This window comes from Hippocampus comes, unplaced genomic scaffold (genome assembly GCF_001891065.2).
Source record: "Hippocampus comes isolate QL1 unplaced genomic scaffold, H_comes_QL1_v1.1 scaffold107, whole genome shotgun sequence".
Classification (NCBI taxonomy): domain Eukaryota; kingdom Metazoa; phylum Chordata; class Actinopteri; order Syngnathiformes; family Syngnathidae; genus Hippocampus; species Hippocampus comes.
This window is the reverse complement of record NW_017804846.1, coordinates 1,224,664-1,287,493: the sequence shown is the minus strand read 5'-3', so window position 1 is coordinate 1,287,493 and position 62,830 is coordinate 1,224,664. Positions and strand designations below refer to the sequence as shown.

The 62,830-nt window shown below is 40.1% G+C and overlaps 4 protein-coding genes and 1 long non-coding RNA gene across 7 annotated transcripts in view; 1 reads left to right on the top strand and 4 right to left on the bottom strand.

Annotated features, from left to right (window-relative positions):
* Positions 1 to 3,988: 3,988 nt before the first annotated feature.
* wdr43 (WD repeat domain 43) lies at positions 3,989 to 19,720 on the bottom strand. The gene is made up of 18 exons (XM_019876403.1): positions 19,467 to 19,720; positions 18,303 to 18,437; positions 17,965 to 18,086; positions 16,504 to 16,624; positions 15,679 to 15,797; positions 15,474 to 15,576; positions 15,273 to 15,337; positions 14,273 to 14,432; positions 13,218 to 13,304; positions 12,239 to 12,352; positions 11,910 to 12,062; positions 10,924 to 11,010; positions 10,815 to 10,846; positions 10,326 to 10,389; positions 8,919 to 9,032; positions 7,261 to 7,330; positions 6,401 to 6,459; positions 3,989 to 4,928 (listed from the first exon to the last, which is right to left on the bottom strand). Exons 1-18 carry the CDS (start codon positions 19,671 to 19,673, stop codon positions 4,788 to 4,790), a joined length of 1,953 nt encoding a protein of 650 aa, XP_019731962.1. The 5' UTR covers positions 19,674 to 19,720; the 3' UTR covers positions 3,989 to 4,787.
* Positions 19,721 to 23,120: 3,400 nt separating this feature from the next.
* LOC109519729 (protein tyrosine phosphatase type IVA 2-like) lies at positions 23,121 to 30,616 on the bottom strand. Of its 2 annotated transcripts, none has more exons than XM_019876443.1 (8): positions 30,561 to 30,616; positions 29,779 to 29,916; positions 29,168 to 29,301; positions 28,744 to 29,097; positions 28,560 to 28,652; positions 25,548 to 25,678; positions 24,341 to 24,415; positions 23,121 to 24,171 (listed from the first exon to the last, which is right to left on the bottom strand). In XM_019876443.1, the coding sequence occupies exons 4-8, from the start codon at positions 28,837 to 28,839 to the stop codon at positions 24,060 to 24,062; spliced, it is 507 nt and encodes a 168-aa protein (XP_019732002.1). In that variant the 5' UTR covers positions 28,840 to 29,097; positions 29,168 to 29,301; positions 29,779 to 29,916; positions 30,561 to 30,616; the 3' UTR covers positions 23,121 to 24,059. The 2 variants fall into 2 exon arrangements, with proteins under 2 accessions (XP_019732002.1, XP_019731993.1); XM_019876434.1 differs by lacking the exon at positions 30,561 to 30,616 and adding an exon at positions 30,433 to 30,554.
* LOC109519741 (uncharacterized) lies at positions 25,746 to 28,437 on the bottom strand. The gene is made up of 2 exons (XR_002169017.1): positions 28,232 to 28,437; positions 25,746 to 25,867 (listed from the first exon to the last, which is right to left on the bottom strand). It is a non-coding gene; the product is annotated as an uncharacterized LOC109519741 (long non-coding RNA).
* Positions 30,617 to 32,080: 1,464 nt separating the features above from the next.
* Positions 32,081 to 40,898, top strand: gjb9a (gap junction protein beta 9a). 2 transcript variants are annotated; one of them, XM_019876422.1, is made up of 6 exons: positions 32,081 to 32,410; positions 32,476 to 32,477; positions 38,353 to 38,517; positions 38,603 to 38,854; positions 40,095 to 40,396; positions 40,481 to 40,898. In XM_019876422.1, exons 4-6 carry the CDS (start codon positions 38,684 to 38,686, stop codon positions 40,821 to 40,823), a joined length of 816 nt encoding a protein of 271 aa, XP_019731981.1. In that variant the 5' UTR covers positions 32,081 to 32,410; positions 32,476 to 32,477; positions 38,353 to 38,517; positions 38,603 to 38,683; the 3' UTR covers positions 40,824 to 40,898. The 2 variants fall into 2 exon arrangements, with proteins under 2 accessions (XP_019731981.1, XP_019731972.1); XM_019876413.1 differs by lacking the exons at positions 32,476 to 32,477; positions 38,353 to 38,517.
* A 9,914-nt stretch (positions 40,899 to 50,812) lies between these two features.
* LOC109519998 (uncharacterized) overlaps positions 50,813 to 62,830 on the bottom strand; it is a 22,357-nt gene continuing 10,339 nt past the window's right edge. The window contains exons 3-5 of the mRNA XM_019876923.1: positions 58,163 to 58,289; positions 54,215 to 55,072; positions 50,813 to 52,470 (exon numbers count right to left, since the gene is read on the bottom strand). Of these exons, the coding sequence (XP_019732482.1) occupies positions 51,912 to 52,470; positions 54,215 to 55,072; positions 58,163 to 58,289 (1,544 nt within the window). The 3' untranslated portion in view covers positions 50,813 to 51,911. The remainder of the gene's footprint in view (positions 52,471 to 54,214; positions 55,073 to 58,162; positions 58,290 to 62,830) is intronic.

Here is a 62,830-nt window from a genome sequence, read left to right as displayed (position 1 = left end):
CTATCAAATAAATAAATTTATTTATTTTATATTTATTTATTTATTTTATATAGGCCAAAATCTCAATAGGTGTTGCCTCAAAGAGTTGGTGTCATGATTATTTTTGTATTTAACAATAAAATGTTGCTTAATTTTTATTAAGCACCACCTTAATTTATCCAAAAGTGAACACTTGTTACAGTGCAGTTTCTGCTGTTACTGGAGATATTTTAGCGGACCATAGTCACTAGTTTTACCAGCATGGATGCATTGAATACTTAATTTACCTTTCTAAAAAACTGTCGAATATCCATGCTGTCGACTCAACCTGACTTTCGGCAATTAACTGTCAGTTGTTGCGTTAGCATTTGATGTGGCGATGGTGACAGACACGTCAAATGCTAACGCAACACCTGTTGCGTTCAGGAAACCTGGGAGATTTAACATTACAATAATGGCAGGTTATCGAAACATAATTTAAAATGGCCACATTACATTGAATTTGATGCAATATATTAGCAAAAGTACAGGAAAAATAAATACTTTTTTTTAAATAATGCAATGAAATTATTTAGGGGGGCAAAAGGCATTTTTAGGGAGGCTGAAGCCTCCCTAAAATAGGCCTAATGACGCCCATGCGTATGTCCATTTTTAAAAAAAAAAAATTACGTGAATGGGATGTCCAAAACATGGACACTCCATTCTCATGAACTTTCTTTAAAAAATGACAAAAATGGACATGCATGTTTTTCACGTGGCAGCAACGATATGTGACATCCATCCATTTTCAACACCACTTATCCTGTACAGCAGGGGGTGCCTATTACGTCGATAGTGATCGACCGGTAGCTCGTGAACTGGTCCCAAGTTGATCGCGAGGGGTGTAGAAGAAAAATAACAAAGATTTGTTTGTTTCTGTACATGTTGTGAATATATTTTTGTTTTAGTGCACATTGCACCCTAATCATCCTATCAGTCTCACTTTCACAAAAAGTATTGAAAAAATTAAATAAAATAAAGTACAAACTGGAAGGAATTATTTTCGCGGCTAAAATTTAATTATCTTTATTCACTGCAGTGTTTTGAAAATATATTGTGTTATTCTTTCAATTATAAATGGTTCATTTGTATCTTCAAATACAGAAAAAAGTTTGACTGTACACCCTCCATTCTCACTCTGCCCACCTTCACCTTTTTAGCTAACCTTGCGGCTCAGATCAAATGTCATTTTTTGTGTTTTTTGGAGGTTGGAATGATGTTGCGGTACTGCTGAAAAATGGATGGCGGGCTACAAATGGCCCTCTGGCCGTACTTTGGACACCCATGCTCTACATCATTATTCATCATCATCATCTGTTACATTTACAATCAATTTATTGTACAATGTTTTCTACATGAATCATTCCAAAAAAAAAAAATTAATATAACAATAAGCATTAAATATGAGTCAAACTAGCTGGAATGAATAGAGAATAAAACATTTTATGCTAAGGAAATGGAAAGACCGGCAAAGACAGACACACTGGAAAAAAAAAATGGCAATACGATTTCCGTTCATCTTTTGACTCATTTTCCCATAGCCGACATGTAATTTCAACCAGTTCCTCACATTTGCAAAATGAGAAGACGTGTCGGCATCCTGCAAATCAGCATGTACAGGTTGAACTGACCACACAGCTGCATCCCGACAGAGATGCTGTATTTGTTGCTGGGCACAGAGATCAATAATACATGCTGAGATTAACGACGATGCACTCCACCTCTGTGTGTGACAATTCTCAACACACAGACTCTTAGGGATCCTAAAATTGCACCGTGTTGTTGCATCATAAAAAGCTGCTTTATTGGAAAAAAAATATTACATACACGGTGATTTAGTGTGTTGATAATGATTCAATTATGTGACTAACTAATAAAAAAAAAGAACTGTACATACAGTGAATGATAGTTTGGAATAAACCGTATGGGTTGGCAATATAACGGCCGCATCTCATTGTGGGTAAACTGATATTGCCTAAAATATTAGGATCTTATTTTGAAAGAGTTTCTGAGTCAGCCCGGTAATGAGAGTTTGATCTTGAAAGAAGAGCCACAATCTGGAATGCTAAAAGTTTTTTTTCTTTTTATCATTCAGACATGATACATATGAAGAAAGTGGTGTTTTGGTTGAAGGAAATCTAATGGGCAACAGCCTGTCATGCCACGATGTAGGTTCGAAGGCCGTATGAGTGGTTTGCACTGTTGGATTTGAGCCACACATTCACGCACAAGGAGTTGTTTATAGCAGGGGTCCCCAACCACCGGTACCGGGCCTTGGCCCAAATAGACCTGCGAGCTACGCTGTGAGCATATTTACTGCATAAGTCATGGCAGAAATGGGCGCTACTCTAGACAAATTTAATATTGTTTTTCTAATATTGGTTTTCAAGTTAACAAGCCGCACCCAAATGTGGAAAGTATGAAAAAGCGAGCAGTTTGCACAACCTGCCCAGGTAAACATTCGCAATTTAGTCGCTAATAACTAGCCGGCAGCCACCGGATGAAAAGAACAAGCGATTGTGTCATTTTTCATCCATCACATTTGCAAGTAGTAGCAAGGGTGCTAAAGCTGCATGAAGGATAATCACTTGAAAAATATTGATTATTATTCCTGATTGGTCCATTTTTAGTAGTTCTCGTTTATTTTATTTTATTCTACATTTGTTGTTCAGTAGAATAACACTGTTTTAAATGAATGGGGGGGGAGATATTAATAAAATCATTTTATTAATATCTTTTCCCCATTTTATTAAAGTGTTTAATTCCTCTATGATAATCTTTGTTGCTACAGTAGTACCAATGCTCTAAAGTGGCAATATAAAAGCAATGAAAAATGGTTGGCGGTTCGGGAACATGTACTTGTCTGAACTGGTCCGTGACACAAAAAAGGTCGGGGACCACTTGTTTATAGGGTAAAAATCATAATGCCCCCACCCCCAATGCATTTCATGTGCCCCCCCCAAAGACTGAGGTCTGGTGACTGCTAAATTTATTCTTTTCAGCTCGTTGGCGAGCTGTGGAAGTAATCTCCTGCAAATTGTTATATCAACTTTTTACCAGTAGAGGGTGCTAAAACACATTTATAAGTCCAAAAGGTCCAAACAGGCTTCGTCTAAAAGTTTGTAAAACTGGTTCAAAGCAGATTCCAGGGGTGGCCCCCCTCCAAGGACTCCAAAAAAGGGGTCGTCTATTTTGTGTGGTGTACAGTATAAGCACATGAAACAGTCAGGATCTGTCTCCCGAAGAGAAGAGCGATTATATCAGATTTTAAAGTGGAATAACATTGAAGTCTTTTCTAATCAACGCTGTACTCTTGAGAACTGCAAATGCAAAGACTTTAATGGTATCTGTTCAAACACTCTTAGACCTTCAACATGGCCGCCGTGAGCAGAGGTGCGTGATGTAAAAAGAATAAAAACCACTAACGGGAGAAAGGGGTGTCACTTTAAGAACATAAACGTACCAGAAACTGTGTAGAACGCTCATGTACAAATTAATCAAATGAACATGGTCATGTTTCTTCAAGTGGAAGTACTGTAAATACGTGCATGATGGCTCCAATGTTCTATTCATTTACGCAGAGCGGTTGAAGGGCCCCCAAGTCTTGCGCTTTACAGCCTATGCAGTTCGGTACACTAGGGGGCGTCAGTGAGCATAGGTCTGAAATGGGTGTTTATGGTTGGAAGAAATCATTATGCAAAACACAAATAAAAGCCAGATACAAGTCTGACCTAATCTAAGATTTTAATACGAATTTACACAATTCAAAGACCACTCGTAGGCTTCAATGGAGCATTGTGAAACATTTGTCACATAGCAATTTAACACGTAAACAGCACACCCTTTGATTAAGGCATCAGGTTTTCAAACAATTGCATCATTTTTTTTTTTTCAAATCTCATTTTGAATCTTGTATTTTAATGGTACAAACCAGGTATTTAATTTACACATAACACCCGATCAGCACTAATTCATGTTAAAAAGCCATTTATTCAGTCTGTTGATCTTTATTTCTTTTGTTTACCGCAAGGTTTGGTTTTAAGCCGGTGGACATCAGACCATGTCCAGACCGAACTCACATGTAAAAACGAAGAGGATCACGACACGCACGGAAATAAAGAAAAACCTTCAGGAGACTTGTTTTATCGGAGTTCCTTTAATCTCAAGGACCTCTGCGGGATAGTTCGAGGGAAGAGCTCATACAAACACTTCACTGTACAATAGAGATTTACATTGTTACGCGGGGACATAATGTATGGTTTTACTGAGTCCACCTCCGGATCCAAGAGTGTTCTGTACATAAAAAGCCTGCATCCCAGCTCTAAGAACCAGGCACAAAATGGCAAGTGTGGTTATAGTCAACCAATAAGGAGGTGCCAACTTTTCTACTGCACAGCACAACAATATGCTGTAGTATTGATTGCAAGATGACAGCATGAACCCTGAAATGCTGACTAACCTGGAAACATCTCCAGATTGATTTACAATATCATCTGGTCACAACGAACTGGGATTCATAATAAAATTGACCAAGTTGGAAAGCATTCATGTTCATGTTGCGTCATGCGTTGCCCTCCTCCTCCTCAAGTTGGCAGTCTTCACAGAGTGTAAAAGATAGAGAAGGTTGAACATAAAATGGAGGACAACTGAATTCCATCACTTCCCTCAATTTTGTAAAACAATACTTGGGTGTCATAATAAAATCAAAATGATGAAACTAAAATGAAAGTACATATAACTCTCTCGAGTCCATTTTTGTGTTTGACATGTCATTCTTCTTCACTCTCATTATCATGCTCCATGTTTTCCTCGCCGTTGGCTTTGGAATCTGTCCTGCTGTCAGGATCCTCTTCATCCTGGTCAGTTTGATCCTTCTTGTCCTCCTCCATCAGCTCATCCTCCTCCCAATTCTAATAAACAGTATGTAAGCGTGACATCTTGAAGCAAGAAAAATGCGCTATGACATGGGGCTAGCAACTTTTGCACTGGTAGCACTGGTGCAACCAACTTTTTCCGTGGGTCGCACCACACAAGATTTGGTCGCACCCTTTGTTGGGGCGATACAAGCGTAAGCAGATTGGCTGATGTAGTCGTCTCATTTGGCATACCGCAGTTTCGTAGGATGTCAAGATTGACAGTGACTGAAGATATACAGGTATATGCTGAATATTATGCTGTGAAAAGAACTTTGTTTTCAACAAGCAGCAGCGGTCAAAACAGGTCCATTATTTTATATAACTTCAAAAGACAGCGGTCAAAGACTCCAGTCGTCAACGCCCGCCGTCCTGCAAGTTGTAGATGTTTCCCTCCTCCAACACAGTTGATTCAAATAATCAGTTCATCAGCAAGCTCTGCAGGACGCTGAAAACAATACTGATTGTGATTTGTGTGTGTGTGTGTGTGTGTGTGTGTGTGTATACACCAACTGTATGGATATCGCCTCGAGTATTGAGATGAGTGTTATGTTCCCGTTATGACCCTATCCCATTTGGGAAGCCGGCTTAAAACGCTCTTTATAAAGCAAATAGATCTATGGAGCACAGTAGCTGTGACTGTTATAACGCGTATTGAAGCAGCAGCTGGATAAAAACAAGATACATGTATAGTTTAAAGCAAGTTCTCTCGTCGCAGCCAAGACGCCATTTTCAAGTGAGTAACCGACAACTAGATCAGGGGTGTCCAAAGTCAGCCCTCAAGGGCCCCGCGGTCCTTGCTGCAACCCGACTCACATAATGAGGATCGTTCTTCTGCTTCTTCAGAGCTTGCAGATGAACTGATTATTTGAATCAGGTGTGTTTCAGCAGGGCGCGATGGATAACGGGTAGCACTGCGGCCTGCGAGGACCGGAGTTGGACATTCCTGGTCTGGACAGAGCATGTGCAGCCTGACTATTCAGATGTGGCGTTTGTTCAGATTGGCAAAAAGGAACACAGTGAATCCAAAAGAAAAGCCATTCACATTCATCGAGGTGTTTATATGGAGCATTTTCATTCCGGGTAGTCATTCAGTTTCATTCTAATTGCAATGCAAGACCCCATGCATATTGACGGATCATTTTATATCGCGCTACTACTGAATTAATTTCTCCGATGAAACCTGTCTGTCTAATGCCACTTGGAAATAAAGTGAGAAAAGATAAGTAGTGATTGTACGTTCTATTTTTTTTTTAACATATAGAATAACAGTAAATATCTACATTGTGGTATATCATTATCGTGCCATAAAATGACCTCTATTGTGACAGGGTTTTTTTTTCTCCATATTGCCCAGCACTAGTTTGTAGTCATGAATAAAACTAGAGTGTAGATGTCGTGATTGAAACAATTACTCAAACCGCTTTGCTAATTTTCAAACAGGACTTGCCGGTCTTATCAAAACTTACATCTGAGTCTTCATCCACAAGGTCTTCGGGCCCGGAGGCCTCATCTTCATCTGAAGATTCTATTAAAAAGGCAAAAGGAGCGAGGAAAACATTTGAAGAATGTGCATGAGTATCAAGAATGGATCATCAAGGAGCATCCCAGAAAGGTGAAGCTGATCACAAGCAAGGATGGGATGAGAGCAATTAGTCAAAACTAAGGACGTGCCGACCCAATTTCTGGGCATCTGATTCATTTGTTTTTGAGGCTCAGCCAATACCGAGTCCCAATCTGATACCTCAGCAATTCATCAAGAAAGGGGTGCCCTAATATATATTTTTTTAACAAAAATGTAGCAACATCATCACGTATTTACAGGCCCAGTGCAACAGTGCTTCAAACCAAGTCAACACATTCTTTTAACTCATCGGATTTGCAAATGATTGGATTCGGGGTTTCATTGACATTTCACACAACAGTCTTCTCCATTTGTAATTCTGACAGAAAGGAAGCTTCAAGACTTTTGCGTTACGGCATACCTCGGAGGGCCGATGCAAAATCTCAACGTTATTTATCACAATTTGACATTTCGGTACAGATTTCAGCAAGGATCACGAAAGTTGACACACATGATTTGCTCCCGCGGGCCACATAAAATGATGTGGCGGGCCGGATCCGGCCCCTGGGCCTTGACTTTGACACCTGTGTTCAAGAGGGTTGTGATGCAAGTACCCATGAAGACAGCAGGAGGTACATCTATTCGAAGCAACGAGCAAAATATGACTGTACCACACAGATTAGTACCGAAAACATATTGAACATCAGAAAAGAAGTCGGGGCAAAAAATAAATAAATAAACAAACAAACAAACACAAATCCTTACCCTCTTCATAAACCAGCTTGGCTGTGTGGTCAACATCAGATACCTTGTTGCTGCTCGTGCTTGTTGCCACCTAGTGGGGAAAAAAAATAATAGTGTCAGGATTTGTGGATGATTCATCAGTCACAATATTGAAAACGCTAATTTGGTTTTAGGGGAACGCAACTTTCACATGGGAAAGTTGCACAGAGGCTCAAACTCAAACTGTTACTTAGGACGTGTTTTGACTGTTATCCTGGACAAACTATATTAACTAGATATAACTTTATAACATTGTTGCAGTCGGGCGGAAACCGGGCGAAATAAAGTAAAGTTCATCATTTTTCACAAATCGATACAAATGCTCTTCTCCCATATTATCTGTTATCTTGACACATTATTAACCATTTCAAAGTGTTGGAAATAGCTTGAGAACAAATATCTCGAAGGCTTGAAAACTCCAACTCTTCCAGAGCCATGCAGCGTAATGTCGCCTCAGGATGGAGAGTCGATTAAGACCATAACGACTGAAAAGGGTCAAGTTAGATACATTTGAGTATTTTTTTTTTTTGTATATGGTTCTCTGTAATGCTTCAGAACAGAAGTAAGCTGACATAACCACAGCTGTCTGCTTTTGAGAAATATCAAAGGTTTTTGATCTTGGCCAGCGTCTGTGGACCACTGGTGCCATATGACATCTTTTTAATCAATGATAGCGTAATAAATGTATGATTTTCTAGCTTATAAAATTTTGGGTTTTGGGGTGGTGTTGCCTTGATGCACAAAATGGTCTACGATAGCAATATAAGGTCTAATTTGAACAAAGCAGTGGTTGGTATCTAATGAGAGATGTTTTTCCCCCCTGAAAAACAATGCTTTTGGAAATGCAAAGACTCCGCCTGACAGTGACAGCATGCAGAGTTTTGGTAGACCATGCACCAATACCATTGGTAGAAAATACAAATGAATCAAATACTCGCAATCACGACTGCAAAATATCGGGAAAAACATCAATCTCAATATGTAATGTGTGATCGATATCAATAGAAAATGATAAAGAATAATAAAATATTGGATAGAAGAAAAAAAAATCCGAAAGCAACCCGACGGCGGCACTGTGCATGTTGTAGGCAGCGCGTAGCCTCCTCCAAACACAAAGAACAAGCGCTAAACCAAGAAAACATACAAACCGATGAAGAAGCAGAAGCTAATCCAACGAAGAAGACACACTCGCACATGTAGCATACTCATACGGAAGGAGTGAGTGGCGGAACTTCATTCAAATAAATGATCAGCTGCCTGAGCACAGCTCTAACAATAAGATTATATTGCACAACCCTGGCGAAAAAGTCCTCCGGATGTGATGTACACGGATTGGAATTCGCTGTCTTTGATAAGCTAATGCAAGTGTTAACCATGTCAGACCCTCAGCATGGCACGCAAGTCAAAATCAGGCAATAATGACGAGAGTGTTAGTTCACTAGACTTACATTGTACGTAAAATGAATGAAGATGGTTCATGTAACTATCAACGATACTGCTTTGAGGTGCACCGAACGCAAATAAGCATTTACAGCGCCTTGTCGGAGGAGCAACTGCAATGTACACAGGTAGCAAGACCGAACACGTGAAGTGGCGAGGATACCATGATGTGCTTTGTCATAAAATGTGCTCAAGCTGACCTGTGTAAGGAGGAGGTACAGCTTCCCATGCAGCTTGGTCAGTTTGTGGAACGTCTTCACTCTGCTCTCAATCATGTGATAGAGCACTCCCAGCTTGGAAACCAGGTCAGGCAGCTTTTGGGATATAGCGCAGAATCACTTAGGTTGGCAATAGAAACAGAAAACATGACAAAACTGTCCAAACACTACACAAGGGTCATCATTAAACACAAAAAAAATGCCGTTTTCAAAATATGCCTTTTAGAAAAACATAGACAATGGTAACATTTCCTACTGGCAACACCACTAAAGTGTCTCATTTAGGATTACAGTAATCCTTCGTTTATCGCGGGGGTTACGTTCCAAAAAGAACCAGTGATAAGTGAAATCCGTGAAGTAGGATTTATGAAAAAAAAGCAAAAAAATGCGAGGGACGAAATTTCAATTCACATACAGCACTTTTGACAATAAAGTTGTACTTGGTACTAGATAGTCAGCTTTATTTTTTTACAGTTATTATACAATACTGAACTATGTATACAATGCAGAGGCGATTACTCTAAGACTGCAAGGGAAGCTCAGCTTCCCCTAAAATGTCAAAAAGTAAATGATCAAATATATGTGTGTACATGTCATTGACTAAATATGCGCTACAACGCGCTCAACTTTTGTTCCAAATCAGCTTCTTATTACTGGTTATGACGCGACTTTCTTCTCATTTATTCCCGCAGCTTCACTGTGCTTTAAACTGTGTGGACGCTGAGCGTCGACCGCGTGGACGCTGGGCGTCTAGAGTTCAGTGTCGGTTGTCCCAATGCTTTGAAGCGAGACGAGTTATTGGGTAAATCAAGTATCAAGTACAACTTTATTGTCAAATTGTCACGCCCATCAGACGCTCAGCGTCTCTGGGAGTCTATGGACAGTGGGCGTTTATCGGCTGGCCTGGACGCTCAGCTTTTCTGCATGATGATTGGATGATCTGTCTGAGGCTGAATCTCTTTTTGATTGACAGCGAAATGAGCCAATCACCGAACTTATGGTGAAGCCAACCTTCTAATTTTTTTGAAAAGGAACGGAGAGTAGAATTCACGTATAAATATACGGAGACATTTTATGATGTAGGCCGAAATTGAGCTTCCCCTTCCTTGACAGACCAGCATCCGCCACTGATACAATGAAACCAAAGACCAAAACTTTGCAAAGGTAAATTTGGCTAGCTGGACAGAGACGAGGTGCGGAGACTGTTCGCGTTGGTCAGTCCCTTAGCCAATCAGGATGCAGAACACAATTCACTGTTTAAAAAAAAAAAGCATTAAAAAAACTACACTAAAGAAATCTGTGAAAAAGCGAAGCCGCGGAAAGTGAACCGCGTTAGAGCGAGGGATTACTGTACTGCAATAGCTCCAAATGAGCAAACAGCAGACTCACCGAAGACAGGTATGACGTGTGGTGCGTGAGCACGGCTTTGAGCCACCGGACCATCAAAACTGCCCTGATAGAAGAAAGGGAAAAATGGTTCAAATGGATTCCGCCATTCAATATCTCTCATGCTTCCTTTGCAAGCAATAGTTTTGTCAACCATTTTGTCTACAATTAGTGCTAAATTGTCGAAGAGGAAAATATATTTGATTTATCAACACGAGCCTTCATTAAGGACGTGATCATAAAAAAAAAAAAAAAAAAATCATGGTTTTGTTTTTTAAAGAAGATTGTGATGCAAAATTTCCAAAGTGCCAAAATGTAAAGTACATGCAAAACCATTTAAAATGTTTTACTCAAGCAACAATAAAATTGCAATTATCCCTTGGGTCAGATTGACCCCCATGGGTAAAATGGGGGCATTGTATTCTGAGGGCAAAAAAAGTCCCTCAGAATACAATGCATCTAATATAAGTGACTGCCAATTCTTGTACTTACGTGAAAGGGTGTCCTTGGAGCCTCCTGGTAATCTAGAAGAAAATGCTGGCGTAAATGAATTGTGACAAAAGCTCAAGACAAAAGCTGCAGAAAATGAACTGACACCAACCTCTTCCACCAGTGGTAAAACAGCAGGGAGGGGTAGCCGAGCCACCGTTTTCTTGATTACTAGATCTTTACGAGTTTGAAAAACTTTCTGTGAAAGGAAAGGGAAAAATGCTGATGAAGGAGTCGGGGCAATTATTGAGTCTTTGATGCAATGTGATGGAGATGGAAACGATTCTCAACCCACGATGTCGATAAGTGATTAATCAAAAATGCCAATGAATAAGTGGAACTTCGAAAGATTAAATTGTCCAAACTAACAGGCTAGTTCTGGTGTTAGCCACCTCAGACAATTAGCATGACAGTCAAGCCGCAATCAGGTACTGTAAGTAAAAAGTGTTCTCTGTCAATGATGACCCCACTGAGATGCATGCAATCCATGAGAGTATTCATTTGCAACACTTACATCGGATAAACAATAAATCAAGATGAATGGAAATCTATCACCCTTGCCGCTTTACATTATCCACAAATATGGGTTCATGACACAGCTCGGTGAGCATGGACGTAAACAACGTTGCACAATACACCACATTACCATGTGGCACAACAACAATCACATGATTTGAAAATTATTCTTACAACTATTTTTTATAAATATTTAGAATGGTACTAATTTTCCTAATTGTCTGTGTTCTATTGTATTTTATCTTGAATCCATTTAATAGTTTTCCTCATTTTGGTTAGGTTAAAAAAAAAAGATTATGGGTAGACTTATATGAAATACTTATGATATATTTCTCAGCCATATTGCCCAGATGTCCATCAAATGTAATAAAGGCCGGTTTGGTAGGGGATCTTTAGACCTTAACATGGCATTTAATTGTATCACTACTATGTTTTGATAAAGTACAATGTTACAGAGTGCTATTTTCTTTAAATTGAAAAACACTTTAAAAATGTTTTGGAAAAGACACGACAACAGATTCATGGAATTAAGGGAATTAAAAATTCACTGAAGCGTATAGAGACCCCAAGAGGAATACTTACATTTAGGATGTCGTGGTCACCACTCTCAAGGCCCTGCACCAGCAACACTGCAAAATTGTCTGTCTGTAAAGAGGGTGTCCCTTGAGACGCTCCCTTTTCGGTGAGAGCTGTAGACTGCAGATCAATTTCGCCAATACGCTCTGCTATTGACATCTGAAGAGGGAAGAGAAACTTCTGCTAAATGAGGACGAGTGGATATACATTTAATGAGGCTGTCTCAATGCAATCACGAGAGTGTTTAGGGCAGGCGGTTCTTTCTCCGGAGGCAAAGATAAATAGAATGTGACATTTTGGCATTTGTTAGTCAAGATCAGGTGCAATCAACAAACCTCTTTGGAGTCTGAGCCTTTCTTCCTTTTCTCTGTTGCTTTCACAGGGGCTTGATGTCCAGGAAGGCCAGGAACCAGCACTTTGCTCTTGGCATTGACAATTGGGGTTTTCACCTGTAGGTGATACAAGTGAAGCATTTTTTTTCTTCCTTCATCCTACAAATACAGATTGTGAATATTTCAAGCACTTTACTGTACCGTGAAAAAGTATTTGTACCCCTTGCATTTTTTTTTACATTTTCCCACCTTACAAAATGTACAATGTAAAAAAAAAAAAGTTAAAAAAAAAAGTACAACCACAAACTTATTTTTTCATTGATGTTTTATATGATCCACAAACTGGCAAATAATTGTCAAAATTTTAAGAAAAAAAAAAACATCTGAAAATGTGGTGTGCGTTTGCATTCAGCCCCCTGCATTAATACTTCACATCAATTACGGCTATTAGTCTTTTGGGGTCGGTCTCTACCAGCGTTACACTGAATTTATGGCACATTCTTCTTGGCAAAAGACCTCAAGCTCAGCCAGACTGGATGGACAACATCTGTGAGCAGCTTTTTTTTTTCCGAAGCCTTGCCACACACACTGAAAAGCATTTACGTCTATACTTTGATTGGCCCATTCAACCTTGAATATTCTTAAATCTAAGCAACTACTTTGTGGCTCTGAATTCATGTTTAGGACCAGTGACTTGTGTTGTAACTGCTTTCTATATATTATATTTATATAATGTATAATATAATATATGTATGTACTTTTTGTTTTCTATTTCTCCCTTTCAAAATTTTGCTGCTGTAAATTGGGAATTTCTCCATTGTGAGAGAAATAAAGGTTTTCTTATCTGATAATACCAGAGATGCAAACAAGGTCAGCAGGGGGAAGTTGTCTGGACAATGATCAAAGAGCATAAATATGTAGCCCTACATCTGACAGCACATAGAAACGTAGACTATCGGGACATGAAAACCATGCTGGTTACCTTGGAAACGGTAGATGCAATGGAAAGGGACAATGTGGTCTGAACATTCCGCGTCAAACAAACATGCCTGTCAGCTGTGTTGATGTCCTGCAAATGAAGAGGTTGTGATAAACAGAGATGAAAGTGGACTTTTCTGAAAATTCCGGAAAAAATAAATAAATAAATGTGTGTGTGTGTGTGTGTGTGCGCGCGCGCGCGCACGCACGCACTTGGCCGATCAAGCATGAAGCGAACATGTACGCCAGCGCGTCTTTTGATTTCAACCAATCAGCGCTGACGCAACCGACGTCACACACGACAACAGTTAAGCTAAGTTAGCCGAGACGACACTATGTCGGACGGACCCGATTTTCTGCCAATCTGTGTTTTTCCCTTTTTGGCCAAATCTATATTTTACGACAACTGTCTTGTTGACGGCGTCTTTTATTCGTTCCACTGGGGTTTAGCGGGTGTGTTTATAAAGAGACGAAAATTGTTTGGGGACTATCCCCCACGTTCTAGTTGAGATGGTATAACCCAAGAGGCAAAATGACGCTTGCTACTGTTGTTGCGAGTTGCCATTCGTTCTACTAAACCATTAGTCAAACGCCATCATGTCTTCTGTCGTTATTACACAAACAAAAATCTCTTTACTGTTACTAGTGTTAGTGCCTCAATATGGCTACGCTCGTGAAAGCAATACAACGAACTCAAACGCGTCTTCGTTCAATGTTGTCAACAAATATCCGGATTATGCAAATTTTCCTCAATTCTCCGGAGAAATGTTCATAAAAATTTGAAAAACCCGGAATTCCGGGAAAACCCGGAGGACTTTCATCTCTGGATAAAGTTAGATCAACAAATTTGACACTACCTCTGGAAAGTTTCCAAAGGAACTCATTCATCAAAAATCAAAAGAGACATTCATTGCCGAATGAAGGGCCAAATGAATTACCAACGGCATAATCAGTCGACTAAGACTAGACAGTGAAGCCAAAAATTATTACTCCAGTCATCTTATGAGCTATTAAGCGATTGGCTCGGCTATGCAGTGAAGGAACCACCTGCGCACTCACCACTCTCTCCATTACAGGTTGTAGATAGTTGCCATAAGCCAGCATCACACTCCGTGACTCATCACACAGAGCAGCTGCAAGAAGGGGGATCGGCATTGGGGAATCCTTTGTGTCCGACATCTGCACTGTGCATGAAGGTGACAAGGGCTTCTTGCAGGGCCTGCAATGACAACCGTTCGACTGATCTAATTCACCAGCTAAAATGCTCTACAAATCTATTATTTTCAAATTAAGGAGTATATTGTATATGTGGAAAATTCTAACCGACATAACAGGCTACATTAAATGTCATTTCTCAGGAGAGTGCGGAACCCCCCCCCCTTTTTTTTTACATACCTGCTGACTCGAACAATTACCATCAAAAATACAACAGTCCAGTTACACCCTGTACCATACTAACCGTTAGACGCAAATAGGGGACCTCTGCCAAGTCTCAAGACAATTTCCTCCCCCAGCTCAAACCATAATGAATATTTCGATTAAACATAATTCACTCATAAGTGGACATAGTCAGCCAATATGAGCCCCAAAGGTTAATAGGGTTGCTATAGCTTTAGGGAAGTGAAATTAAAAATGCTTTAAGAATGTTAAATTCAATTACAAATTTGATTTTAGACTTGCTTCAAAATGTCCCATGTTGTCCCAAGATGCTAAAGGACATACTATACATGTACATGACGCCAATCTAGTCTTTTTAAGAGTCCTTACTAAAACCACATAACTGTTTTGTCGGTTGCACTATTGTGATTGTTTGACCTCCCCGCAAGAGTCATTCGGAAAATTATTTAATAAATCCCTAGTTTTCAGCTGTTAACATTTTAAAGATATTCTAATGCCAATTAGGGCCTTGCTTTTAGATTGATGGATTCAATAGATTTTAAGACTTAAGCATCTACATAAACCCTGGTTGCTGCCAAGCAGTGAACCATGGATGAACACATCTTAATATTGCATTACAAAGGTTAATACAGGAGATAAGTTGAATGCGCTCAGGGCTTACCCATTTAGAAAGTGCTCAAAGAGATGCAACTGTCCATCTTTACACACCACTGCTAGCCTCACTGCCTGTAAAGGGGAGAGAACCAAGAATTCAGCATTGCGTTTATCAACAAATATTTCCATCCCAATAGCTTACTGCGCATTACAACGTCTCAATGCATTTTATAAGGCTCAATCATATAGATGCAGTAGCTTCTCTGACCTGCTCCTTGCTCTTGGATGTGACAAGGTCAATATGTTGAGGCTCATCTGTCAGTACGAATGACACCACAGAGTTCTTGTCCCTTCCATCTTCTCGTACTTGCCTGCAGTGAAACAATCTTTAAGTCAGTACCGCAGCACATTGACAGTGTGACGTAGTGTGATGTACAGTTCACAATCTGAAATGACACCGAGTGTATACGCACCATACGCTAAGCAGTCGATTGTGAGCAGCACCGGACAGAAAATAGAGACTGCTGCTGTCAGGGGGTCGTGTGGTGGCAAAGTGGAGGGTCGTCACGGCTGTAGAATGGCCGGTGAATTTCTGTAACGGGAAAGAAGCGGACAAGTTGCCAGTGCTGCTCCGTGACAGCTATGTTTAACTGGTATAGGAAAACATTCTTTCATTGCTAGGAATGTCCCATATTTTCCTGTCACATCTGACCAATGAAATTAACGAAAAGGTCATAGTGGCCCTCATATGGAATATTCATCAGCCATTTGCGGCTGGAGTGCGCAGACAGGCTGCCATAGAAATGCAAACGTCGGTGTGCGTTGCAGTATGTAGCGTATAGCAAAGTGAAAATAAAAAAGCATTTTGAATGGGGTTCAATTAGCATTGGGATCATGTGCCATAGATACAGCCATCTCTAAAGCGCGACTCCTGTCTCAACCTACTTCCACCATTGTTTGTGACGGACAGCTGGCGCCAACGGCTCGCCAAGGAGGACAGCATTTCTGACTATGGAGCAAAATCGGGTAAATCTCCCAAACACATAAACAACTTTCCAAAGGCTGCACTGCTCCAAACTAATGTGCACTACTGCCTGAAGAAGCTCGTTGGCGAAATGGCCTCACATAACAACAACAGTGACTGAGAAAGGTTCTGGGCTTTAATCAGGTGTTTTGTAGTCTGGAAATTACAGTAATTGTTGGAAATACGAGTGCTTATTGCAAATGAGGCTTCTTTGATGTTCTCAGTTAACTGCTCTCATATCTACACATCTGAATGCAAAGTTTGTGACACTCACCCTATAAACCTCCTTGGTGTCCAGGTCCCACATTTTGATGGTCTGTCCAGCTGAAAGCAACAGTTTACCATCTGGGCTCACACACAAACTGGTCACTGCAGCACGGTCTGCCTTCCACTTACTGTAAACAACAATCGGGCTTGGATTTATTATGACACAATCATTTGCTCGACGACTAGCCTTTCAGACCAACATGCGAGTGAGACTGCCTTTTCTCAGTTTTATATCAGAGATTGTTGCTGTTTTACAGAAAGGACTTCAGCACCCATTTTCCAAATCACCAAAGGCTTTTGTCAGTTGAAAGACAAAAAGCCCAAAGAAAGGGGCCTTGTCAAGGAGTATATAAAAAGATATGATTTTATTAAATATCAGAATTGGGCATTATGCCCTTCAAAACTGGTTTTGCTTTTTGTTTTTTTTCCCCCCGTTTAAGATATGCTTTATTCCTCCCCATAAACAAGATTTGAAACACCCCCCCCTAGAAAGTAACGAGCATCGACTGCCACAGAAGTACAATTTTCTCCCCCTTTACAGATAATTTAAAAACAAGTGCTTCCACTTGGAATCACCCCCTTTTTGACAAGTTACAAACTCAACAATTTAACAAAGTATTGTCATTCATGTAGTTTGTAAAAGAGTAAGTAAATAAGTACCCAAAATGTTAGGACTTTGCATCTGCATTTAAGAATTAGCTGGGTATTACTGCCAGGGCAGCACAATATATCGCAAAAGTATCGTCATTGCGTCACGGCAAGATGTGCAATAAATCAGTCCTTTTTTTGTGGAGTTGTGTACTTTTTGTCTGACTTTGACGAATCAGATGCAAGCTTAAATATACATCACCTTCAAATAGAACACTAGGAGCATTAATAAAAAAAATAAAAAATAAAAAATATATATTTAAACAGACAATACATTGAGCCTTGTTATTTTGACACATAAAGTACTTCATAATTAAAATGTCATTTCTACATGTTAAATATATAAGTTGGGCGGTCCGGCAGTCGACTGGTTAGCACGTCAGCCTCACAGTACAGAGGTGTGGGGTTCAATTCCGGCTCCGGCCTTTTTGTGAGGAGTTTGCATGTTCTGCCCGTGGCTGCGTGGGTTTTCTCCGGGTACTCCGGTTTCCTCCCACATTCCAAAAACATGCATGGCAGGTTAACGGAACACTGTAAATCGTCCCTAGGATTGGGTGTCGGCACAAATGGTTGTTCGTCTATGTGTGCCCCGCGATTGGCTCACGACCAGTTCAGGTTGTACCCCGTCTACTGCCCGAAGACAGCTGGGATAGGCTCCAGCATGGCCCGCGACCCTTGTGAGGATAAGCGGATCAAGAAATGGATGAGAATGTTGCAATATTCTCCATCCAGATCACAGGGTTTTCCGATACCGTGCAGCCCTAATAACTGCTGGTTTTAAATTATATCCCATCAAGTTTCAGATATTTCATATACTGACCTCCGCGTCTTGCCTGTCTGCAGGTCCCACTCTACAATGTTTGTATCATCTGAGCCACTATATAATAAACTGTCTTCAGGGTGCCAGTGAACGCAATTCACTCCTCCACTATGGCCTCCATCCTGAAAGGAGCAAAGGATAATCAATTTAACAACAACTGAATTGGACACAAACAGCGTGCCAATATATGGCAGCATTTTGAAAACACATGATTAATAAATTCAGTGCTACAATTTCTCCAAAAGGTGAAATCATGATGACAACCTGTTCACTAAATATAACCACAACAAATTACAACAAGAATTTCATATTGATGTTATTTTTTGGTTGAAACTCACCAGGGTGCAGTGCAAAGCTCCCTTAGCTGCACTGTAAATGAGCACAGTGCCTGCCACCGTGCCCATTGCCAGCAGGTCTGCCTTTTCCTCCAGCTGCCCTGCCTCTGATTTCCTCTTCTTCCTCTGAGGACCTTCCTGAAAAACGTGCCTCATGAAGTTCCATTGATCAAGTCAAGTACAACTTTATTGTCAAATGCGCTGTATGTGCAACATAATACAATACAATACAGCACAGATGAAACGTGAATGAAACGGTTGCATTGTACACATTAGTAAATATGGAAGTTTGCAAAAATCCTGTTGTTCTTGAGATGCCTGATCAGCAAGGAAATAGTATCAATAACTGACCACGGGCAGAGTTCCATCCCTCCAACTCTTCTTTTATCCACGTCATATATTGGATTGCTAGGCAGGGTTTATGTCAACTACTGGATACCATTTTTCAGCATTTACAGAGAGCACGCGAGAGCATTCAAATTTCAATATTGAGCGCATAACACCGACGTAATAGGTAAATATCACAATCACACATCCAACACACCCGAGATTGTCCTGACGAAACATGGTAAGAACTCGCGCAAAGCAATTCGACGACATATGACGTTATGGATACAAATATTCATGCCGATAACCATAGACCGTTAAATTTGTAACGATTCATTTAAATCCGTGAATTTTCACTGTGATGCAAGAGTTTCTGAACCCTACTGTCACTAACGACATGTAGCTAACATTCCTGAAGTGTTACTGGGTGAACTTAAAAAATGTTTCTTCGAAACGACCGTATTCGGAAACTTTGGAAAATATTTAGCATTGGTAGTTAAATTGTCGAGGTAATCTAATAATTGCATGACGCTTAAGGGTTAGGCTCAGTTCACTTTCTTCGCACAAGTCCATGTGGGACCAACATGTGCGTTTCGAGAAGCGTTGACGGCTAGCGCTTAGCTAAGGTGATTATACGGCAGAGTCTCGGGCAGAAACAAGAGAAAACGTCTATATGTGTTAACATTGGGGATTGTTGCAAGGTATTCGCGCGCAATTTTTTGCAAACAGCGACAGTGATTGTGTATCGCTGTGATTCTCTGACAACGTCCTAGCCCCTCTAGTTTAGGCCGCGCTAGGCTACTTAGCAACTGCAGGCAACACCATAGCAGCCTTACGTACCTTGACTGTCCGGCATGGTCCCCAATGTATGCATGTACAAGTGGCACTCAAATGAGCTGAAGGCACATATTCCTGGTGAAGTGTTTTACTGTCTGTGTTCCAAATTCGAAGCCTTCCATCTTGGGCACACACTGCCAGGTACTGGCGTGATTTTGGTGAAAAAACGCAAGGTAGAGGCAGCAAAGAGCTGCCTTTGCCGTCCGCCATTTCTGAAATCGCTCGAGTCTGCGTGCGTGGTTTCCACGAACCACGTGTGGGTGCTTTTGCACATGCGCAGTGACGCTTTCAGGAGCACCCGCTGCTGATTGGCTGTCACCAGACAACAGTGGTGCGGAAGACCACTCATCCATAATTCGAGCCGCTTATCCTCAAGTGGGTCCCGGATGTGTCGGTTCTTCCAGCCATTTTCCGGCTGTCGGTGGGGTACTACACTGTGAATCGAGTGCCAGCCAATTGCAGGGCACACAGAGACAAACTAACATATACACCCAGTCACACCTCGGGACAATTTCCTGTTCAATTAACCTGACATACATTTTTGGGAACGTTGGAGGAAACTGGACTCGCAGAAAACACGCAGCCACGGGTTCGAAACCGCAACCTCCGCACTGTGAGCCGAACGTGCTAACCAGTCGGCTGCCGTGCTTACGAAGTACCAACACGTCTTTTTAAGCCTCTAACGGAGAAGTATTCAATACAGCTGATTCAATTGCTCATGATCGTTTTAGGGTTCGAAAGAGCTTGCTGATGAGCTGATCGTACAGACAGGATATGGCTCTCGAGGAACCGGAGTACCCTTCCCCTGCCGTGACGTATTGCGACAGACTTCACATGAGCCCACAGTGCCCTCTGTTGGATTTTGGATTGGATTGGATACAACTTTGTTGTCAAAGGTGCTGTATGTGTGTAACATACAGCACAGAAGAAATTTCTTCCCTCTCAACATAAAACAAGAGGAGCCGCTGCGGGTGTCCGCGCTGCCATCAAAAGAAAAGTTAACAAAAAAATGACAAAAATAATACAATTGTTCTATTTATCACTTGTAATTTGTGATAGTCATACGACTCCTACAGTATACTATTCGGGTAACTCTTTTTTTTTAATGAGATTATTTATTTACTGTTGATTGGCGTGTGCACCATCACTTAGACATGTCACGGAAGCGGCAAACATATTAAGACGCTGTCAATGCAAGTGCTGACTTCAAAATAAAAGCTTATAAAGGTGCAGGAGGTCAAAGTCAAGGCCCGGGGACCAGATCTGGCCCGCCATATCATTTTATGTGGGTCACGAAAGCAAATCAAGCATGTCAAGTTCCATGATGCTTGCTAAAGTCTGAACCAAAATTTCAAATTGTCATGTGTAATCCACAATAACGGTCATTATTCTTGACTTCTGATTTTAAAACTAGTTACCCATCAATTTGTTGTGCACTGTGTATGTAATATGTAGAGGTGATTAAACATTTATATGGTTTTCCAAAATTCATAATGGCCCTCCAAGGGAAACCATAACTACAATGTGGCGACAAAAGTGAGTTTGACACCCCTGCTCTAGTTTTTCATGATTTGGACAAAAAATACACAAACACACAAGGCTACTGAACACATTTACTGTGAGTAGGCATTTCACAAAGAAACAGTGAAATGAGTCAATAGCGGGGAAAAGGATCAGCAGAAACATTAATGATCAGACCAAATACAAACTACAGAAGAGTGCCAGAGAAGAAGGAATTCTGGCATTTTTGGCAAAAGTTGTGCTCTATGGTTGGAACAATGTTTGCATACTGTTGCGATCTTTGATACGTGTGCTCATGTGGTTGCACGTAGCCCAGCAAACATATCACAGTGCATCCAGGATCATTATGCACATTACGGACCATGAACGTTTAGCATGGATAATAGTGACCCAATACCATACACCGTGTTACCAGAACACAGTATCATAAAGAGCAGACATAGAGCAAAACGGGCAGGAAACAAGAAAGATGATGCTGTTATGATTTCTTGTCATAGCTACGAGAATCTACTAAATACTGTGCCATGTCAAAAGTATTTCCCCATTTCCTGATTTCTTAGTTTTTTTGCATTTGTATTTTACAGGACTCATGTTTCAGGATCAACTAACCAATTATAATATCTGACAAAGGCAATCACTGAAAACACAAAATGCCGTTTTTAAATTATCAGTATGATTTTATTTCTTCAGGGGGAAAATCCCAAACTTGTCTGGCCTTCTGTGTCTTGGTTTAATTATTTTCAACACTTGTGATAAACATGAACAAAAAATAGATAAAACTAAACAAATTAGGACACTGGCAAATACTTTTTGATGGCACTTTAGATGAAACAAATTTGAATGAATTGTCACATAAAACTTTGCTACCACTGGCAAAACATTGCAATACAAGGTTCTTCTACAAAGAAACACTAGCATTGGGACAAACAGTCGGTACATTTGAATTGTACAATACAGCAACGTTTGCCTAAAACGGACATACATTTGGAAATTGAACATCTTTTAAAAGCGTCATCAGTGCTACATCCTGGACAGTCAGAGTTGAGATTGGAATGACTGTACCTATTAAACAACAAAATAATAATTAAAAAAAAGATTAATCTGAATGTTGAGCGAGAAGTGGCATTACAAACTTTGGAGAAAAAATAAACTTCACTTCATCGTGCCACATGTAATTTTTTTGTTGCACGCTAACCAAAGACAGATGTCGGATGAAGAGTACCGTATTGGCCCGAATATAAGACAGTGTTTTTTGCACTGAAATAAGACTGAAAAAGTGGGGATCATCTTATATTCGGGGTCTCGACATTATACCCCATCACGACGCTAGATGGCGCCAGATATAATTGAAGCGAATGCTGAACTTGACTTCCCTGGCCAAAGTGAACCCCTGTCACGAAGCATAAACATAAAAATAGCGGTAGCACGAAGAAGAAAAATAAAAAATAGCGGTAAGAAAGAAAAAAGAAAATAATAGAAGAGATAACAGAAAATGGAGAAACGTAGCGACAATCTGGAGAAAAGTGGGTCGAAGATTGGCCAGGTTAACCGGCAGCTGAGGAGAAGTTATGATGTAATTTACATTTCAAAAACCAGAAGCCATTCATTTACGAATGTGATTGCACTTTAGTTTACATATTTAATGGGTTCAGATATTAAGATTTGAATGAGGCAAAATTACATGCTTTTTCTCTCAAATAATGTTGTAATCATTTGTTTCAGATGTACTGTCATTATTTTCTGTATAAAAAATAATTTGGTGTTCAAAAAGTCTTTTTTCAAACTTAAGTCTTGAAAATGAGGGGGTCGTCTTATAATCACGGCCGTCTTATATTCGGGCCAATACGGTATTTTTAATTCGATGCAAAACCCATCAAAGTTATCAACGATATCAGAACCACAACCATTTGCAAGCTTGTCATTCACTGAGGGTCTTCTTAACTTCTAATTTCTTACCTTAAAATCAATGCTATTTCAAATATTTGTCTCGCTTTAAAATGAAGAGAGAGAAAACAAAATACCAAAACAAGCCTCTAAACTTGGTCTTAACTAAAAGTTTGGTCTCTCTTAAAAAACTGAAAAATAAAATAGGAGCCAATTTTAAAGCCTGGTGCACAAGGTTATTTGGGCTATTTTTCTCCACTTTTTGTCCCAACCTCAGACCACAAACACCAGATTATTATGTCAAGTGTATATCGACTTTTGGCTCAGCCTGTTTACCTCGGCTCTCTGAAACCATTGATTTTTTTCTCCCCAAGTGCATTTAAATACATCCCCTCTGTGGCACGTCATCAAGCAAATAGCAGAGTGAGTGACAAGACCAAAGAGACGAGATGAGACTCGGGAGGGAGATCTTTGAGTATAACTCTGAGGCCAAAGGCCACCAGAGCCTTCAGTGGAAGAGTCCAACATCGGCATGGCCTAAGAAAGTAAGACAGTCGGATTCCAAAGTCATGTTGATTGAATTCTTCAATTTGATAGCCGTCCATCATATTCTGCCTTTTCATGCCACAGGGCGTTTGCTTCATTCCATGCGCAAGAACTTGTTGCTGCTTCACCCTGACAACGCAGCCGCTCAAAATGCCCTCATCTTCCGACAGTTCCAGGCTGAGAATAACATTGCCGTGCCGCTCCCTATTGAACTGACTCTGCTCTGTGTGATTTTTTTTCTCTTTCCCAAGCCAAGGGAGTCATCAAGGAGACTTCTTTTGAAGATGTGGCCGACATCAAAATGACTCCGAGTGCAGCCCTGTAGAGGATCCCAGAAGAATCCTTTCAGAAGTGCATGACGGTGTCGCAGAGAAGGCTGGAAAAGTGCCCGTTAGAGTCCAGAGGGATAACTTCAAAGGGGAGAATGTGCGGTTTGGATTTGAAATAGTCAACAGAACGCCAAGTCCCATAGGTGAGAGGCGAGAAGTCTTCTAGCGCCTACAAAGTGGAATTGCCGCTTGGATAATCTTAAATGGATGAAACATTTTGAACTAATTTAAGAATAAAGAAATAACATCAAAATATGCTAGAACCATTGATGAAACTACAGCGAAGATTTAGAGGTTAAGCTGTGCTTGCTGATTCCTATTGTATTGCGCAACTCTGTCTGTTCGCATCTTTGGAGCGCAAGCACAGTTTTGGTTTGTAGTTTTCCAAGAAAAGCAGCTGCTTTGAGTTGAATGCTCCACGACGCTTCCTGAAAAACAAGATTTAAAAAAAAAAAAAAAAAAAAAAAACATCATGAAGCTTGAAACCCGTGTTCACAAAGAGCATGGCTGTGTGAGTAAGGTACCTGTGCCCATTGGACAGTGTAATGGCGGCCTCCCTTGTACATGCTATCAAAACATTAGGTATGAGGTACTCACAGTCTTATGAAGTGAACAGCATCTTCATACGTCATCCCACACTCGATCAAAGCAAGGGCTACCAGCACTGGAGCTCTAGAGACAAAAAGGCAATTCCAACAATAAGATAAGATATCCTTTATTTGTCCCACACTGGGGAAATTTACCGTCTACAGCAGCAAAATTGGGGGATAGAAAGAAGAAAACAAACAAAGTGTTTGCATGCACAAAAATAAATGTTTCAGAACAGAGCTGTACACAGTTCAATAAAGAATGCGCTAGATCTTTTATTGTTATTATTATTCTCATTCATAGTTTGTTTCATGTACAATTCACCGAGGGCACTGGCAAAGAATGGGAATCTGGAGAGCCGAGAGAAGCATTTGAAAACAGCACACGTGAGGTACGATAGTTAACACGCTGCACAAATGCGTCCCATAACGGCACGTCAGGTCTCGGCGAAAGGAGGTGGTGATTTTCTTTTCACAAACCCACAAACTCTTGTGTCGACTTTATTTTTCTGTTTCGTTCATCTTTGGCCGTTTACCACAGTTTAAGATCATTTTAAATTGTTTAAAAAAAAAATCCATCTGTGTGACCGCTTTCTTTGCAAATATGCCATATTAGAATGTGAAGACTCACGGCTAACAAAGAAAATCAGCCAAAATATGTCATGTCATTTCTGTCATTATGGCGAAATTGAGCTGTTATAGCTTTTAATCAGGTGCACTACTTTGCAGTCTGGACATCACGGTAGTGATTTGTTGATTGAACAGGTCTAGAGGTAATTACACCTGGGTGAGTTCAGTGACAAATGAATTCAGCTTTCTAAAAAAATATGATTGGCCACAGTCGTAATTTAAAAAGGGGGGGGCAGGTATCTTTGAATGGATTTTTTTTCCCTTAATCAATAAAGTCTCCACTTAAATACTGCATTTCATCTTTACTTCGATTATCTTTGTCTGATATTGCCATTTTTTGATGTTCTTAAACATTAAAAGAGGAAAAAATCTGCAATAAAATATGAATTTGTCAAGGAGCCAAGTACTTTTTTCATCGCAATGTTTGTAAATCATATTGAGAGCACAAGTGTCAAACTTGAGTCCTGCACGCTTTAGATGTTTCCCTCCTCCCACACACCTGATTCAAATGATCTGAAAACAATCCTGATCATTTGAATCAGGATCGAGGACCGCAATTTGACACCTGCGATCTTGGGCAATCATACCTTCCCAATCCAGCAACGCAATGCACAGCCACACAGCTGCCAGGCTCGTCTCGGAACTTTGTCTCCAAAAGACTCAGCCAACTTTCAACCACTTGATCGGGAGGGGCAGAGCCATCTTCAAATGGCATGTCCTAGAAAAAAGATAATGTGGATTCAGGGAAACATCCATATCTGCAGTTTTATGTTCTGTACTTTCTGTATCTTATCCTGGACGCCTCCCTGGCAAGGCGTTCCAGGCATGTCCCGCTGGGACGGGGCCCTGTGAATGACCTCAAAAATGCTGGAGGGATTTACACCGACTGTTGGCTGGCCCGGGAACACTTCAGCATCCCCGGGAAGAGCTGGACAAAGTGGCTGGAGAGAGGGAAGTGTGGGCTTCCCTGCTTAACCTGCTGCCCCGGTGAACCAACCTCGGACAAGCATAAGAAAATGGACGGATGCAGGCACATGCACAGATTTGTGGGAAGGTGGGGGTGGGGGGGGGGGTTAAACAGAAATACAGGCCACCCCTCCGTTGTCAATAATTTAGATCATTGTTGGCGCCACAGCACAACATGTGACAGGGATTTCGGTTGGCATTGGAGATACATACCGCTTCAAAAATGTGCATTGCGCATGCAGGACCTAACTGTATGCATACACATAGGGCTGTGCATAATTCCATAGAAATATATATCGCGATAGATATGCGATTAGAAAATGTGTTTGATAATTTTTTGGAAAAAAAAAGAAATCAAAAAGCAAACCCTGATATATTTTCATTCATATATACAAAAGCATTACGCCTTTTATAAAAGAGCCATCTGCGAAAGCGGCACGAGTACACAGCACTAGAAAGTCTTGCGGTTTTCTTGTCCTTATCCAATTAAATCCAGAGGACAGCCAGATGACTGTGCGGTTTAAAATGAACAACTCAATAGCCTACAATTAACCACATTTTGTTAATGCAGCCATTACCTGCCAGTTTAGCGGTTCTCAGACACACAATCTCCCGCTAGCTTCCTACCGCTTTACCCCTGACTGCAATATTTATCCACGAAAATGTGAAGGGATACCCACATAATTTTGTAACAACACAAACTGCCTATTACAATGTACTGTTGGGCAATTATGTTCAGACAACTTCCAAGGTTCTTGCTAAAATCTGGAGTACATTTTCAAATCGTGGTAAATAAAAACATCGCAATTTTCTTCTTTCCAAACCTATTTTTACAATAACTTCAACAATAGTTGAACAAATTACTGTCTTTGACTTCAGATTTCAAAATGACGTAGTCATAAACATGTCCTGGGAACGCAGTGTCTTTTGTCTAAACTCCCCTCAGTCCCTGTCCCTGTCCTGACCCAGAAGGAGAAGAAAAAGTGAATTGGAGGCAAGTAACTTACAAGAGGCTGCATGTTTACTCAACTCTCCAAGCAGCCCATCATATTGTGTGCACTGCTTAGACGTACCCTCCAAAAAACCCGAAAAGATATGCTGATAACCAGTGACAGTCAGTTTTGGCAGGTATTGAAAGCTTGACTTTTTAAAACCACCGTCAATCGTCAAACCAGTGACCGGTTCATGCCTACTTGCAGCTGAATTATGAATAACCTATAACTGACAAGTACGGAAGCTGAACCTGAAGTAGCCTCAGAATTGGATGTGAAACTCGGAGCTCTTCACATTAATGAGAACCCAAGAAGGAATTCACAATTTCAAAAAAGCGCACATCATCCCCTCTCGTGTGACACTAATTCATCGTTGTTTAAATATTAAACAACATCAAATAAACAACAGTAATCAGTTTATCCATAGGAATGGTTTACGAAAAAAAGATTCTGCTGCAAACTTTAATGCAAAATAAATGTAGACGGGATTATTTGATGGAATGGTCGATCGATGGTCTGTACTTGAGCTGAAATAAATAAATACATACATAACATATACAGCGAACCCTCGTTTATCGCGGGGGTTATCAAGTATCAAGTACAACTTTATTATCAAATGTGCTGTATGTGGAACATGTTCCAAAAAGAACCCGTGATAGGTGAAATCCGTGAAGTAGTCAGCTTTATATTTTTTATACTTAGGATACAAGACAATGTTGTACTATGGAATGATAAATATAACAAAAATAAAAATATAAACGTTTTCCTACAAATAACTATGATCGTTTACAGAAACAATGTAAAATAAGAATTTAAATAGTCAATACGGCGTTGGACACATTGTGACTCATGCGTATTTCACAGTTCCTTTGCCTTTGCCTCTTTGTTCAGATTCCGCGCCGCTTTAGCGTTTTTTTTTTCTCCTGAAGGCTGTGGTGCGGGGGTCTTTTTCCGAAAGAACATAGCTATTGTTGGGACATATCTTTTAAACTATTCTCATTCAAAGTTTGTTTCATCTGTAATTCACCGATGGCACTGGCAAAGAATGGGAAACTGGAACGCCAGGAGAAGCATTTTAAAACGGTACACGTACGTATGATAGTTTCTGCACTTAACATGCTGCAAAAGCGGGTCCCATGTCTCCGCGTCAGGTCTCGACGAAGCTAGGCAGTGATTTCCTTTTCACAAACTCTTATCTACTTTCTTTTTCTGTTTGGTTAATGTTTGGGGCCGTTACGGCCACCACGATTCATGTGTGCGTGCGCACGCGTGTGCATGGGTGGGCACGCACGTGCGTGTGTGCATGCGTGCACGTGCGCTAACAGGTTGATCACGGGAGGTTTGCTGCTTGTTAAGCAGATCTTTAGTCAAAAAAGGTTGACATTGGTCTACATCTCTTAGCCAATCAGGTTGCAAAACACAATGCACGGTTTAAAAAAAAAAAAGCCTAAAAAAAAAATCTGCATACATTTTTATTTTTTTGTGAAACAGCGAACCCGTGAAAGGTGAACCGCGTTGTAACGAGGGTTCACTGTATACGTTATATACACATTATTATTATAATGTGTATATAATATATTATATTATATACACATTATAATATTATACACATTACATAAATCAATACATTTGGTCACTCACCATGACACGAATGCCTTCTTGTTCCACTGGTGCCTTGTCATAAGTGGCAGCACACACTCTTACCAGGGTGTTAGCTCTATATGCTTTTAGATCCTTTGAATCGACACAGATTTCAACGTCACAACAAACTCTCCAAACAAGTAATATGACAGTTGTTATTGAAAGTTAAAAAAATGTGTCCTACCTCTATAAACCTTCCAAGTTGTGCATTAGTGGGGTTGTGTGTGATGAGGAACCTTAGAGAGTCATAAGAGATTTCCACTGGTGCAAGTCGGTTCATTTTCACACCCACGGAAGTTTGCTACTTAATGGAAAAGTTTTGTGAATGGGAGAGAAAATCTTTGGAGTGAAATGGGAAAACAAGAGCAAATGAAATCAGATCAATCCAGGCTTCCTTTGGAAAATGTTAACCCATCCAGAGAAGTAAATGAAATCAAGCGATGAGAGGAAAAGTGGAGATGTTGAGACCACAAATAATCAAAGCCTGTGCTGTTCACCAAGATTTCTTCACGTGGTTAAACAGGATGGCAGGGAAGACCTGCCAAGATAACAACACTGTATTACATTGATATCTTGTTTTACTACTATTATTTAGCACCCAGACTTACTTGTGGGTATGTGTGTGTGAATGGCAGTGCTTTTGTCTTTCTAGTGTCTGTGGTTCACTTGTCCACAATGAGCAGTAGGTGCTGGGCTTGGCAGAACTCCCTTTCACGCCTTGCAACTGCCATACATGAGCAGCCTGAGTTAAGAGAAAGACAACAAAATATGGGAGGGTTAATTAATTTACTAACTCAATGACTGAGGATGTCTCTGTAACAGAACTCCAGACTAACTTTTGTTTTTACGAGGAGCACAGACATCTCTAGCCAGGAATTTTAGGGGCACAAGTAGAAAATTCAAAGTCGACTTGCAAAGTAATCATTGACTCCACTCATTTTCATTGACCTCTTTATAATTGGGCTGAAGTGTGGAGCATGGGTTTGTCAGCAACCAATAAAAAGTATTCAACAAAAATAAATGAACAAATAATAAACATTACTGGTTGCACTGGTGTAAGTAAATGAAACTGTTACTTGATGGGACACGCATTCCCGAAATATAATTCTTGTGCCAACAAGCTCTTAGTGTGGGGGTGAGGGATGGGTCAAATTAGTGAGGTTTGGCAACTGACAATTACATTTTTGGGAATAAAAATGTTAACTCAATAATTACTCACTGTGATGTGAGCTGAGGAGACAGTTCATTGAGCACGCACAGGACAATGTGACGGCTGCTGTATGTAGACACACCATTGATGAAGATGCTGGTTTGCTTCTGCTCACGGCTGACAACGGCCTGCTAGCTTGATGCTAAACTGTTGTGCAATAGAAAACACGGGCTTGAGGGTGTCTTGCAGCGGGGAAACGATAAATTGAAGTGACCGCAATAGAAAACACGGGCTTGAGGGTGTCTTGCAGCGTGTTCGGGGAAACGATAAATTGAAGTGACCACACATTGAACAGAATTGTCAACGAAATCATCTTAAGTAACAGTCACATATTGCGTCGCAGTGCTAAGTACTGGACCGTTAACTATTCGGAAGGTCTTTCGAACAGATTTAGATTACGTTGAACAATAATCGACGGATCAGTTGCTGTCGAGTGACATTGATAAAGTCGACGGTTCAAATAGGTTTAGATGATAACTAGAGTCGATAAACTAAATAAGACGTCGAATAAAACTTCCCAATAAATGTCTTATACTCCACTCGAATTAAATGATGTGCAATGTAACGTTAATTAAGCGTGTGACGTGACATTACACTATGACAACCCGTGCAAAAACATCGTATGCAACACAAAACGAGAAATCTTAATTAAACTGTATTTACAGCGAATTCGTCCCAAAGAGGATCTAAGAAGGTCGGTTAGAAAAGGACAAAACAACCAGGTTCCAAAAGGAAGGCACAACGCAACCAAGTACGCGATTACTGCACTGTATGGCGAAAACATCACGTACCGCCTCCTCTGTCTTCTTCGCCTTCTTTTGTCATGTATCCGGATGATGGCAAACCAGTGCAGTAGCGCTGCCTAACGGACTGGAGTGTAAACAATAGAAAGGCAGGAAATAAGAGACGCACGTAAAGGTTGCATCCATAACAGCAGAGAGAGCAAAAGTCCTCACACGCTATGCTTAAATAATAGTTAAGGTCACGGTTAGGCAAATTAAGGATTGAATGGTCATCAGCGCCACTGGGGATGGGAAGGCAGTGGGCACATTGAACCACACATTGCCTAACCAGATATATGTCAAAAGCGCCATTTTAAGTACTACAGTATACAATAAATCTTTTTCATTAAACCAATGTTCAGCAGAGTATCTAAAAGTTGATGCTCAAAGAATGTTTGGAAGATCGAGTGTTCAAGTGTTTGAAAAATCATAACATAACCACACACTGTGATTTTATTTATTTTAATTTAATATTTAATTTTTCTTCCAGTGCAACGAGCATTAAAATGATTATTTAAGGATTATTAGAAATACAGTACAGATAGATAGATAGATAGATAGATAGATAGATAGATAGATAGATAGATAGATAGATAATGGAAATGCCTGCTCTACGGCAATACAAATACCGACACTCAGTTCAATGGATTTCTATGGGCCATTCCAGAAATCGAACTTTAAACAATCCACATTCAAAATATTAAAACACGCAGTTTCTCAGTATATTTACTTGTCCTGAGAACAAGTCTAAAAGAACAAGGAGAAAAGGATGCCTGAAAATAGTCTTAAAAATACCAAATAAGTCTGGAGTACGCCGTAAAATGCAATTTTTATTCTTGCTCTCCCAATGATCAAATCGAATCTTTAATGTCATTTTTAAGTGATCTGTTTCATTGCTGACTCGTATAATTGTCGGAACATTTGTTTTAATAAACATCATATTTTAACTAATAAGTATTATTCATGGAACGTGTGTCCCACAACATGCACGCAACCCCATAACATTTTTAGCATGGTAGAAAGAAGAGGAAAGAAGTGAATCACATGATGCGCTGCACTTGACAGCACAAAAAAAAAATTCCAAAAGAATGGTACTGACGCTTCTATTTTTCATACTTTTAAAACAAAGTTAGCCTTGATTGTGCAACCCTGTTATGAATATGATCATATATCCATCCATCCGTTTTCTGATCCGCTTATCCTCACAAGGGTCGCGGGGCGCGCTGGAGCCCAGCCCAGCTATCTTCCTGGGTAATAACATTTAGAGATACTGAAAGTAGGCATGAAGAAATAAGTAAAAGGACATTAGATATAGAACACTTGTGACACCAGAATAGGATGGTAACTACTGTATTATTGTAACAATGTTCGTATATCGACGGGATTTATAGGATCGATCCCCTGAAACATTTCATTCCAATGCTTTTAACTGTGCGGGACAAAAGGGGCGTGGCTCTCTCTAAAGCGCACTACTTTTTCTCTAAAAGCACACGCGCAGTCTCACACACACAAATTCATTCGTGGATAAGAAAAGGGTTGATATTTGATCCCATTTTCTTTCAGAGTCCGACAGTTTCTTTCCCGTTCCTTCAGATGTTTATCACATAGCTTAGTGTCTCTCTAACATGACAGGGCGTGTGTGTTCGTGCGCGTGTGCGTGCGTGTGTGTGATGACGTAGAAGCTGCTGAATCTGGTTTGGCAAGATTTCTGGAAAAGGGCGAGCAAGAACAGACAATCCCTGAAAGACGGAAAAGAGCGAAATAGTTTCGCATCCTAACTTGAGCTGTTGTAAATTGACACTTTCTCCTTTGTTTTAGGGAATTACGTATCAGATTTTAAGGAAGGTTTTCAGCACCAGGTAAGTTTAAATCTGGTTTAATAGTCATATTTTTTCCCTGTGTCAAAAGCAAGTATCAATGTTAGTCGTGTTGCTTGTTTTACATCGAAAACAATTTGCTTTACAGGGGGAAACCTACGTTACTATTGGTGCTGGGTTTAATTTTTCCTCCGACTGAGACCTATGAACGTTTTATGAGTTATAAAGTGAAAAAAAGATTATTATTCATGATGATATTGCAATCAATATCCACAACCAACGTAGACAGGGATGATGACATGTTTTGTTGGTTGTTTCAGGTCTGGCAATGGGGACATATTGTAGGTTAATGTTCATGGCGTTTGATGACACCTTGTTGATCAAGCATCACTGACGATCAAAAAGTAGCAGTGGAAATGGCACAGAGAGCCCAAGTTGTTTGGTCAAAATAGAACAGTCCTCAATGCTGAGGCTCGACTCGTTTCAGTCATTGAAAAACACACATCTAAAACCAAACGTCTTTCAAATCTCAGGTTTTTTTTTTGGTTTGTTTTGTTTTTTTAACTCATGATTCAGTGGGTGAGCCTTGACTAATACGGAAAGAATGCAAGGCGAAAAGACGGCTATTGTACTGTATATTCAATATGGATTTCCCTTTTTGTATAGCTTGTGATATACTGTATACTAGAACGGAACCTGGATTTACTGATGCCTCACTATAAGGAGTCAAATACATGTTTTCCCAGAATTCTCTGCTACATCTCAGGGTTCGAAATTAACAGTGGCCCGTTAGCACTACGTGACGGTGTCGTGCAACCTCGAAGTTCGCTGGGCCAAGCTGCCCAGTGCAAATTTAATTAATAAATACGATGAAATCAACAACGTTCTTGCTTTTTAAATATTAAATATTAAATATCTTGAGTTTTATTCACTTAAATCGACCAATCATCATCGCAATTTTTACGGCACTGCTAAAAGGTATGACTTGTACAAGATATAAAGCCAAGAAAATGTCAAAGGTTAAATATTCAGTTCGATCTTATGCTGAGCCCCCTGCCCCTTTACATCAAAGAAGTAAATACACAGAGGTAATATTTTCTGAAAGGCTTGAATAATACAGTATAAAGACGCTAAACATGACATTAACATATTATTTTGTTGCTGTCCTGTGAAAAACACGTATGTCCATTTTTTGGTCTTTTTTTTTTTCATTTTTACATTTATGGGTTGCCCGAAATTCGAACACCCTGACGAACATAGAAACATTATGTCCAAAAGTATCAAACAAAACACATGACTGAAGATAAAACATAACAATGACCAAAACCTGACTGAAACAAACATGACAGCAGCCAACAAACAGCAACAAACAATGACCCGACCATGAGTGCTCGGGCTGGGAGTCCTTTTAAAGCCACTAATTACCTAACAACCAACAGGTGTGCAGCTGCAGGGAAAAGCCCCACAGTGCCACCTGTTGGTCACAAACCGAAACATGACAGAACTAAGCAAACACGACATAATCTCTTTATTGACTTGCTGGTTGATCGTTTGGCCTGCGTTGAAGTTCGAAAACCCGTAGTTTGGGTTTGACATGTTTCTTAAACATGGCTATGTTGACATAATTAACAAAACAAGAATGAACTCTGCTCCCCAAAGTTAGCTGTGGCAGGGTTATAACCAGATTTTTTTTGGTGCGTTGGCCAGAGTGACAAAACACCTCACTGAGGGTGGGCCATATCGATGGCCAAAATGAAAATCCTCCTGTCTGACAAAGCTGTCAAATTTAGGCCCAGAAAGTGTCAAGCCTGCCAGAGTTTGTCTTTGTCTACCAGTTGAATCCCTTCTTCATTTCTTGTAACCTTTTCTGTCACCGAGAAGGCATTGTTTATCAAATAGTGTGTAGAACATTGCGCAAAAAAACTCAAAGACCAACCAGGACCAAGTCTAAGGAAAAAAAGCAATGTTATGCTGAGCTTAATAGGCTGATGCCATTCAACATAATGTGAATGACTTATTGATTCAAATCATCAGCACAATGACGCAAAAATCCCAAAGTTTCACATTTGTAATCGACCTTTTGCAGGGCTATGTTTCTGCTTGTTTTATGACTGTGTTGCGCAAGATTGGTATTTGTGTACATTCTATTTCATGAAACTGTGACTTTGGATGGTATGATAAACAATGACTTCTGCCATGTTGTTTGCTGGTTACGGTGTAAAAATATTTGAATAGACATTGAGGATAACAATGACATGTTCTTTACTGAAAATAGATTCTATATTTTCTATTCAGATAAAATATGTTTATGTATGTAGTTACAAAGTCATAGAAATGATTAGTGACATAGAACTAAGGGACATAAGAACACTGCATTCATGTGAAAATGGGTAGAAAAGTCAAAATCTTCTCCTTCATGAAAGGGTGGCCAGAGAGTGTCAAGGGATGGCCATGACTACGCCTGGCTCCATTTAGGGCTGTCATGACAAAAGACTCATCTTCTTGGCACATGCAGTAAGGCAGTGTTTTTCAAGCTTTTTTGAGCTAAGGCACACTTCATTCATTGAAAAAAATTTCGCGGCACACCACTAGCTGAAAATGTGAACCCCCCCCCCCCGCTTATTTTAACAATTAACGTGTTATATTGTTACTATAACCGTTTTTAACATTGAAGAATGACGTTATAACAGCTTGAATTGGAATCAAATGAACACAAAGAAAACAGTATTTTATCATCTTTCATATTTATTGTTTTACAATTAAAAATGTTCAAAACACAACTGCATCTCTTCAGGAAGTCCCAGGCAACTTCTGTGATCACCAAGGGGCAACCAATTGTACGCCTATTCATTTTTTTAATTTAGTCAGGATTTGTTAACTTACTTTTTAGATTTATATAAGAGGCAAAAGTTAGAATCGGTTTGATCTCCACTAGAATCGATTCTAGAGGAATCGTTGCTTTGAAACGAAAAGAAATTAGAAGCTCAGCTGAGTCACGGTAAGGAACAGGGACCACTATTGACATTCCATTGAATTTCTTGTTTTCAAATGAGATATAAACAAGTGTGTAAAATTGCCTCAGTGTTTGCCAGAGCCTATATGACATGTGAGACTCAAAAGCACACACAGGTCTGCAATTAGGTAACATGTACAAGTGAGGTTTAGCTCAATGTTTGATTGGTTATTTGTTGCTGGAACCACTTTCAGCTCAATCAAATCACTGTTTCCACTGTGTTCACTCGTCAGCTCCAATCAACGAAAGCCATATGCGCGCGTGCGCACACACGCACACACACACACACACACACACGCACACACACACACACACACACACACACACACACACACACACACACACACACACTCAAATAACGTTGCATGCAACAGACAACTATATTAAGTACAACACAGTTGAAGCAACAAAATCAACCACAAAATGTTTTGTGATGTAGGGCGATTTCCAATTTTTTTTTTCTTAATCGATAAAAAAATGAAAAAGCAAGACACATCTACTCACATACACGCACACACACACACACAAACAAAAAAATTCAAATCTTGAGCTCTTCACTTGATTCTAAAGTCTCGCTTAGTGTCAAGGCCATTCAATGACTTGAAGCATATTTTTTTTTCTAGAAAATTACTTTCAACTCAGAATTGGATGACTTTAGAAGATTCGACTTCCACTATTTTCGTGACCAGTGAAAATCCAGCACAGAGGTGTGTTAGACCAGGTGTTGGTAATGAAGCAGACTTGCGCAAACCAGCATTTAAAAAAGGACGGTTTGCACAGTTGTGGGCATGAACACAGCATTCGTCGGCCATCAAAGGGGCTTGTCTCTTTCCCTTTAAATGTGGTGCACTCACACCTCACATGGAAACTATCTGGAAAATGATGCATCAATCCATGTGCGATTAGAGCATTTTCACTCCTCTGAGACTATGTGACAACAGGCAACCAAAGCAGTTACCCTTAATAAATAAGCTCATGTTAACCACTGTCGACATAAATATGTCGGCGTACGGCATGTAACTATTTATCCACACTCCCGCTCCACAACTCCAGTTGCATGCAGGCCAGGTGTATGATTTAATAATTATAATTATAATAACAACAATAATAATAGTAATAATAATAATACTGTATTATTAATAATGATAATAATAATAATAACACATTCATTTAATTGATTTCTACCATGATTCAGGGCCTTGCACCCGCACGAAAACCAAGATATACCAGCATTTCCGCATGCGCCAGCTATAAAAATAGAGCCTTCTTGTGTCAACAAGATATGAAAATAATCAATGCTGTTTTTTTTTTGTTTTGTTTTTAATGGAAAAAAATATGGGAGGCACAAAGGTCCTTTCGAAACTTCAAAAAAACAAACTCACTTTAATCGAATAATCAAATTAGACCAACTGAATTGCTGTACGGTGCAGTACTTTAATTTGTTTGGAGTGTATTACAGTGAATGCAAAAAGTCAACACACCCCAGTTAAAATGCCAGATTTTGTTTGTGATGTATCGTATACAAAAGGAAGTGACCAAGAGAAATCATTTCAGACCTTTTCTCATCCCTTTTCACGACCTGTAGCTGGTGAAACTATATGGTTAATTTTTTTTTTTTTTTTCGTGAGATGAAGCAAAAAATAAACAGAGATAATGTAGCTACCCAAGTGTGCACACCCTCTTAAGTGGGGATGTAGCTGAGCTCAGTATTATCCAATCACATTCAAACTTAGGTTAAATTGGAGTCAGCGCTCACTTTCCACCAATTAGTGTGCCTCTGATCAACCCCAAATAAAGTTCAGATGTTCTAGTATGCTTTTCCTGACCATTTTGGAGTCATATCTCACAGCCCAAGCCATGGCCCGCAGAGAGCTTACACAGCATAAGACGCATCTCCTTGTTCAAAGCTATCGGTTAGGAGAAGGGTAATAATAATTTCCAAAGTATTAAATAGATCATGGAACAAGTTGAAGACAGTCATCATCAAATGTAGAAAATATGGCAGAATAGTGACAGAACCAAGAATATGGTCATCCCTCCAAAAGTGATGAAAAGTCAAGAAGGCCAACGGCAAATTTGAAGGGGCGGCAACAATTTCTGGGAGCGATGGACCATTAAGTAAATGTGACAATTTCTTCATACTGTATGTCTGGGCCAGGGGATTTGGTGGCAAGATGGAAAATCATCCAAATCTGACTTTATATAAACACAAACGAAATCTCCTAAAAACAAGTGGGAAAATATGTTAAAACACGATTGAACTTACATACTACGATACGTACCGAACTGACAGTTTAGCGCGGAGGCGTTAGCATCATTAGTGGGACTGTTTATTTGTTTAGCAGCAAACGAGGACTTACCGTAGTCAAGGTCGAGGTAATTACGAACAGTTCCTCATACCAGTCAGTTTTAGCATAAGAACTTTTAGGTTTTGGCAACGGAGCCGCCCCCAAGCCTCCCCTAAAAACAAGTAATGAAAAGTCTACGATCTGTGGAAAAGCTAAATTTTGTTGGTGGTTAATCAGAGGCACTTGAAGTGGCGGCAGGCGTGATCTCACTCCCTTTTGAATGTGAATACTGTATTTCATTTTGAGCACGGCCACATCACCGGTGAAAAGAGGATATGTTGTGCAACCACAACTGTTGTTTAGTTTAATTTTCCTTCCGCCTTCGAAAAGAAATCAGATTTCAGTTGAGTTGGACAGGTTAGGTCACATTATGGTGGAAAAAGTTTTGAAATGATTTCTTTTGGTTTGATTTTTGATTTGTAAACTCAACATTGTCGATAGGTGTGACTGTGAATGTCAATGGTTGTTTGTCTACGTGTGCCCTGCGATCGGAAAATGAGTGGGTGGGGTATTTATATTACAGAAACCTGGGGTGTGTATACTTTTTAGATCCACGTTATGTGTGACCCCTGATCAAATTACTCACTTCAGTGACGTTTGTATAATATATATTATACAAACAGGCAGGCTTGCAAACAGGTTGTCTGTTTTTGAGAAACAAGAAACCGAAGCCGTGTCTTCTGAACATGCACGTCTTCCTTGTTGATTTCTGAGTCGGTATGAAGAACTTCATGCGAGTCTGTGCCTGCTGGACTTATGTGTTGCACTCTGACGTTACACTGAGTGAGGTGTGGCGAATCCTGACTGGTTGCCACAGATTCAACAGTGATCTGTCTGCTCCTAACATTTTTTTTTGTTTGTTTTCTCCTACAGGAGGAGCACTCTCTCCCTTTTCTTCTTTTTTTTCTTTTTCTTTTTTTTTTTTTATAAGCAAGACAAGTTGAGGCCGCGGGGATGAACTGGTCGGGACTTGAAAGCCTGTTGAGTGGAGTCAATAAGTACTCCACCGCGTTTGGAAAGATTTGGCTGTCCATGGTGTTCGTCTTCCGTGTGCTAGTATTTGTGGTGGCAGCACAAAGAGTTTGGGGCGATGACAGCAAAGACTTTGTGTGCAATACACGGCAGGTAAGACAGGACAGAAAAATATACTGTACCAGAATAACATGAGCATTTGACTACATTCCCTCAGTGTATTAACTGATCTTTAATTAAAAAAAAAAATCCAATAAAAACAGTATTGTCCAACACAGTAAATTTCAGAGTACATTTTACTCTAAAACAGGGGTGTCAAACCCATTTTTGTCACGGGTCACTATGGGGTTACGTCTTCTCTCGGAGGGCCATTACAACAGGAAAGCTAAATAAATGTTTATATATTATTACCTGTACACAACAATTTGATGGAGTACTAGTTTTGAAATGAGTCATATCAACTATAATAGTTTGTTCAATTATTGTTTGAGTGAGTGTGAACAGGATGACAAAATTATTGCAAAATCTCAACGTTATTTATTACACATGACACTTTGACGTTTCGGTATTGATTTTAGCAAGGTTCATGGAAGTTGACACACATGGTTTGCTTTCGCGGGCCACATAAAATGATGTGGCGGGCCGGATCTGGCCCACGGGCCTTGAGTTTGACACATGTGCTCTAAAATGACTATATTTGGTCCCAGTGTAAACAGAATAAAATTTGAGAATAAACATAAAATGATGTGGCGGGCCGGATCTGGCCCACGGCCTTGAGTTTGATACATGCGCTCTAAAACGACTATATTTGGTCCCAGTGTAAACAGAGTAAAATTTGAGAGTAAATTTTGCACTGAAAAAAAAACGTGCTCAAAAACTTTGAATTTTGCTCCAATGTTTTTTCCAGTGTAAAATTTACTTTGAATATGTTACTCTTTTTTGACTGGGATCAAATATAGACTTTTTTAGAGTCAAATGCACTCTACGAAATTTACCCTGTAGCCATATCATTACATAACATAACAACAGAAACTAAAATCACTGCCATAACTTGGCAGGCTCGTCTTACTGGCTTCAACACAAATGGCTTCTGTAGCCAGCAAACCAGTTGAGACATAATCAACGTACCTCTGGCCATCAGCATGTTTCTTCCAAAAAGGACACTCCACAATTAACCGAACTAAACTGAACTGCTGTTACAGGCGCCGCAACACAGCTTTGCTAAGTTGACAAAATTTTTAAACAGGGGAAAATTGATTTTAATGACCATTCCTATCCTGCCATCAAACATTTTATTTGTGGAGATGGGGCGGGGCTATGTTGGAAATGCAGGTTACTTTAGTAAGTGCAATTGTTTCATCCATTTCTTTGACTCCTCACGCTTATTTCGCAGCCGGGCTGCACCAACGTGTGCTACGACCACATCTTCCCCATCTCCCACATCCGTCTGTGGGCACTGCAGCTGATCTTTGTCACCTGCCCATCTCTCATGGTGGTGGCTCATGTCAGATTCCGTGAAGAAAAGGACAAGAAGTATGTGGAGTTACACCAAGGCTCTCACCTGTACGCCAACCCTGGCAAGAAGAGAGGAGGCCTGTGGTGGACCTATCTAATTAGTTTGGTCTTCAAAGCTGGATTCGACATCTCATTCCTCTACATTCTGCATCGGGTTTACCATGGATATGACCTGCCAAAGTAATTTGTTTTCATATGATACAATCTTTTGATTTCGATACTTATTGTTTGAGTAGAATCAATCATCTCTCCATTATTTCTCAGGTTATCCAAGTGTTCACTGCTTCCGTGCCCGAACACCGTGGACTGCTTCATTAGCCGTCCGACTGAGAAAAAGATCTTCATGTTGTTTATGGTCACCTCCAGTGCACTGTGCATCTTCATGTGCATTTGTGAGATGGTTTATCTCATTGGTAAGCGCTTTGTCAAAAGATTCCAGGTCCGACACGAGAACGAGAGGATAATGTTCGCTGATCAGCATGAGCTCACCAACATGGCCCCACCCAGGTCGCTGTACAGGAAGACTGATCCAACACTGGCTGAGAGCCAGATAAGTTTAAATAAGAAAGCGAAGACCAGAGATATGGGTGCGACGACAACGCTTTAGACATCCGTTCAAGATGGATTAATTCATTATCTGATTGAAAAAAAAAATCTCTACACCATCAAATGATGGATATAAGTCGACTGACTGAAAATACTTTTTTGTATGCTGTGGGACACTGTGTTCTAAGGAGGAGGAGAAACAGAAATGCTTTGTTTGGATTTCACATTTTTAACTTCATCTTGAATGAGAAACTCCCTGCAACTGACTTCTACTGGTCAAATACTGGGCACCACTCGAACTACGGCGCATGCCAACATGTGCATTATTGCTCTGATAAATTACACATAGTACACTGGCTGAAAATGGAGGACCTTTGTCATAACGTGGACTGACCAGGCTGAGATTTGAAATATCCTCTTCTTAAGAAACAAAATATGTGGTTATTTAATTGAAATGTTGAGTATATCATATCCAAATATGTTGCCTTAAAATTAGCATGACCATTTGTGATCCTTTTCTGTTTAATGTACGGGGTCAGGAATTGAACATTACATTACATTACGTACATTACGTTGTCCATCCATCCCTCCATCCATGTTCTCATCCACTTATCCTCACGAGGGTCACGGCGTGTTGGAGCCTATCCTTGCTGTCTTCAGGCATTAGGTAGAGTACACCCAGAACTGGTTGCCAGCCAATTGCAGAGCACACATAGACAAACAATCATTTGTGCTCACAATCAAGCCTAGGGACAATTTAAATTCTTCCATTAACCTGCCAGGCATGTTTTTGGAATGTGGGAGGAAACTGGAGTACCCGGAGAAAACCTACGCACGCCCGGGGAGAACATGCAAACTCCACACACGAAGGCCAGAGCCGGAATCAAACCCTGCACCTCTGCACTGTGAGGCGGACACATGCTAACCAGTCGTCACCCTACTTTACATTGTCTTTCTTACAAAACAAGGGAAAAGCCACCCTAGATGAGTTTTATGGCCATCCAGAAATATTTGAAAAATTACAACTCTTGACATGATTTTGCCTTTATAAAGCACCAAAATTATGGTGAAATTAAATCAAACAATCAACCTATGATTGAAGTGTAGGATTTCACTATTCATTTAAGATATTCCAATGAATATTTCACTCTACATGGAGAGGTTTGCCGTGATATTTGTGTGCCTGTAAATATATATCCATGTATATATAACAAATCATACTTACAGTGGATGTTTTCAATAGACAGTTGTAGGCATCAAATCATAAAAACTGTGTCAATTTTACAAATACCCCTGGACCTCTAGTAATAAACTTTGTTTACATCAAATGTATAATATGTACAGTATGTGATATACGCAGTGCAGTGGTCTCTCAGGTCATGGTAATAGTAAATAATATTGGTTTTGTTGCGAAAAACACTTCAATTATTGTAAGCACTGCCCTAAAGGATCTATGACATGACCTGTATTTTTTTTAGCTTCCTCTTTAAACTATAAAAACAAAGAAAAGAGAAAACGCCAAAACGTCGCTGACTGCAAATATATAAATGTATATATAAATATATACACCAGAGGGCGCTACACCTCTATAAAAGACATCCCCTTAAGACGTGCTGATCAAACGATGTTTATTGAAAGCTGACGTCGCAATGCAGTCTGTAGTTGATGCTGGATAATGACTCGGAAGTCATTTGTGCGGTTTAGTGTAGAAAATAGTGTGGGTGAGGTGGGGACGGGTGGGGGTCGACTCAATGTCCTTTATTTCAAGGTGAGCCCTTGAATTGCAGCCCCAGCAGGAGCAGAAGACGTCATGTGGAAGTGTCATATCACACTCACACTTATTGCCGGTTTTGCAGGCGTAAACAGAACACAAAGGTGAACAGAGAGGAGCTCATCCAAGTCCGGAATGATGGATTTTTGAGTCATAGCTGTAAAACAAAACCTGGAGTGGTCTTATACTTTCTTTATACTTTTAATTTTGACTCGCTTATTGGATGATGTGTGAATGGTGAGACATTTTTTTGTAGAGACAGTTACTTTACCTCTGGACTGAGAAATATAATATCTTACCGAGAATATGTTAGCCTTTCTATTTTGTCTTTGATTACGTCTAAATCCACTGAGAAATGACGATGCTGTTGTGAAAACATTTAGGGTTTTTTTTGGGACACTGTAACACTTGTTTGAATGTTTGACACTTGATATATGTCTTTGTTATACATCTTCTTGATCGTTTCTAGCATTATGCAGACAAAGAATGCTGAAGAACAAAAATCTGAGGATCAAAATCAAATGGAAGTTTACTACACGTGATCATCTTACACTAAGAAATGGTTCCTGGAACGAAACAAACATATGGGACACCACTACTTCAGACTTTCATGTACCGGCACTTACTTTACTGTTGGTTCCCTGTTAGACATAGGCCCAAGTGTTTATAAATCTTGTTATGTGCTGCTACGTATTTTATGTAGTGCATATTTTGTACTTATTTATCTGACTCACATGTTACTTGCTTCCAAATCTAAGATTTTGTGATCGTGATACAGTAATGTTGAAGCCATTTTTGATTAATTTTACAGCTCCACTAAGGATAGAAATATTGAATGCAGGATGTGTGTATGTGTGTTTTAACGTTTTTTTTCTTGTTTTGATTAAAAAAATGTGACAAAACAACTGTGAGGAGAGTGTTTCTATACTAATTGAAAAAAAAAAGAAATAAATGTAGTTTATTAATACGTTTGACAACCGGTCTCCATTGTGACAGTTGTCCCTATAATGCAGGGTTGCTCAAACTCGGTCCTCATGGGCCGCTGTCCTGCCAGTTTTCCATCTCTCCCAGCTGCAACACAACGGATTCAAATAATCAGGATCGTTCTAATGCTGCTTCACAGCTGGCTTATGAGCTGATCATTTGAATCTACTGTGTTTTGCACATTTTTAAGTTTTTGCCATGGTAAGTTTTCAGTATTGCTGTCAATGTACTTTATGTGCATGTATCAAAGTAAAAAAATGATGGTAACGTGACAACACAAGTCACACAATGCATGCACCATATGGATGGATCAGCACACTACTTGGCTTGATGATGAAGCGCTGCTTCCACGAGCGAAATATACATTACATAGAATAGAACAATATTTTTATGGACACTTGAACTTTTGAAAGTAAAATTCAGCTTTACCCCCGGTCATCAAGTGCCACCTTCATGATAAATGGTCGAATCAGCGGAAGAACGGTAAAGCCAGGATTTAGTTTTGCGTCTCTTTCAGTCAAAACTCAGAGAAGCGGAACATTACGAGCTGGCGCTCATTTGCATGAGACCTCTAAAAACACTTGCTGCTTGAAAAAGCCTGTAAAAAGAGGTTGAAATCCGTGCTGGGGAATTTAGACTGAAGCACATCATAAATATATTATTAAGACAGCAGGGAACGGTTTTAATGTGTGAAAAAATGGCAATTTGCAACTCCTTTAAGGTTAGCATTTATGAAAATGTTGATTATATCTTGCTAGAAGCAGTTTTGTTTTTATACAATTGCAAAGATTTTTTTTTTTTTGTGGGGGGGATGGTGGGGTTTATTAGAGCAGGATGCAAATTTTGAGGTGTAGTACCAGTCATCATTATGTAACCTGCCTTCTACTAAGCTGTCTGTGATGCCAGTTTTTCACAGGGAGCGTGGTGGAGGGTGGGGGGGCACACTTTACACACAAATCAGTGGAGCTTGCTGTGATGGCCAGCAGATCAGCCCACATTGCTTCTTTCTCTGAGCTGTAGCCCAGGTTTAAAATAGCTCATTTTCCCTCTCAGGTCTTCACCATATTTGGGATGGCGTTATATAATCAACTCTTACTGTTACCCTCTTACTCTTTGTCACTGTGCTTCAATCCCATATTCCAAACTATCTTACTCTAGTTCAATCTCTCTTTTGTTATTAGACTCTAAATGTAATTGTAAGCAATTGTCCTGGCCAGTTTGGCAAAAACAAAGTACAGCACCAGTTCTGTTTATCGGTCACAAGTCGATGCTGATAAATATTCATTAGAAATGGTGATGTAAAAAAAAAAAAAAAAAAGAAAGTACCCACGCAACAGTATTTATCAAAAGAAAGAGATGCAACCTTGGATCGTGTTTGTGTGTGCATTTCTTTGTATGTTCGATTCTGCAGATAGTCAGAAACTCACACGTGACACAGTCAAGCCACTATCACCCACGTAGAAAACATTCGCAGATAAAAAAAAAAAAGAAAAAAAAGCTTGCAACCACCCACACACTCGTACACACACCCACGATGCGAACACAACAATATGAAGAAAAGTGGTGGCTAACGAAATAAGAGAAAAGCAGGGAGAAATACTGACGGGCTTTCATATTTGCACTCGTTACATAAATGGGAGTGATGATTACAAGCATGAATTGCAAATAGTGAATCGCTGCATTGGGATTTTTTTTTTTTTTTTTCATGGTCACTGCAGATAGAGAAGAGCAACGACGTGAAGGGCTGTGTTGAGATACAATTACAGACTGGAACAGTGATCTGGCATTGAACCAGACAACTGTAATTTTTTTTATCTTGCTTTCATTGTATAATTTGTTGCTTCGGAGTCATTTTTCATTAGGAGGACACAGGTGGAAGGGGAACCCATTTGCAAATTGTTGATTCAAACACACACACACACACACACACACACACACACACACACACACACACACACACACACACACACACACACACGAATAAAAAAAATAAATAAAAAGACTCACGTCGGCTTTGACAAAAATGGCCCAGGACAAAAGAGAGCTGCTGTCCTTCAGCAGCCTACTGCAGTTGATTTTCTTTCTGCTTTTGTAGCCCTCATTTTCTCGGACTAATCCTGCGAAAAATGTCATGAGCTAAATCACTGTTGTGCAGCATAACCAAGAGTCTCTTACTGAGTCTCCTTCAAGATCAAAGGATACATTTTATAGTACAATATGAAATAATTTATGGTTTTCTGACAAAAATTCAGCATAACTAAAATAATTTTGCAACACCGATATCAGTCTTTCTCCTCAGACTTTTATGTAGCTCAACTGAAGACCAATGTTTCATTTAAAACCCAAAAGCCCACTTCTGGGAAATAGAGCTCTGTTTTGAGACGGGCTAGCATGGGATTTGGTATTTTAGCAGGTGCACACATCTTAGCCCAGTTAAAAATGGATGTTTTGCACCACCGTGTAGGCATGCTAACAACGGACTTCATTTGCAGCCAATCAAAGCAGCTCTTATCATCGCCTTGAACATGTGAGAGGCGCAGCCCTTGACATGGCGACAAAAGAAATCCATGCAGTACGTCCAAATGCGCAAAGTACAGTCCAGCGGTACCTCGATTTACGAACATCTCTTCATACAAAATTTTCAAGTTACGACAACAGGAAAATATTGCCTCTTGTTACGGAAGAAATTTTAAGATACAAAAGGTAAAAATACAGTATGGCCCGCTACTCGCACCTCCAAAATTTCATGAGCATTATCCTGGCATCCCATTGGCTAAGAAGGACTTCTACTATATGTGTCTATTTGTGTAGCTCGATAGATAGGTGGCTATGCAGCGTCCTCGTCATTCGCCCCTCGGGCCATGAGGCGTCCTGATAGTTTTACGTAAATGTGAATCATCAAGAAAGAGTGTTCACCAGTTGGGCGATCGCTCACTATGCTGATGTTTGCCTTCGGCATTTTCGAAGGATTGTTAAAAGCCGACAAAAGCAAATGTCCTCGTAACGGTTCTTTACAAAACGCCAGGCAAAAACCACTTCTGAGAGACAACATGGACTAAAGAGGGCAAAAACGCAGTTCAAAGTTAAATGACCATCATTTTTATTCTTTATTCTTTGTTTTTTTTACATTTTGCACAACTCTCATTTATTGTGCAATAATCTAATTGTAACATGTATTTGTTACATATTTCGATGCATTTTTATGCTTTAGGAAACATTTATGTCAGAATTTGGGGGGACCTGGAACGAATTAGGGCATTTACATGGAAAACGTGTCTCTATGTATAAAATGTTCTCGTTGAGAAATTTCTTCCAGAAGCAATTAATTTTATAAGTAGAGCTACCACTGTACACTGATGAAAAAGTAAAAGCAGACATTCACTATCGGATGATGTCAAGTTGGCCGTTGTGATGTTGGCACTTGGAGACCGCCTCCCATCCTGATCATTTGTGTCAGTATGACACCTCCACGCAGCCACAGGGATGATTTTAAATATATATTAAAGATGGAAATGATAATAATGTGTTCAATGAAGAGTTTCCACTATGATTCTAAGAGTTTGAAGCAGGTTGTTACCAAATCACGTTCGGCTATCCGCACCAAAAATTCGACATGGGTCTAGCAGGCGTAAACCTTATTCAACTTTCAGCCACAAAAATGTCTGATGCGCTGGACGAATGTCAAAAGACACCCCCTGTGTGTGTCAGAAAGCCCACCATGATGCCAACAGTTTGACACATTTCCAAACAGGCGAAACGAGGCTCGCGCCGGCACTAAAATCAAGATGCGCAGGTTTTTATGCTCAAGTGCAGCGGCGCCGTCTATGAATATCGAGACCTGATTGAAAATCAAACTGACAGATAAATATATTACAAGAGGACCCAACCACGATATTCACAATATCCAAACACTATAATTTTTGTATATTGCTTTGTATAGCAGGGTTTTTACTTTCTGCACCTGGATTCGACACTTGTGCGAGTTTGTAAAGCAGTAATACCACCTTTCAATTTTCTCTCTATCTGTCTCTTTGTCTGGCTGTATCTCTCTCCTGCTCTCTCTAGTCTACATGAAACACAACAAACATCAGTAAATGGCTGGACAGAGGCTTTGAAATCTCAGATTGCATTAGTACGCAATGTGTAGGCTATGTGTAATTAGCAACGTGACAGAATTTCCCAAAATCTGTAAAACTGTCAAGTCTGGTTCGATAGGCCAAGAATTTTGAACATCACATGAAGAGTTTCGGAGATAGTGTTGAGTAAAGGGCCTTTTTGGAGAGGTGTTATATTAGCCCCTTTTCCACTGCAGGAATCTTTTGAAGAGCTTTTCAAGTTGAGCTGGGAGATTCTGTAGGGGCTCAGGTGGAATCTACCCTTCTCTGCATTCACAAACAGCTAACGCATTCGAAAAGGTCAAAAGGCATGACCGAATACCAGAAATGTCCTACCAGAGTGTTGAACGTGGTCTTCCATGCTCATGGGTTATTGTGTCCACTTTGGGTTCAGCATGAAGGCTGAAACCAATCATCTCATTACGTAGAGGACAAAAGATGAGAGAAACATTTCCGGACAAAATGGATTTAGAGTACAGTGAATTTCCTCAACATTTATCAAACTAACGAAATCTTCCATGTCCCATCTTTCTTCTTTACAATGAGTGTGAAATGTTACAGGCGGTGACAAACAGAATGTGTCATCTGGCCCAACAATTCCCTTGATAGTTGCAGAACTGGCACATGAATTAACTATTCATAAAGGTAATCTCACTCTCTGAGGCCTTATTCAAATGCTCTAATTAATAAGCTTTAAATAGATGGACAGACCTACATTACTGACATAACTTCTCATACGGTTCGATGTATCTCAAACACAGATGGTGCCACAGGCTGCGTGCGTGCATGCATGTGTGTGTGTCTGTCCGCGGGGGCATGTGTGTGCATTTTAGTGTAAACAAAAAAATGCTACAGGACTTCTTGGAGAGCCATGGCTGGGTGAAAGACACATGCCTCCTAAGCCATTGGAGATACAGTGCAAGAAACAAGCCATCTTAACCTGACAGACCACCTGCCCCAACCTTAAAAAATACGTTGGGGGGCATCAGGATGTAGGAAGGATACTATCCATCCATCCATTTTCTGATCCGCTTTATCATCACAACGGTCGCGGAGCGTGCTGGAGCCTATCCCAGCTTTCTCCGAGCAGTAAGCGGGGGACACCCTGAACTGGTTGCCAGCCAATCGCAGGACACACATAGACAAACAACCATTCGTTTTGATGATCACAAATAGCGACAATTTAGAACGTTCACTCAACCTACCATGCTTTTTTGAATGTGGAGGGAAACGGGAGTACCCGGAGAAAACACACGCAGGCACGGAAAGAACATGCAAGCTTCACACAAGAAGGGCACAGCCCTACTAAAACAAATAAAATGGAGCCAACATTTGAATCAGAATTATGTCAAGTACTTGATCTGTGTATCATATTGATGTGGTCTCTTAATAACTGACGGGCCAAATCCTAATTCATTCATTCATTCACTCATTTTCCGAACCGCTTCATCCTCACGAGGGTCGCAGGGGGTGCTGGAGCCTATCGCAGCTGTCTTCGGGCAGTAGGCGGGGGACACCACGAATAGGTAGCCAGCCAATCGCAGGGCACACAGAAACAACGCACACTCACACCTAGAGACAATTTAGAGTGTTCCATTAAACTGCCACGCATGTTTTTGGAATGTGGGAGGAAACCGGAGGACCCGGAGAAAACCCACGCAAGCATGGGGAGAACATGCAAACTCCACACAGGAAGACCGCAGCTGGAATTGAACCCGGTGCCTCTGCACTGTGAAGTCAACGTGCTAACCACTCGACTACCAGGCCACCCATAAAGAATTCACGTCTGTAAAAATGAATACCTCCCGTCGAAATGTTTTAACAAAAGGAATATTGCAAAACATCAGTCAAAGATGATAAAAGGTCGGTTTGGTGAAACTTCTTTGCTTTTGGCTTGTCTCATTCCAGGTCTTTCCATTGACAAATCTATCTTCTACTCTCATGTCCTTCCCAACTGCATGTATCAGCCTTCTTTGAAGGCTTCTTCTCGCTCTCCTGCCAAGCAGCTCCAATATACTCAATGTCCTCAGTATCCCTATTCGGGATGTGTCCAAACCATCAAAGTCTGGTTCTCTAACTTTGTAAATATCTAACCTTGGATGTTCCTCCGAAAAGCTAATTTGTCATCTTATCAAACCACTCCAAAAGAAAACCTCAACTTCTTCATTCCCACAACCTCAAGCTCTGCTCCCTGTTGTCCCTTCAGTGCAGCTGTCTTGCATCACACAACGCACCTAACACTTTCCTCCAACCATTCCAACCTCTTCACCTCCTTGCCACACTTATCATTGCTCTGCACTGTTAACCGTTAGAGCATTATTGTCTAGCGTAAAGCACGATCTAATTGTGTCTTTTGATCCACAAAGATACAATGCAGCTCCTGCTGACCTTTTCTGTACTTCTCCATCAACAACACTGAGCCAAATAATGTAGCTGTAGTTCTCCTGGGCATGAAATCATACTCTTGTTCATCAATATTCCCTCCCTTTCTGAGTCAAGCTTCCATTACCCTTCATCGAGTAGCAAAAACATACTTTGCCTCCCCTCCTCGAGTATCCTCTCACCCTCTCAAATTCTTTTTACAACCTGTTAAAAAACTACACAGCCACTCCACAGACCTCCACATGTGTGTTTGGTGATCAGTATGGTGACTGGGATGTATTTTTTGTTTTTTTTCCCGTGCATTGCTACAAACTTGCATGTAATTTTGCGTTGACATTTACAAGGCAAAGGGACAAGTACATACTCACTCTGAAACGTTTTTATTTTACTTTGTACGGTGTAATGAGTCAGCTGAGGTTGTCCAGATCTCCAAGTAAAAGTGGAAATGCATTCCAGTTTGGAAGGATTTCTAGATCCTAAATTCCTTTATGAAAAGGTACATACAGTATGTCGATCCAATGTGAGCTGTAAGTTACACAACATATACAAATAAAAACACAGAATAATAACACTGTTGATATTGCAAGAAATTTGAAATCAATCATAGGATCTTAAACAAGATTTGCAACAAGATAATCAATAATAATACATGAATATCCAAATGTACTTATTTGCACCAAAGAAGAGAAAAAAATGTGAATTCTCTCTCTCTCTCTCTCTCTCTCTCTCTCTCTCTCTCTCTCTCTTTATATATATCTATATATATATATATATATGTATATATAGATATAGATATATATATATTTTTTTTTAAGGCCAAGAATATACTGGTCCAGCTGACTTGAGATCAAACTGGGGTGCATGTGGCCCCTGAACTAAATCCTGATCTCGGATTATGTCTCGTAGTAATTGCAATAGCTCTACTGAGGTGAAAGCAGCATTGAAGAAAATTAAACTTATCATCAACTACAGTCGGCTATAGCACACAAATCACTCAGGAAACACACTTCACGTAGAATATAGCGTGGATCTCTAAGCACATCGCTCAATTATGAATACATTCACATTTTCAGGCCAGAAAAGAAATGGGAACAAATCCTTCCAATATTTTCCATGTCTGCATATTGATCCCATTCTATGTATATAGAATACTACGCTCTTATCTCAATGGTGAAAATATATCGGTCCCACACAGTTAAATGCACTGCAATGTTAAATAAAATACACTGTACACTTTAGCTTGACCTCAGTCAATTCTTAAAGGTTTGTTGGTTAAATACATCCATATATTGTGGCGTTTGGGAAAGAAAAATGAAAATATTCAATATAAAGGCCGCAATCATGTTAAATTGTTAGATTTTTAGATTCCAGCACTCTGTTTCCAATCCCACCTACCATTTAATGGTGAAGGATCATGCCAAATATTATATACTGTATATAATATTGTTTTGAGTTTATTCTGGAGTACATTGTTCTTGTAATCGTTTATGTACAGTACATTCAACATAATACAAAATATTATGAAAATGTGTGCAATAGGCCAACCTGTATTCTGTAAATCATCCATAGGTATCATTTTATTTTACTGTTCATTTCTCCCAGTATAAACCGTAACTGACTACATTTCCTCACAGTCTCTCAGAGTCTTTTGACTAAAATTCATTACATACCGTCAGGTAAGCTCATTTGGTTAGCATTTATGCATCTTTATGTGGCAAGAAGGCAATGGCAAAAGCTAGCTGCAAGATTAAAAGATAACAGAAAAAAAATAGGCTTGGACTGTTCAAGCCATCGGATTCTACAGAGAAAGTTGAAGAACTTCTCTACCTTTTTTTGGAACCAACTCAGTTTATGTGTTGAAAGCTTCCCACAGAGACCCAGGCAATAACTGCTTTGTTCAACCAGAAGAGGAGGAGGATGGGGATGATGTTAAAGACGATGAAGATGAATGGGGAGGTTGATGCTCCTCACGTCGACAACGTTCGGTTATCCTGGCCTCTGACGATGATGAAAATGATGTCATTTCCTTCTCCTTCTCTTTCCTACTTCCAGTGCAGACTGACCTCTGGGCTGGTTTGAACTGCCAGGTAACCTTCTTGGTTGATGACGATTGCTCAGCTGTTGTCGTCGCCGTTGCTTCAGCAGGTTGATTATCCAAGTTTGTCGATCCGATGGGAAGCTTGCTCCCTTTGCTGCTGTGGTCTTGTTCAATGAAGGGCTCGTCCAGCACCTCAGGTTCTGTGATTTCTCCAAATGAATCCCAACGCGGTTCTGCTGGCAGTCTTTTGGGCCGGGCTAACCCAGCAGATTTAGCCGCTGCAGCTGCAACTTTGGAAGGGCGACTGGGACCCGAATCAGACAGGTCCGAGTCCCAGTCGCTGTCACCTGCCACTGAACTGCAACCCAATATAGACTCATCAACGGGCTCAGAGCCAGAACTTTCAGAGTCTGACTCCCTGGAAAAAAAAACAAAAAGAAACATGCAGAAATTTGTATTTGTACAATGAACTCGGGGCACTGCTCGGGTAGTGGTACACTTTTTCTGGTCTTTTTTGCAGCTCTCGCATATTGAGGTGATGGTCAACACACCTTTGGAGATGCAAACGGTGCTGGAAGAGTTGCATGTGGATGAGCATGCCGTGCAAAAAAACCCAAAACAAAACAAAACTAAACTAAATAAATATTGCAAGTTTTAAAAAAAAACATGACTTTCAGTGGCCACCGCTGACGGAAAATGACGAAAGATAAAAGCAGTGTAATAGGGCTTCTGAGATGATTTACAAATGAATTTTTACCTGAATGAATAGATAAACATATTTTGATGAAATAAGCAAAAAGTGGTTTGAAAATATTTTTAATTTTCATAGTAACTAGAGAATGCAATTTCCGGATAAAATTGCATGTGAAGGCCAAGAGGCTGAAAAAAATGGCAATTGGCATACTGTAGTTACATATGAAGTCAAGATTGACAGTGACTCATAATACATCCATCCAGCGGTCATGCTGGAGCCTATCCCAGCTGTCGGCGGGGTACACCTTTAGCTGGTTGTGAGCCAATCGCATGGCCTAATTCTAACAATACAGACCATAACTAAATGTGCAGCATTTTATTGAAACATGATGAAATACTCGAGGACTTGTTGGACCCTTTGCTTACACGCATGCTAAAAATACATATCCAGGTTTTAAGCAAGCAAAACCTTACAGATTCAGTAACTAAATTATACATATATTTTGTTCTACAACAGTACTTAATTCAATTTGTAATTTATAATGTACCTAAGGATAAAATAGTAAAGCTTGTGGTCATTGTTGCATTATTGCCAAAATGTATACGAGCAACACGCTGGTTACTGTCAAGCGAGCCTCTTGAAGCCCTTTCGATATGAACAGGCTTCTTCACTGGATATTACTGACTATCTTTTAATGATATCCAGGATTCATTGTGATTACCTGCAGTGTTTTGTTTCTGAAGTCTCACATACTTATACAGGCCATTTAGGGTGTCAAATAGCTCATTGTGCTAGTGTGAGTCACCAAAGCTAGATAAATTCAGATTCACAATGAAAATAAGACCTGACATGGCCGCTACAAGACGCCCAGCTATCACCAGCTACTAAATAGAGAAAAGCTATTTTCCACATTCAAATTGAGGATAACAATGATCCAATCATTGCCAATTTACATATGGATAAGAAATCCAGCCGTCAGAAGTGCCAGGCATGTTTGACCAACTGGAATAGCTTGAAAAAGGACACCCTGAGCTTTTCCACTTCAAATTATCTTGCAACCCGATAAAGGGACATAAAACATCCATCCATTCATTTTCTAATCCGCTTTATCCTCACAAGGGCCGCGGGGCGTGCTGGAGCCTATCCCAGCTGTCTTCGGGCAGTAGGCGGGTGACGACATACTGAACCGGTTGCCAGCCAATCGCAGGGCACACAGAGATGAACAACCATTCGTTTTGATGATCACAAATAGGGACAATTTAGAATGTTCACTCAACCTACCATGCTTTGAAAACCCACGCAGGCACGGAGAGAACATGCAAACTCCATAAAGGAAGGCTGGAGCCTGGTATCAAACCTCTGCCCTGTGAGGTCGACGCGCTAACCACTCGACCACCGAGCCGCCAACATAGAACATATATATTTACTCTAAGTGTAGCATAGGACCTTTCACAATAAAAAAACCTACCTGCCACTGTATGATGTTGATCCTTCAGGGCCTAAGAGGAGGCAATCTGGAGCAGCTAGGTATACAAAACTGTCAGTACATAAAAAATCTCCTTCTTCTGGTTTCCGGGGGGCAAGGTGAGACGGCCTGGCATCGGATTCCAGGTTGGAATGCTCAAAATGTGCTTTCTTATGGTCAAGGTGTCGCTTTATGTCTTGAGTGGAGTAATCTGTAACTGTGGAGATCTCTCCATGGGGGCCGGGTCTTGCTGACACAGCAAGATAAACAAAGCTATCTGGTTGGACAAATGGATCAATGTCACTACTGTCCAGTCCTGAGCTTCTAATTGGCTTATGATACGGATCTATCAGGTGTTTGATTGGCTGCTTCAATGGAGATGGCGGAAGGAAGGGGTCATTTGCCATGATGGTAACTTTTCTTCTCGGTCGCATTGCTTCACACTGACTTGTGTCTGATTGGTCCAGTGTGGACTTATAGCTTGAAAATAGTCCCCCTCCCATTTCATCCCTCCATCCATCTCCGTCTTTCCCTCTTGTTTCATTTCTCCCTCTCGAGCCACAAATATCCTCAGCGTTGTCCTTATTTCCTTCAACGTCTTCATGAGAGGAGGTGCTGAGCAGCGAGGGGTAGCACCACTGGAGTTCAGCACTCTCCTCCCTGCCCCATTCCTTGAAACCTCCATCGTCCCCTTCCTTGTCCAATGATGTGTTGCTGCTGCCAAGGTCAGAGCCACTGATTGGCTGGTCGCTGTCAGAGCCAGCCCCCTCCTGGCTCTGAGTGGATAATGAGAGAAAGACGCCACTGGAGTCAGATTCCAGCGTTAAGTTGGAGTCTGGAGAGCTGTCCTCTTTATTTGGGCTGGAAGAGAGATTGCACAATTGCTTACCACCACTATGCCATTACATTTGTGCCGTTCTATTTTTAACTCTCTATTCAGGCCTTTATACCCGAAACAATATGTGCATTGATCGATATCCAAAGTTTGATGGAGGCATAATTTTGATATTTAACTCCTTAAAAAAAAACACTGCATCGTATTGCTGGCAGATCATGGCTGAATACAAAATTTAAAGGTGCTCCCACTACAAAACAAGGAAATGAAAGACAAAAATTTCATGGTATGGCTTTTAAGCTATACAATGTAATATAAATGTACATTTTATATATATTGGTACTGAAAAGGGAAATGAATAATTTTACAATGAGGCTTTCAATAATTATCATAAATAATTATGAGCATGAACATAGTGTACATCTTACATCTACGTTAAAAGGACTATTAAAGAGCTTTTCAAGTTACGGTTGGATCAGTACTTCACAAATTTTAAAATGTTTTGGCACATCAGTATGATTGCGTATTTGTGGCAATTTCCGAGAAAAAAAAAACGAATGGTGTGAAATCACAGTTTTTCCGCTCGATAATTTAAGCAAAATCTCTTATCATATAATATGATGAATATATGGCGTTTCTTAAGGTATCTTATGTTTGTGGGGAATTTTGACATTCATTCAGAAAAATTATGACTTGTCATGACTTAGTCATAGATTTCTCTTTTCACGAAGGCCCGAATACTCCTTTATACATATTTTGCCACATTTTGGACATTCCTAGAAATTTAAAATGACACCTTGCATAATCTTCATATTTTATAACATGTTGCATGTAGCGACAGCCATGGGTAAAACATAAATTACTAAATATTAAACTCCCAAAAGCTTATTTTTATTCATAGGTAGAATGCACACAAAAAATAAAGAAAAAAATAAAAACAGTAGCTTCGTCCGTTGTTAACTATTAAACAGTTGAATTGATGTCAAGCAATAGCTGTGCATGTGCTGTATTACAATCAGTGGTAACGGCAGTGGTGGGTGCATCAGTAAATTTTGCTGGTCCGTTATTTGCCAGCGGGCGGCCCACCGATCCAAAACTATTTCAGTCTGTCAGTCGTCAGTCCATCACTCTGTCATCGTTATTTTCACTGCGCTTTCGTCATCATTATATTACAGTTCGTCACCGCTTTTTTAGAACTGTCAGTGAAAAACTGTTCAACAGGTTTTTACTTCACTGTAATTTAACAAATTAGAGTGAATAATAATTTTATTGAAACCGGGGTTGAAATCAGGATGACAAGCTGAAGACTGGCCTCGAATACTCCTTTATACATATTTTGCCACATTTTGGGACATTCCTAGAAATTTAAAATGACACCTTGCAGGCCTGAAATAATGACAGACTGTTGATGGCGGACTGGCGGGACGGCCGCTGGCGAATGAGCAATGAAGGAGGAATTGCTCACATCTGGTCATAGTTTGATGAAATAAAATGCAAAACACAGTCGCAATACAAGCGGGAAGAAACCGAAATAAAAAGCAGCGTTTAGAATTTTGACAAATCAAGAGTCATTGTGCTTTATGGAGAGGCAAGACAACTTTATTTATATATAGCACATTTCACACACAAGGCAACTCAATGTGATTCACATAAGCAAAGACACAACGGACAGCAAGCATTTACAAACACCTCCAAGCGTTTACAAACAGAACATACAATGACACAGACAAAACAAAATCGCCTTGGAAAAAGTACTAAAAGAAAGCACAGCAACACCATTTAAACACATTTACAGAAAACCATTTAAAAGTATAGAAATATCCTGAACTAAAAAGAAAAACATCATTGTAAAATATTTTGAAGACCTGAATCAAAGGTAGGAGTGGGGAAAAAAGAGTTTTTAACCTGGATTTTAAAGCATTTATACTCAGGGCTAACTTCCCTTCTGTTGGCTGTTTATTCGATTAGTGTGCAGCATAACAACAAAATTGAGCTTCACTATGTTTACTTTGAACTCGATACTCCACTAATTGACCCAGGACTGCAGATCTCAGAGCTCGACTGGGTTATATTCAATCAGCACTTCTTTAATATGTTCAGGACCCAAACCATCCAGTGATTTAAAACCAGTCGAAGAATTTAAAAATCGAGTCTACAAACTGATTTGTAGCCGGTGTAAAGCTTTTAGTTTGATGTCTTTATTCTGGTCAGAACACGAATTGCAAAGTTATGACTGTGCTGCAGCTGTTTGATGCTCTTTTGAGGGCGTCCAATCAGAAGGTATGATTTGAATGAATTGGCCAACAATCGCAGTATGCAAAATGGCTCACTCTGATTGGCTATTAGCTAACAAATGCAAATCAGACTGCCTCTGGGCGAAAGGCCGCTGATGTCATGCTATTGCAAATCCAATCTGACAATCTACGTTATGCACCATTCCATAAGAGTCTTATGTTCTCGTTTATCATTTCCATTTGTTCATACCATTCACCGTGAACCTTTGTTTCTATATAGTGAAGAGAATTACAACTTGGTAAACTTTGAATTGTGCCTTTTTTTCATGAAAAAGACTGAGGGTCAGGTCTCTCTTTATCAAAATATATTTTTTCTTTTATTACATATTTCCGATCTATCGATCCATCATTTTATTATTGTACGTTTTTACTTAGCTATTATTGACAATTTAAAACTTATTTTTCCCCGTGGAGAAATTAATTTGAGTATGTGGATTATTTTATTTATGCTCTACAGTCTGGGATTCTTTATTGGACCAAATTTCAGTTCCAATATTTATATTAAAATAAAAATCTTGTTTTTGGTACAAATATGAATCAAAGGCAATGATCTGCCACCATGGAGCCAAAATATTTACATTATACCCCACACTTCATATAAAAAGAGCTTCATTAAAATCAGTTAACTTTAATAGTTGATTGCCAAATGTCAAATGCATTAATAAATCAATTAATCACAGACTGAAAAAAAAAAAAAACCAACGTAAAAGAAATCAGTAGCTTATTACTCTACACAGAAGGTAACACCAAGTAAAGTGATTTTGGAAGTAACTTGCCCAACACCGACGACAATTAATTTATCACATTGACACTGCCACTAACCTTGTGCCCACAGTGGACGTCCCAGCAGGAGATTTTAATGACCAGCCGACAGTGTCTTTGTCTGTGTCAGTAACTGGCAATACCATGGAGCTGAACTCAAGACTGACCTGGGACCTGCTCCCCACTCCTAGAAAACAGCACACATTTAGTTTCATTAAACAAGAGCACGAGGAGAGCTTTTGGATACTGCATTTTATCACAGTACAGTATTACATGAGCAGTTGTCATGTAGATTTCTGACTTTTCTTTTTGTGTTCCTGGAATGGAGTCTACATCGTGATGAGAAAGAACGAGATCATTTGTAGGGGCTATCACCACCACATATTCTGTAACATTGAATTTACATTATTCACACCACCAATCTAAAATATTAATGCAAGATTCATAAAAGATGAAGTTATATCGTCAAACAAAAGGAGCGATTTGGAAACCGACACTGATTGTTTGACTTCAGAAGAGCTGGATTTAAAAAAAAATAAAAAATAAAAAAAAGATTCAATTTTTAAAGGAAATGTTTACATGATCTGACATTAATGACCGGATGCGTATATGTTTTGGGATAACACACTTAACAGACAAGGCAAGGTAGCATTATTTATATAGCGCATTTCATATACATGGCAACTCACGGACTGTTCTTCACACAAACTCACAAGTTAATGACACTCGCAAGCATAGCAGAGATCACAAAGGTATCTTACAATTTTGACTAGAATATTGTCATTGACACCATTCAAACACATCCATCCATCCATTTTCTAATCCGCGTATCTTCACAGGGGGCGCCTATCCCAGCTGACCTCGGGTAGTCGGGGGGGTATACCCTGAACTGGTTGCCGGCCAATCGCAGGGCACACATAGACGAATAACCACTTAAAATGTATGTATAATTTACCCAAAAGAGACTGTCCCATGTTCACATTGCTACTTTTTTTCCCTCCTAATTACTGTTTATTCTCTATGCGATGCAGTGCTGTATTTTTCCTTTCGGTATCACAATGAGATGGTTTGTCCACAAATAACAGTGCAAACATCCAGCCATCCATTATCTAATCCACTTATCCTCACTTATCCACCGTGCAGAAGCTTGTTCCAACCATTATATATAAACATGAAGAAAATTTGTAATGTTTTATTCCTTCCCTTAATGACATTAAACAGTTAAGCTTTTCAACTCCACACCACTACATTAAACAATAGAGAAAAAGTTCTTTCTTCATTCAGCAGCATGAGCGAACTTGTGCCCAGAACTAGTTATTTAGTTAATTAATTATATGGATATTTGGGAATTAATGTGGAGGAACTGGTAATTTCAAAAAGAGTTACTCATCAGGTAACCACACACACACACACACACACACACACACACACACACACACACACACACACACACACACACACACATATACATTCAAATAGAAGATGCAGACATGCTACTGACACAACAGGCGCAGAAAAACAGTACACACTTCAGTCCTCACACAAGCGCCACTGAGCCCATTATCGGCTCCAGCAAATATCAAGACATGTAATTTTTCGACATAACTCGGAGGTGATGTCATTGCTCAATAGTTCAAACTAAAGCTACAGATACACATTACCTCACAATGAGCGAAATGGATTGCACCGATTCGTTCTAAATACAAAACATCTGAAATCACTGAATGAGTGCGCAGTGTGAGGAACTTTTTAGGGGTTGGGGTGGTTAATGGGAAAAGGAACCAATCCAAATCAGATCAACTGCACACAACTACAACTGTAGATGTCTAAATACAACCCAGTTCGCGGCACATTCAACAGTAAGCACGGAAGTGCATTTAAAGAACAACAACATTTCGAATCAACACGTTTTGAGGTTTGACCACATACAGTACTAGCTAGTCAATGGGATCATGTCAAAAATAGTGGCGGTACGGTACACAGTGGACCCTAATTTCATGCCAAGCATAGGTCTAGCACAAAGTGCAGCCTAACTGTGCACATGGGTGGACTTTTCTTTCCTTTGGAGAGTAGAAAAACGGCATTTGCGCCATTGTGGGAGTGAACATAGCCAACTTGCTTCACGGCCAGTGGAAGCAGCTCCACTCATTTTCTTTAAATTCAGCTCAGGAGAGGTGCATGGCCGACATTGTGGAAGCATGAACGCAGTCGCTGGACTCCATTCAGGAGATGGCTTTCAGGTGGGCTAATGTTCAGTCAACTTTCAGCCACCATGTTTGTTAGAGTTGCCCGGTGCATCAAAAAGAAAATGCCCTCAATCTGTGGTCTGCCCAATGCCCAGACACACTCAAGGAAGACCTGCATGAAAATCTAGATGCGTCATTTCTTAGACCAAGGGGATGTGCGCCTTCTACACAAATGAAGCCCTGAGAGTTAATGACCCCAAAATATTGCCCTCTGATTGGTGCATTGCCATTCGTTTGAGTACTAAAATAGACATGCAGCTCAAAACAGGAGTGTCACATCTACCTTTGCATATATGTGGTCATGGAATGAGTACGGTCATAATGATGTAATGAGTAACCTAGCCTAATATTTGATATCCAATGTCATTGGAAAACGGAGGTCATTCTTTTGTATTTTGGGTTGGTTTTTTTTTGTTGTTTTTAGTGGGGGGAGGAGGGGTGATGCTAGCAACTAATGTCTTCACTGTGACTCATTTTGCTATTCTGGGTCACATTTATGAGACAAATGACTCCGCTCCAGGCAATGAAGGTAGCTGAGGCAGAGCTGACACAAATTGTAATTGGAGAACCTGACCTGTTTTCCATTCCTGATTATGTTTATGACCTAAGAGGCGAAATTTCAATCCTGTGTTTTGTGACACTTTTGCAACAAAGTGCATTGTGTGGCAATGCAACTTATTAGGTCGGTTGATCGAACCAGCAAGCTTTTCTCAAATCAATAAAGAAAACAACACACCCCGTTTTTAACATGCTCTAAAGCAGCAGTCCACAACCTTTTTTGCTGCACGGACCGATTTAATGTCAGACAATATTTTCAGCCTTTAAGGCTAAATACAGGTACAACAAAATAATATGATATGACCTGCATGAAAACGGTGATATAATAATAAACACGGATCACACGAGACGTCCGATCTGGCCTCAACACTCTCTGGTCGCTATGGTAACATTTAAACGTGCCTTCAAAATAAGATACATCGCAAATACAAAGCGCATGAAAAATACGACTCACCATCGCCGCATGTTATGCAAAGTGGGCTTGGTGCGTGGGAATCTCCGAATGCGATAAATCCGTATCTTAAGTAGGACTCCTGATACTGTCTGATTAAATGTAGCCTTCTTTTTCTTGGAAGTCGAAGGCTCCTCTTTTGTCTCCTGGCTGGGCCTTTTCCCCTTCCCAAAGGAACTTTCCAAAGACGTTTGTTTTTTTACTCATTTTGCTCGCTCTTGGGTTTCATTTTAGCGGTCACATATCACGTTTCCGAGAAGCGCCACCTTCACCTGCGTCAGGAGTGACTTACTGTTGATGGATATAACAGAGAATCCAGTAATTTAACATAACATCTTTCAGATTCCGAAATGAATGAAACAGAAGTAATGTTAAGTTATTTAGTCTTTCTGTGCGGCCCGGCACCAAATGACCCGAGGGTTGGGGACCACTGCTCGAAAGTGAACTTTGAACTGCACAGGAAGCGATGACAACTGATTCAAAATCAGCCTTGAGAGCCAAGAGGTGCAAACATTGGACCAACAATAGAGTGCTGATTTCATCATTTTTTTTTTTTTTTTTTTTATATGATAAACAGATCCTAAGCTAAACTTCCCATTAAAAGTTTCCTGGAATTCAGCAGACATTTATCTCCATTGTAACATGATTCCAAAAAAATCACATACAGTATCACCGCAAGGGGTTAGTGCATTCTTTGTCACAATGCATCCCAATGACATTAAAAAAAAAATCCTAATGCTGATTCAATTCCAAACACCCATTCACACAACCTATATTCATTTATTCTCTGTCTTTTTCAGGCACAATCCCTGAGAGATGGATTAGAGTTCACACTAGACCAGGGTGTGAAACTAATTTTCACCGCGGGCCACATTGTCGTTTCCCCAGAAGGCTATTATGACAGTGAGAAGCATACTTACTAGGGTGGTCCATTTTGGAAAAGTTTGTCGGATTCGTCGGGCCGGGTCGGAAATCTTGTCGATACTATGACACAAGGATGTGTGCAAAATTTTATTCCGATCGGATAATTTTATCCCGTCCCGCAGAGCGACCAAAGTTTCCCCTATGGAAAGAATGTTACGGGGCTGAATGGTAGTACGGTTTCTCCCGTACAGTAAGGATTTTGTTTTGCTCAGTTCGCACTTGCAATAATTCAAAGACGGAAGACAGGAACGCATGTATTGCAAAAAAGGCAACCGTGGTGATCCTGCAACACTGGTGAGATTGTTGGTCCATGTTAACTGGTCCATCTATCTATCTGTCCATCTGTCTATAATGGCCATCAACACTAGTGACACTGTTAGACCGCAAAAAAAAACGAAATCCGCCGTGCGTGCCATCCCATGCCTACTTCGCGCACGGGTGCAACGCCCGGTGTCGCTCCACGACCTGCAGAAGGTGCTGTCGCTGTTCCTCGTCGCGCGTAAAGGCGCCGCAGAACGCGCTGATGAGGGCGACGCCCCTCTCCGCAAA

What these genes read in the sequence shown, in the direction of transcription:
- LOC109519729 (XM_019876443.1), bottom strand. Translation starts at nt 28,839, where the DNA reads ATGAACCGACTTGCACCAGTGGAAATCTCTTATGACTCTCTAAGGTTC. An exon ending in TGCGTTGCTGGATTGGGAAG is followed by an intron (nt 24,416 to 25,547) that starts GTATGATTGCCC and finishes TTTTGTCTCTAG; the next exon opens with AGCTCCAGTGCTGGTAGCCC. An exon ending in GCTGTTCACTTCATAAGACT is followed by an intron (nt 24,172 to 24,340) that starts GTGAGTACCTCA and finishes CTTGTTTTTCAG; the next exon opens with GAAGCGTCGTGGAGCATTCA.
- wdr43 (XM_019876403.1), bottom strand. Translation starts at nt 19,673, where the DNA reads ATGGCGGACGGCAAAGGCAGCTCTTTGCTGCCTCTACCTTGCGTTTTT. An exon ending in TTTTACCACTGGTGGAAGAG is followed by an intron (nt 10,847 to 10,923) that starts GTTGGTGTCAGT and finishes ATTTTCTTCTAG; the next exon opens with ATTACCAGGAGGCTCCAAGG. An exon ending in ACACGTCATACCTGTCTTCG is followed by an intron (nt 9,033 to 10,325) that starts GTGAGTCTGCTG and finishes ATATCCCAAAAG; the next exon opens with CTGCCTGACCTGGTTTCCAA.
- gjb9a (XM_019876413.1), top strand. Translation starts at nt 38,684, where the DNA reads ATGAACTGGTCGGGACTTGAAAGCCTGTTGAGTGGAGTCAATAAGTAC. An exon ending in TTGTGTGCAATACACGGCAG is followed by an intron (nt 38,855 to 40,094) that starts GTAAGACAGGAC and finishes CTTATTTCGCAG; the next exon opens with CCGGGCTGCACCAACGTGTG. An exon ending in CATGGATATGACCTGCCAAA is followed by an intron (nt 40,397 to 40,480) that starts GTAATTTGTTTT and finishes ATTATTTCTCAG; the next exon opens with GTTATCCAAGTGTTCACTGC.